The sequence below is a fragment of the Bubalus bubalis genome, chromosome 14 (genome assembly GCF_019923935.1).
Source record: "Bubalus bubalis isolate 160015118507 breed Murrah chromosome 14, NDDB_SH_1, whole genome shotgun sequence".
Classification (NCBI taxonomy): Eukaryota; Metazoa; Chordata; class Mammalia; order Artiodactyla; family Bovidae; genus Bubalus; species Bubalus bubalis.
In genome coordinates this window covers 36,209,040-36,281,128 of record NC_059170.1, presented here as the reverse complement: position 1 = coordinate 36,281,128, position 72,089 = coordinate 36,209,040, and the positions used below count along the sequence as shown (strand labels likewise).

At 40.8% G+C, this 72,089-nt stretch overlaps 1 protein-coding gene and 1 pseudogene across 1 annotated transcript; one reads left to right on the top strand and one right to left on the bottom strand.

Annotated features, from left to right (window-relative positions):
- Positions 1 to 10,443: 10,443 nt before the first annotated feature.
- Positions 10,444 to 11,138, top strand: LOC102409570 (annotated as a pseudogene).
- A 13,242-nt stretch (positions 11,139 to 24,380) lies between these two features.
- On the bottom strand, positions 24,381 to 36,969 carry PROKR2 (prokineticin receptor 2). Its single transcript, XM_006047746.4, has 3 exons — positions 36,487 to 36,969; positions 33,733 to 34,333; positions 24,381 to 27,251 (listed from the first exon to the last, which is right to left on the bottom strand). Exons 2-3 carry the CDS (start codon positions 34,188 to 34,190, stop codon positions 26,555 to 26,557), a joined length of 1,155 nt encoding a protein of 384 aa, XP_006047808.1. The 5' UTR covers positions 34,191 to 34,333; positions 36,487 to 36,969; the 3' UTR covers positions 24,381 to 26,554.
- Positions 36,970 to 72,089: the final 35,120 nt, after the last annotated feature.

Sequence of the window (72,089 nt, the reverse complement as noted above, 5' to 3'; positions counted from 1 at the left end):
AATGAGGAAGTATCTGTGGCAGTTATGGTGTTTTCCCCCTCATCTGAACCTTGGGAATAGGGTTGCCAGATACAGTTGAAATACTTGGATATACTTATTCCAAAACACTAGGTATCATTTACCTGAAATTCAAGTTTAACTGGGCATCCTGTATGTGTTTGCTGCGTGTGCTCAGTCACTTCAGTCATATCCAACTCTTTGTTATCCCTTTGGGCTGTAGCTCACCAGGCTCCTCTATCCATGGGATTTTACAGACAAAATCACTGAAGTGGGTTGCCATGCCCTCCTCCAAGGGACTTCCCAGCCAGGGATTGAACCTGCATCTCTTATGTCTCCCGCATTGGCAGGCAGGTTCTTTACTACTAGTACCACTTGGGAAGTCTGGCATCCTGTATCTTAATTTGTAAATTTGTAATTCCCAGCCTTACCTGGGAAGAGTTCTCTTTGACCCAAGAAAGACCATGAAACTCAACTCTCGGGTTTTCAGGAACCTCTTCCCCTATGAATCTTCTCTTCATCCCCATATGTAAGGCCTAGCTGGACCCTACTGATGACCCTCTGCATCAAGCCCTCATGGAGGGGGTGAGGATAATGCAATGTGAAAAATTTACTTGGGGACCAGGAGACTGGGCTCTAGACCGTAGTCTGCCACGTGAACAGTTCTGTGACTTTGTACAGGACAGTTTCCCTCTCTGGACATTTCCCTATTCAGAAATTAAAGTATCAAGGTGGATTTAGCTTCAGAGTGCAATCAGGGCAGGAATACTTGGCATTTACCCACTCTGTACCAAGTTCGGGGTCTCTCTCTTTCTCTCTCTGTGTGTGTGTGTGTCTTGAGGAATGGATGAGAGACCCCCAAGTGTCCCAGATAATGCAGGACTTAACAAGCCATGCTTTTCTGGTTTTGTAGTTTGGAAGTGACGCCTGACAGAGACAATGGGAGAATGAAGAGCAGTTAGAGGCTCTGTCCCATTTCTGTCTCAGTTTTCCTCTTTCAGAATGACCCTACTCCCATACCTTCTGGCTAAGCAAAAGTCCTTTTCTATGTTCTTAAATACAGCAGGCTCACAAGAAATAAAAAAGGCACAGTGGCAGACTGTTGAATTGAGATTGTAAAGGTTCAGCCATGGCAGCCTAGTGTTCAAGCTTTCTGGGGTTCTGGTCATCCTGTCTGGGAGGCTGCTCCCAACAGCCTTGGTTATTCATTCATTCTGTCTTGTTCTGAAGCATAAGGCAAAGATGAACAGCGGCTCTGTACAGAATCCAAAGGGAAGACAGAGAAACAACTGCAACAAGAGGAGAGAAAAGTGTTTTCCTTCAAGTGCTGCCTTTATTCCTCACTCTTAGGTCACAGACAATCAGGAGGACAGAGAGAGAACTGAGAGGATCCTTACTGGCCGCATGACCTGGGGCAAATTAATCAACCTCTCTGAGCCTTAGTTACCTCATCTTTAAAATGACTAATAGTGACTCACACCTCAGAGGGGAGTTGAGGGGCTAAATGAGCTAATGTATGTGGCTGCTGGTGGTGAGTGTGTTGGTTTTGGTCCATGATTCTCGGTGTTAAGATAAAATAGAAGCCCACACTCTCTGTTTTAACCAAGATGCCATTCCAAGGTAGGATATAACTACTGCTAAATAAGGCAGCCAGTCCATAATTTTTGCAAGAGTGGTTATGGCAACCATACTTTAATTTAAAGTCACTAAAAGTTGACAAAGGACATGAAATTGTGATTAGGTGACAACAAAAAGTGATGGGAGGACATAAATAAACCTAGGAAGAAGGAAAGGAAGAAACTCAGAATATGAAATGCAGGTAGGGAAACAAGAACTCGGTCGGGGCAGGATAATTGTGTGTGACCAAGCTGGGGCTGGGAATCTGTCTCTGGTCTGAATAGGACAAAGGACGTGAACATGGAATGGGTATTGTTACACGGTCTGCAGCCCTTCCTATCATGATTGCCTGGGCCATTCTACTACTTGTTGGGCACACCCTGGAAGAAGAGGAGGGATTATCACCCACCAGTTGGAACAAAGCATCCTGGCTTGAGCTTCTTAGTCCTGTGTCCTTCCTCTTATTTGATTCATCCCACCTGCCTGTGTCTCTGCTGGGAGCTCCTTTGGTGGAGACATGCCTTTATTGTCCTCTCTCCATAAATTCCCAGTAACTCCTAGCTTCTGAGAAGTACCAGGTATTCCCTGCCCAGGAGTGGGTCTCACTCGTATCTGAGTAGTTGGAATACTTTTGTGGGAGCCATAACACATTGGCTATTGCCAGGTAGATACCTCATGAAGGGCTTAAGAGAAACTCCCCTGTCAGGAGGCCAGGAGAGCCCATGTCTGAAACACTCACGGTTGCAGGAGAAATGAAAGGTCTGACATGAGAAACAAAGGGTCTGCTTGTACTGTTTGCCCACCTCAGGTTCATTTGCTACCCTTCTCTGCCCCACTCTGTGCTCAGAGAGTGACTCTACAGATGATAGTTTTGGGCTCACATGCCAGTTGGATTCTGGTTGGGTTTGACCAATGGAAGGCGCCTGAGACTGGAGGGCGCAGGAGAGAGAGGTCAGGGTATACTACTTCTTGCTCCGACAGTGGCTCCATCCCTCCAGGAGCAGCCCCTTTCCAGTGACTCCAGGTCTCACTGAGCTCTTGTGTCATCATTTTCTTCTCTTGCTCTCCAGTCCTAAGGATGATAAAGCTACCCTCTGCTGCTGGTTTCTGGGAGCCCCATCACCCCTTGTTGATTCCCTTATCTCCACCCACACCTCTGTAAATATTTTCTTTATTAAAGGTTTCTCATTTGAACCAGCTGAGTTGAATTCACTTCCTACTAAGATTCCAACTGGCACATAGAGAAAGACTAAAGACATCTAGGATCTTAATTTGGTTTTCTGGGTATCAGGGGTGCAGGTTAGAGGTGGGGAAGGAGGTGTAATAAAACTGGAAGATATGGGAGAAGGACCCAGGAATCAAGCCCAATAGAAGAGCTGGGTCACATGAATCTAAATTACAGGTTACTGTTATTGGTCTGTGCTGGTGCTGAAACCTGGGAGGCATTCTCTGGGAAAGGAGAAGGCAGTGGTCTCTCATATTGGGAGCAAAGTTGCATCTTCACTCTGGGGAATCCTTCTGCATCCAGCAGAGCTTAGTTCGAATGGAGTGGAAACCAGGGCTGTGCATGAGACCAGAACCAGCCAATAGTCATGAGAGAGAGCTAATTCCACCAGAGAAACTGGAGCAGGTAATATGGATAAAGGCAGGAAGGTTTAGGGTTACTCGCATGGTATTAGAGAAACCTGAGTAGGGATAAGATCAGGGACAGGCAGGAACAGACACAAATCAACTGGTGATAAATGCATGATGACAGAATCACAGCTCATGAGTTATGCAGCTTTGTCTGGCTCTTCAGTGCTTATGGGGAAGGAGAGGATTATTGTGATAAAGATAGGTAAAGACGATTGGGAGATTGGGACTGACATATACACACTACTATATGTAAAATAGATAACTAATAAAAACCTGCTGTATAGCACAGTGAACTCTACTCAGTACTCTGTAATGGACTATATGGGAAAAGAATTTAAAATAAAAGAGTGGATATATGTACATGCATAACTGATTCACTTTATTGTATACCTGAAAATAACACAACATTGTAAATCAACTATGCTCTAATAAAAATTAAAATAAAAACTGGGTAAAGACTCTTGAAAGCAGAAAAGACAATTGCAGAATGTACCTAGGAAGTAGACTGTCAGTGTGTTACTCACAGAGGAATTCTATCGGTAATATATGATATTCGACTGGATTTGTGTAAAAAGTTATCCTTGGACCAGGCTCCCAGCTTCCTAGTCTTGTGTCAGTGGAGTTTCTTTTCAGTCTTTTATGAGATAGTCACCTGACCGTAGCCAGGTCATCACGGCTCCCATCTCCACCTCTGCTCTCTTTGTTGCTGGTGACCCAAGAATGCGTGGACACCACTCTCCCTTCACCCCCTTGGATGTTGCTGCCTCTCTCTTTACATTAGCACAGGCTGAAGTGGGAGCAGAGCATATTTCCCTGTTCTGTCCCATCCCCTAATCCTTGTCAGTGCTTCCACAAAAGGTAGAGGGTAGCTAGGAGGTGTAGATTTTCTGTAAAGAAGTGAAGTGTTTAAAATCTCAATTTATTTCTCTGCAATTGAGATTAAATTATCTCTTTAGCCTTGATTTCCACATTTTGGGGGAAAAATGGATTTTGCCAATTTCTATACATACATGCATCTGAAATCTGGGGCTTTAAATTCTATTTGATTGGCCTATTTGTTTGTCCCTTCTGTGAATATCCCACTCTTTCAGTTTTACCATAACTTTATAATAAATATTGCTGGCTGATGGATTAAGTCCCTTCTTAAAAAATGTGCCTTGAAAAAATACGTGCTTTGGTTTGAATTTGGTATCATTCAAAGTTTGTCAAGTTGAATTTGTCAAGTTCACTGTTGATTTTTGTTTCTGCATCTTGTAGTCCACTACCTTTTTGTACTCTTATTAGTTTATTAGGTTTTACTAGGTTATTCTGGGTTTTATTTGCAGACAAGTATATTATCTGCAAATAATCACAATGGTATTCTTCTTTTCTAATCCTTATAATGTTTTTTCCCTTGTCTCATTAGGCTGACTTCTAGTAGTTTGAATGGAAGGGATGAGAGCAGACCGTCCTATCTCATTCTTGCTTTAAAAGGGGGCACCAATTTCTTTTTAATGTTCATTGTGGGACTCCCACTCACTCTTTTAGAAATTCTGTTATCTACCTAAGGGGTCTGCCTCCCCCAGGATTTGTCCCTCTCCCCTTGGCAGTACCTTCCCTGGTGCTAAGGAACTCCATCCATAAGAATTTCCTGGGGATTCCAGAAGGGCAGTGCAAGGTAGCTGTTGACATTGCAAGTTCCGCAGCACAGCCCAGGATGAGCTTTTGCTTCCAGAGCTTCTCCCCATCTGCATTTTTTGCAGGCACACCTCTTCATCCTTTACAATTTCCAGTGAGTGTCTGTTGAATCATGTAGAAAGGCATCTCTCTCTCTCTTTACCCCACCTCCCTCTTTCCTTCTCCCTCTGCATTCTCCTTCTCTCGTCAAAGACAAACGATATAGTTAAAACCCACAAGCAGGCAGGATAACATTTTTTTTCATGCTCCATAATTTCCAAGACCACCTCTTCTCAGTGAATTAAACTTCACAGTTTTATGTGGACAATCCCTGGCTCCATTTTTTTGGTCCCAATCTGCTGCTTCAGACTGTGTACATGGGTCCACTGAGAGTAAGACATAGCACTACCTCTTAGTAATTGTTCCCTCAGCTCTGCAAAAACCAACTTTGAAAACCACTGAAATGGCCACAAAGAGGCTCAAAGTCTTAGCCAAGGGCTACCCTCCTTTTCACTCTGAGATGCGGACAGAGTGTGGTTTTCTTCTTGTAATGCAATAGAGCAGATAAGGGGTGTCTTTCAAGTTCAACTTTTTTTTTTTTTTAAATGGGGAAAAAACCCTGCTTTCCTAGACATGTGATCTCCAGTAAGTGTGGACTGTTGTTTGGTTAAATGTATGTGTTTTCATCGCAGACGTTTCTTTCCAAGGGCTTTCAATTTGTGGCAGACATGTAGGAAGGAGGGGCTTCAGGGATGCTGCAAAAAGTGGCAATTTGATCAACTCAAACCTTGGGCTCTGATTTTATTCAACTAACACTTCAGGTTATGTCTTGTGACAAACAAAATATGAACTTGAAAGGTTACAGTCAATTCTCTTTATTCACAGTAGTTATGTTCCATAAAGTTACCACAAATGATGAATATTGAACTATTGCTCTAAGGGAATTATCAAGTTAGGTTCCTGCAAGCCTCTGGTCATAATATTTTCATCAACCAATCAATACATAACCTTGTTTTACGTGTGTTTCTGTTCAAAGACATTTTAAGATATATTGTTGATTCACAAACACTCAAGGTGCACAGTACTGCGATTCATGCCTCAACAAAGCTTATCTCATACATATATTTTCTCTTTCATCTTGTGCTTAGATCACTGAAAGTCCTTCAGCTGTCATTTAAACAGCAAAACTGATACCAAAAGCATAAGAATGCAAAAACCATGACACTACATAGAACATGAAAAAGATACTTGTTTACACTATGAGAGCTGAAACAAGGAAGGAGGGTGTGTTTCTTTGATCTGTGCTGGGAACATGAGCATTGGGTGACTCACATTTTCCCTGCTCCACACATGCCTGTGAATGACCATGAATGTGCCATGAATATTGATTTTGGGGTTACAAATATATTTAGCATGCAGCAGAATTCACAAATATACTCTGAGAATAATGAGCACTGACTGTACATAGAAAAGAGTCTGTCCATCTATTTCTTAAAAGTAAGTTTGTTTCTTAAAAACAAACATTGTTTGAACAACTCTTGGATGAAGTTAGGTGCTTTGTGATTCTAATAGCTATTCACAGGGGAGCCTTGAGAACAACTCATATTTCGATTTGTCCAATGATCTCATTCCTACCTCAAGGACTTCTAGGTTGGGCAAGGGCGGGGAGGTTTAACCATCTTTAAATGATGGAGTAAAATGACACTGAGGTTTAAACATGCCTCCACATATCAAGTGTGTCTCATAGAACCTGGCAACAGAGAAGGTGGCAATATAGGTGCTTTCTTATTTCCTATCCTCTCCCCTAATTTGATCACCTCTTCTTTTTTCTTTTAAAAGTGGTGAGGATAGTTGGTAATGACGAGGGTATGAGTGAACTCTCCAGCTTATAAATTTCTAAATTTCCAAAGAAGAGTCATCCTGGATTTATTGCATAAGAGCAGATGCTGCAAAGTTCTACAGATGCAAGTACTTGGCTTCTGACATGTTTTCTGACATTTTTATAGCCTGAAAGTTCTGACAAGTGTGTCCAGTGGGAGTGAATTCAAATAGTTCTGCTTTGATTTCAGTCTCATATAGGCCTTTGATCTCTTTCTGTGGCAAACTGTTCCACCAGGTTGACCTACAAATTAAAGACAGAGATGGAGCCATAACTTGTTGAATAGCTAAGCACAGCAGTGCTGTTACTTGGGGTGGAGTTTGCTGTCTGACTGCCTGGGCTCTGCTTGATCCTCCTGCTTTTATTGCTTTCTCTAAATTTGACCCCTAGGCTGTGCTGACTGGCAGTATTACCTGTCCCTTTCTGGACCACCTGTTATGTGCCTTCCAAATCAGCCTCAACTTACAGCTGTCCTCAGTAATACACAGGACATTAAATACCCAGCTGGAGTCAAGCAGTTTGGGGAGTACCAAAGTGCTACTGATTATTCAACCTTAAAGATGGTGATGGAGTTGGTAACTGGGTGAATTAGTTTCCTATTATTGCTATAACAAATCAACACAAATTTAGTAGCTTAAAACAATACAAGTTTATTCTCTCATAGTTCTGGAGGTCAGAAGTCCAAAAAGAGTTAGTGAGGCTAAAATCAAGGTGTCAATGGGATGCATTCCTTCTGGAGACTCTAGGAGCGAGTTTGTTTTGTTACCTTTTTCAGCTTTTAGAAGGTATCTGCATTCTTTGGCTTGTGACTCCTTCCTCCATCGTCAAAGCACATTGTTCCAGTCTCTGCTTTTGCTGTTATACCTCCTTTTTTCTGACTTTGTCCTTGTTTTTCTCTTATATGGATGCTTATGATTACTTTGGGCTTCCCCCAGACAATACAAATGTATCTCCTAGTCTCAAGATGCTTAATTTAATCACACAAAGTTCCTTTCCCCATAAGATTACATATTGACAGGCCTTAGGAATTAGGATGTGGACATATTTAGGAGGTCATTATTGAGCCTACCAGATTGGGGAATACAAGATTCACTCAGAAGTACTTCACTGGGTTTGTAAACCCAAAGTTAAGAGATCAGTTCAGTTCAGTCACTCAGTCGTGTCTGACTCTTTGCAAGCCCATGAACCGCAGCATGCCAGGCCTCCCTGTCCAACACCAACTCCCGAAGCCTACCCAAACTCATGTCCATTGAGTTGGTGATGTCATCCAACCATCTCATCCTCTGTCGTCCCCTTCTTCTTCTGCCCTCAGTCTTTCCCAGCATCAGGGTCTTTTCCAATGAGTCAGCTCTTTGCATCAGGTGGCCAAAGTATTAGAGTTTCAGCTTCAACATCAGTCCTTTCAGGACCCATCTCCTTTAGGATGGACTGGTTGGATCTCCTTGTAGTCCAAGGGACTCTCAAGAGTCTTCTCCAACACCACAGTTCAAAAGCATCAATTCTTTGGTGCTCAGCTTTCTTTGTAGTCCAACTCTCACATCCATACATGACTACTGGAAAAATCATAGCCTTGACTAGATGGACCTTTGTTGGCAAAGTAATGTCTCTGCTTTTTAATATGCTATCTAGGTTGGTCATAACTTTCCTTCCAAGGAGTAAGCGTCTTTTAATTTCATGGCTGCAGTCACCATCTGCAGTGATTTTTGGAGCCCCCCAAAATAAAGTCTCTCATTGTTTCCACTGTTTCCCCATCTATTTGCCATGAAATGATGGGACCAGATGCCATGATCTTAGTTTTCTGAATGTTGAGCTTTAAGCCAACTTTTCCACTCTCCTCCTTCACTTTCATCAACAGGCTCTTTAGTTCTTCTTCACTTTCTGCCATAAGGGTGGTGTCATCTGCATATCTGAGGTTATTGTTATTTCTCCTGGCAATCTTGATTCCAGCTTGTGCTTCCTCCAGCCCAGCGTTTCTCATGATGTATTCTGCACAGAAGTTAAATAAGCAGGGTGACACTATACAGCCTTGACGTACTCCTTTTCCTATTTGGAACCAGTCTGTTGTTCCATGTTCAGTTCTAACTGTTGCTTCCTGATCTGCATATAGGTTTCTCAAGAGGCAGGTCAGGTGGTCTGGTATTCCCATCTATTTCAGAATTTCCCACATTTTATTGTGATCCACACAGTCAAATGCTTTGGCATAGTCAATAAAGCAGAAATAGATGTTTTTGTGGAACTCTCTTGCTTTTTCAATGATCCAGCAGATGTTGGTAATTTGATCTCTGGTTCCTCTGCCTTTTCTAAAAGCAGCTTGAACATCTAGAAGTTCACGGTTCTTGTATTGCTGAAGCCTGGCTTGGAGAATTTTGAGCATTATTTTACTTGAATGTGAGATGAGTGCAATTGTGCAATAGTTTGAGCATTCTTTGGAATTGCCTTTCTTTGGTTAAGAGATAGTTTAGCTAAAATGTTGCTTGGAGCAAAGGAGTCAGGCTGAGCTGGAGTAATGTGAGAACCAGAAACATCAGCACTGTATTTCTATGATGCTATAATAAGAATAACTGTGGAGTAGAACCATGGGGTTACCCCTTCTTTAAATGAAGCTCAGAGATCAGGAAAGTGATGGCCTAATTATAAAATAAAAATTCTGCAGTGAAAACTGGGTAGCTCTGGGTGGTAATGCTTTTCTGGGTCAGCTATCAGTCCCTCAGTTTTCCCTTTCTCTTGATATTCCTACAACTCTCTGCAGATGGTAGAGGGTGATGATATAATGAGGAGGCAGAGCAAGAGGAGAGCTAATTTCCAGAGTTCACAGCTGCCTCTATATGATACAATAACCATTTGCTGAAATAAAATAAAAATGCAGAACTTCAGGCATACTGTCTGAGTAAGAATGCAAAATGATGCTTGAAGCCTTTTGTGAAAATTTCTGTTAGCTGTTGTGGCTCAAACATCAAACACCAATGAGAAGGAATTCATCTAAGTATTTCCTGTCCATGGAATTCAGGGGTCCAAATCTTTAATAATCTTGCCTTCTCTAGGTTCAGTCAAGTAATGGCTAAAATCTTTAGATTGACATAGATGTTTAACTAATCAAAATACCAAAGTATTGAAAGTTTAACTGCTGCTGCTAAGTCGCTTCAGTTGTGTCCGACTCTGTGCGACTCCATAGATGGCAGCCCACCAGGCTCCCCCGTCCCTGGGATTCTCCAGGCAAGAACACTGGAGTGGGTTGCCATTTCCTTCTCCAATGCATGAAAGTGATAAGTGAAAGGGAAGTTGCTCAGTCATGCCCAACTCTTAGCGACCCCATGGACTGCAGCCCACCAGGTTCCTCCATCCATGGGATTTTCCAGGCAAGAGTACTGGAGTGGGGTGCCATTGCCTTCTCCGAAAGTTTAACTGAGATAAAGAAAAGTTAGAGCCTTACCTTTGGAAATCCCTAATTATATCACTAGCATTATGGCATTTAATTTCTTCTTTAAAATACTTTTTTTTTTTTTTTTTTTGCCACAGGCTGCAGCATTTGTGGAAGTATTATGAATCACTTCTTATTTCTCTATAAAACTTTTATTTGAGCGCGCGTGTGCGGGAGGGGGCGGGTGGGGAAGGACAGCCGGCGAGATCCCGAGGCGAGGTTCGCGCGCCCGCCCCCGCCCTGGCCCCCAGCTCCCACCTGGTCCGCCCGGCTCAGCCATGATCAAGGCGATCCTCATCTTTAACAACCACGGGAAGCCGCGGCTCTCCAAGTTCTACCAGCCCTACAGTGAAGATACACAACAGCAAATCATCAGGGAGACATTCCATTTGGTATCTAAGAGAGATGAAAATGTTTGTAATTTCCTAGAAGGAGGATTATTAATCGGAGGATCTGACAACAAACTGATTTATAGACATTATGCAACATTATATTTTGTCTTCTGTGTGGATTCTTCAGAAAGTGAACTTGGCATTTTAGATCTAATTCAAGTATTTGTGGAAACATTAGACAAGTGTTTTGAAAACGTCTGTGAACTGGATTTAATTTTCCATGTAGACAAGGTTCACAATATTCTTGTAGAAATCGTGATGGGGGAATGGTATTGGAGACCAACATGAATGAGATTGTTACACAAATTGACGCACAGAATAAACTGGAGAAATCTGAGGCTGGTTTAGCAGGAGCTCCAGCCCGTGCTGTATCAGCTGTAAAGAATATGAATCTTCCTGAGATCCCAAGAAATATTAACATTGGTGACATCAGTATAAAAGTGCCAAACCTGCCCTCTTTTAAATAAAAAATTAAAAAGGCCACTCCCAGGTAAAATCCAGGGGAAAAGTCATCTAAGTTTACCATGCAGTTGTTTACCAAAAATTAAGGAGGAGAGTCTTAACTTTTACTCTTGGATTTAAGTCAAGGTACTGTATTGACATTATATAAAATCAGTATGGAAGTTCAATGTTGCTTTTCTTGCTCAGTGGTTTTGAAGAAATTAAGTAGTTCCAGTGTGATTTTTTTTTTTCTTCATTTTTTAAACTGCATTCCTGTGGCCACCTAAGGCATGCCTGTATGTATTGGCTATTACAGTATTTCAAAAAGTGTTCAGGGCATTTCTTTAAATTGTGTACAACCCAAAATGTTGGTGTTTTGTATGGATCACAAGAGCAACATTCCTTAATAATTTCTGTTATTTGTCACAATTGTTATTTAAAGAACGAAGTATGTATTGCATGAAAACATTATGACCTATTTCTCTTAGTTTAAATAAACTCCAAGGTAACCGGGGAAAAAAAACAAACAAACAAACTTATATTTGAATTACTTGTGCCGTGGATTGGAATAAGCAAACATATCATTATATTAATTTATCTGAACTTCTATTCTCTGCCTATGAACTATCATTTTCTTAAAGGATCCTTAACTTCTCACCTACTAATATTTTCATTCTTTCTTAATTTTTAACATTAGCACCAGGTTCCATCACCGAAAAAGCTGCTGGCTTTCTTTTAGGGGCATACACATTTTTTAAACTAAGATATATAGTCATTCATTATTTCATAAGAGCAACTGGTTATACAGTGTTGAATAAATAACAAAGAAGCTCCATTGAAATGGACTGCCATGTGATTGGCTAGTCACTATTGACTAGTCAGTATTGACTAGTCATAATATGTCTAGTCACTATTGTCCAAGATTGAAGCTTTCACCTCCAAAATGGCAAATGATTACATCATGAATTTTTTGATTGCTCATGAATTATGTCACAAATTTCAAAGTTGCCAATATCAAGGGCTCCCATATTTAATATCAACTATATTTTCTGCACTGTCAATGTTGAAGTCATACTGTCTTCTCCTTATTTATTTATTTTTTTTTGGAGGCCTATGTATTTTTTTAGTCTTTCAAAGAACCAATTTTTGGTTATATTGAATTTCTCTAACAATTTCCTATTTTTTATATCATTAATTTCTGCTTTAATTTTTTAAATTTTTATTTATCTTTTAATTAAAGGATAATTGCTTTACAGAATTTTGTTGTTTTCTGTCAAACCTCAACATGAATCAGATATAGGTATACATATATCCCCTCCCTTTTGAACCTCCCTCCCATCTTCCTCCCCATCCCACCCCTCTAGGTTGATACAGAGCCCCTGTTTGAGTTTCCTGAGACATACAGCAAATTCCCATTGTCTATCTATTTTACATATGGTAATATAAGTTTCTGTTACTCTCTCCATACATCTCACCCTCTTCTTCCCTCTCCCCATGTCCATAAATTTATTCTCTATGTTTGTTTCTCTATGCTGCCTGGCAAGTAAATTCTTCAGTACTATTTTTCTAGATTCCATATATATGCATTAGTATACGCTATTTGTCTTTCTCTGACTGACTTATTTTACTTTGTTTAATAAGGCTCTAGGTTCATCCACCTCATTAGAACTGACTCAAATGCATTCCTTTTATGGCTGAGTAATATTCCATTGTGTATATGTACCACAACTTCTTTATCCATTCGTCTGTCGATGGACATCTAGGTTGCTTCCATGTTCTAGCTATTGTAAATAGTGCTGCAATGAACAATAGAATACATCTGTCTTTTTCAATTTTGGTTTCCTCAGGGTATGTGCCTAGGAGTGGGATTCCTGGGTCCTATGGTGGTTTTATTCTTAGTGTTTAAAGGACTCTCCACACCATCTTCCATAGTGGCTGTATCAATTTACATTCCCGTGAACAGTGCAAGAAGGGGAATTTACATTCCCCTTTTCTCTACACCCTCTCCAGCATTTACTGTTTGTAGACATTTTGTTGATGGCCATTCTAACCAGAATGAGGTGATATCTCATTGTAGTTTTGATTTGCATTTCTCTAATAGTGAGCGATGTTGAGCATCTTTTCATGTGTTTGTTAGCCATCTGGATGTCTTCTTTGGAGAAATGTCTGTTCAGGTTTTTTCCCCACTTTTTGATTGGGTTGTTTCTTTTTCTGGCATTGAGTTGTATGAGCTTCTTGTATATTTTGGAATTAATTCTTTGTTAGTTGTTTCATTTGCTATTATTTTCTCTCACTCTGGGGGTTGTCTTTTCACCTTGCTTATAGTTTCCTTTGCTGTGCCAAAGCTTTTAAGTTTAATCAGGTCCCACTTTTTTACTTGATTGAAGGCAGGAGGAGAAGGGGATGACAGAGGATGAGATGGCTGGATGGCATCACTGACTCAATGGACATAAGTTTGGGTAAACTCCGGGAGTTGGTGATGGACAGGGAGGCCTGGCTTGCTGCAGTCCATGGGGTTGCAAAGAGTCGGATACAACTGAGTGACTGAACCGAATTGAACTGACTTGTTTACTTTTGTTTTTATTTCCATTACTCTAGAAGGTGGGTCATAGAGGATCTTGCTTTGATTTATGTCATCCAGTGTTCTGCCTATGTTTTCCTCTAAGAGTTTTGTAGTTTCTTGTCTTCCATTTAGGTCTTTAATCCATTTTAATTTGATCTTTGTGTGTGGTTTTAGGAAGTGTTCTAATTTCATTCTTTTACATGTAGCTGTCCAATTTTCCCAGCACCATTTATTGAAGAGGCTGTCTTTGCCCCATTGTATATTCTTGCCTCCTTTGTCAAAAATAAGGTACCCATAGGTGCATGGGTTTATTTCTGGGTTTTCTATCTTGTTCCATTGGTCTATATTTCTGTTTTTGTGCTAGTACTATATTGTCTTGATGACTGTAGCTTTGTAGTATAACCTGAAGTCATAAAGGTTGATTCCTCCAGCTGCATTCTTTCTCATGACTGCTTTGGTTATTTGGGGTCTTTTGTGTTTCCATATGAATTGTGAAATTTTTTGTTCTAGTTCTGTGAAAAATGCCTTTGGTAATTTGATAGGGATCACATTGAATCTGGAGATTTTGTTTGTAGTGTAGATTTTCACAATATTGATTCTTCCTACCCAGGAACATGGGTATCTCTATCTGTTTATCTCTATCTCTCCATCTGTTTATGTTGCTTTTTATTTCTTTCATTAGTGTCTTATAATTTTCTGTGTACAGTTCTTTTGTCTCCCTAAGGTAAATTTATTCCTAGATATTTTATTCTTTTTGTTGCAATGGTGAATGGGATTGATTCCTTAATTTCTCTTTCTCATTTTTCATTGTTAGTGCATAGAAATGCAAGTAATTTCTGTGTATTGATTTAGTATCCTGCAACTTTGCTAAATTCACTGATAAACTCTAGTAATTTTCTGATACTATCTTTAGGGTTTTCTATGTACAGTAACATGTCATCTGCAAACAGTGAAAGATTCTTTTCCGATCTGGATTCCTTTTATTTCTTTTTCTTCTCTGATTGCTGTTGCTAGGACTTTCAAAACTATGTTTAATAATAGTGGTGAAAGTGGACACCCTTGTCTTGTTCCTGATCATAGGGGGAATGCTTTCAGTTTTCACCATCGAGAATAATGTTTCCTGTAGGCTTATTATATATGGCCTTTACTATGTTGAGGTAGATTCCTTCTATGCCCATTTTTTGAAGAGTTTTAATCATAAAGTGGAGAAGGCAATGGCACTCCACTCCAGTACTCTTGCTTGGAAGATCCCATGGACGGAGGAGCCTGTTAGGCTGCAGTCCATGGGGTTGCTAAGAGTCGGACACGACTGAGCGACTTCACTTTCACTTTTCACTTTCATGCATTGAAGAAGGAAATGGCAGCCCACTCCAGTGTTCTTGCCTGGAGAATCCCAGGGATGGGGGAGCCTGGTGGGCTGCCGTCTATGGGGTTGCACAGAGTCGGAAACGACTGAAGTGACTTAGCATAGCAATCATAAAGTGGTGCTGAATTTTGTCAAAGGCTTTTTCTGCATCTATTGAGATTACTATGTGTTTTTTTCTTTCAATTTGTTAATATAGTGTATCACATTGATCGATTTGCATATATTGAAGAATCCTTGCATCCCTGGAATAAACCCTTATTGATCATGGTGTATGAGCTTTTTAATGTGTTGCTGAATTCTATTTGCTAAAATTTTGTTGAAGATTTTTGCATCTATGTTCATCAGTGATATTTGTCTGTAGTTTTCTTTTTTTGTGTTGTCTTTGTCTGGTTTTGGTATCAGGTGATGGTAGTCTCATAGAATGAATTTATAAGTGTTCATTCCTCTGCAATTTTTTGAAAGAGTTTTAGAAGGATAGGCATTAGCTCTTCTCTAAATGTTTGATAGAATTCTCCTGTGAAGCAGTCTGGCCATGGGCTTTTGTTTTTTGGGAGATGTTTGATCACAGCCTCAATTTCAGTGCTTGTAATTGGGTTGTTCATAATTTCTATTTCTTCCTGGTTCAGTATTGGAAGATTGACCTTTTCTAAGCATCTGTTTATTTCTTTCAGGTTATCCATTTTATTGCCATATAGTTATCCCTAATTGTCTCTTATAACCCTTTGTATTTCTGCCTTGTCAGTTGTAACCTCAACTTCTTCATTTCTAATTTTGTTGATTTGATTCTTCTCTCTTTTTTTTCTTGATGAGTTGGGCTAAGGGTTTGTCAATTTTGTTTATCTTCTCAAAGAACCAAATTTTAGTATTTTTAATCTTTACACTTGTTTTTTTCATTTTTTTCCATTTATTTCTGCCTGAATTTTATGATTTATTTCCCTCTACTAATTTTGGGGTTTCTTTCTTCTCCTTTTTCCAGTTGTTTTAGGTGTAAAGTTAGGTTGTCTATTCGCTGTTTTTCTTGTTTCTTGAGGTAGGATTGTATTGCTATAAACTTCCCCCTTAGAACTGCTTTTGCTGCATCCCATAGGTTTTGAGTTATATTTTCATTGTCACTTGTTTCTAGAAATTTTTTGATTTCCCATTTGATTTCTTCAGTAACCTGTTGGTTATTTAGAAATGTATTGTTTAAGCTCCATGTGTTTATGTCAAATCTGTTGTTTACAGTTTTTGTTCTTGCAGTTGATATCTAGTCTCATTGTGTTCTGGTCTGAGAAAATGCTTGATTTGATTTCAATTTTCTTAAATTTACTGAAGCTTGATTTGTGACTCAAGATGTGGTCTATCCTGGATACTGTTCCATGTGCGCTTGAGAAGTAGGTGTTTTCTTCTGTATTTGGATGGGATGTCATGGAGATATCAATGAGATCCGTCTCATCTAATGTATCATTTAAGACTTGTGTTTCCTTATTGATTTTCTGCTTTGATGATCTGTCCATTGGTGTGAGTGGGGTGTTAAAATCTCCTACTATTATTGTGTCACTGTCAATTTCTCCTTTTATGTCTGTTAGTGTTTGTCTTATGTATTACGGTGCTCCTATGTTGGGTGCATAGATATTTACAATTGTTTTGTCTTTCTCTTGGATTGGTCTCTTGATCATTAAGTGGTGTCCTTCCTTATCACTTGTAATCCTCTTTACTTTAAGGTCTATTTTGCCTGATATGAGGATTGCTACTCTAGCTTTCTTTTGCTAGAATATATTTGCATGGAATATATTTTTCCATCCTCTCACTTTCAGTCTATATGTGTCTTGAGGTCTGAAGTGGGTTTCTTGTAGACAGCATATATATGGATCTTTTTTTGTATCCATTCAGCCAGTCTGTGTCTTTTGGTTGGAGCATTTAACCTATTTACATTTAAAGTAATAATCAATATATATATTCCTATTGCCATTTCCTTTATTGTTTGGGGTTTGATTTTATGGATCTTTTTCTTCTATTTCCTGACAATATAAGGCCCTTTAACATTTGTTGTAAAGCTGGTTTGGTGGTACTGAATTCTCTTAACTTTTGCTTGTCTGAAAAGCTTTTTATTTCTCCATCAATTTTAAATGAGATCCTTTCTGGATACAGTAATCTTGGTTGTAGACTTTTCCCTTTCAGTACTTTAAATATATTCTGCCATTCCCTTCTGGCCTTCAGAGTTTCTGCTGAAATCGGCTTTTAAACATATAGGGTTTCTCTTGTATGTTACTTGTTGCTTTTCCCTTGCTGCTTTTAATATTCTTTGTTTGTGTTTAATCTTTGTTAGTTTGATTAGTATGTGTCTTGTCATGTTTCTCCTTCGGTTTACCCTGTATGGAGCTCTTTGCACCTCTTGGACTGATTGACTATTTCCTTTTCCATGTTGGGGAAATTTTCAACTATAACTTCTTCAAAAATTTTTTCATACCCTTTTTTTCTCTTCTGCATCTGGGACCCCTACAATTTGAATGTGCATTTGATATTGTCCCAGAGGTCCCTGAGACTATCCTCAGTTCTTTTCAATCTTTTTACTTTATTCTGCACTTCAGAAGTTATTTCTACCATTTTGTCTTCCAGCTCACTGATTCATTCTTCTCTTCAGATATTCTGCTACTGATTCCTTCTAGAGTATTTTTAATTTCAGTAATTGTGTTGTTTGTCTCTGTATGTTTATTCTTTAATTCTTCTAAATCTTTGTTAATTGATTCTTACATTTTCTCCATTCTGCTTTCCAGGTTTTTGATAATCTTTTCTATCATTATTCTGAATTCTTTTTCAGGTAGTTTGCCCATTTCCTCTTCATTTTTTAGACTTGTGTTTTTCTAGTTTGTTCCTTCATTTGTGCAGTATTTCTCTGCCTTTTCATTATTCTTTTTTAAACTTACTGTGTTTGAGGTCTCCTTTTCTCAGGCTTAAAGGTTGAATTCTTTCTTCCTTTTGATTTCTGCCCTCCTAAGATTGGTGCAGTGGTTTCTGTAAACTTTGTATAGGGTGAGATTTGTGCTGAGTTTTTTTGTTTGTTTGTTTTGTTTTGTTTTCTTCTGATGCGCAAGGCTGAGTGAGGTGGTACTCCTGTCTGCTGATGGTATGGTTTGTATTTTTGCTTTATTTTTTTGTTTGGATGAGGCATCCTGCACAGGGTGCTACTGCTGATGCTGGGGCTTGTATTCAAGTGGTTTCCTTTGTGGGAGTTCTCACTATTTTATACTCCCTAGGGTTATTTCTCTGGTAGTCTAGGGTCTTGGAGTCAGTGCTCCCACTCCAAAGGCTCAGGGCTTGATCTCTCAGCACAACAAAGTACATATATGACAAGTCCACAGCTGACATCACACCCAGTGGTGAACAGTTGGAAGTACTGCCTCTCCTTCAGCAGCAGCCACCGCTTCTCTCCACATACGCCTCCCTCATGATGACTCTGGCCTCCTGAGCTCCACTCCTCTCATGGCCATCTGTCAAGCATCAGGTGCAAGTCTTTCCTGTCCCTTTTCAGTGCTTACACACTTCTATGCTGGTCCAAGTGAGAGTACCATCATATCCTCCTTATTGTTTTGAACCCTATTCCATAAGATTTGGATCTGGAACCTATATAAGAACTCCCATTTTTTATCATGTGTTTCCAGTGTGACAACTGCTTTTCCTCTTTTCTCCCCATGCCAGTCCTCAATCTTCTGTTGTTTTTTCATCATTGTTATATGTGCAGTGTTGTCTGACACTACACTTGTATGACGGGGAAAACATAGCTTCTTGACTTTTCTATCATTGGTCAAAGCTTTATAAGTCCCTGTCTTACTGGGAGGTAGAGAACAAACTTAAACTTCGCTATTAATAACATACAGTCTTTTTGGACTTAAGTATCTCCATTCAGTTTAAATCACCTACTTTCAGATAAATGAAATGTTTGGGATTTCAGCCCCTTCTTCTTACTCTTTCCCAATATGGTAGAGCTCCCATGAAAGTGTGCTGGGGAAGGGTAGAGGGAACACTCAGAATCACATGCTGTTACGTGCATTCTGGATCCTTGCTGGCTGTGCTGCAGAGTGGGTTGTTGAAAAATAATACATTTCAACTGGTCTTTTGGAGTCTATAATCCTAGCTATTTGTGCTTGATTGCAAAGGCCCCATGTATAATGGCCTCTTTAACTCAACCCCAGGCTTTTGTTTATCCATCTGTGACCCCTAAGTGGGACACATGGTAATTTATGGATCCCTATGCCTTACTGCTTTCTGTGAGGTGTCAAGGTAGCACGTCAGACTCCTGTATCTTATAGCTTCTTCTTAGTGAGACTGCTGTCTCACTATCTCTGGGCCTTATGCATGACTTCTCTTAGAGGTCTAGGGCCTACCTCAGTGAACATGGGCAAGCATTTCATTGGTGCTTCCCTGCCCCAGGCATTTCTTAGGCTTCCCTATAACTTAGATGCTTCTATTGCATCTTCACTTCACCACCTAGATTTATATTCTGAAAGAGAAAGCAGGGACAAATGCATCTATCTTTAATCAGCTTGTTTTCTTCTTTCCCTCCACCATTGGGACTGGAAGGGGTATACTCTGTTTCCTTCTTTCTGTATGGAAGGGATTTTCCCTATATTAATGCCAATTTTCTTAGAATCATTAATCTTTCTGGTTCAGCCTTAATGGTGGAAGAGCTTCTTCCTTATACTATGGAAGCAATCCTATGACTTGTGCTGGCCAGGTAGAATTGGGAGTCCAAGATAGCTAGAGACTCGGAGCCAGAGAAGATGAAAATACTCTGGTGAATAAATCCCAAGTAGTATATCCATTATATGTGACACAATACTCTGGATTCCTCTAAGAGAAATTCTGTTCCCAGAATTAATCATTCTAAAAATAATAGCTAATATCTATTGACTGCTTATGATGTGCTACAGAAAAGGAAAGATATACCCATCTGAATGCAGAGTTTCAAAGAATAGCAAGGAGAGATAAGAAAGCCTTTCTCAGTGACCAGTGCAAAGAAATAGAGGAAAACAAAAGAATGGGAAAGACTAGAGATCGCGTCAAGAAAATTGGAGATACCAAGGGAACATTTCATGCAAAGATGGGCACAATAAAGGACAAAAAAGGTATGGACCTAAAAGAAGCCGAAGATATTAAGAAAAAGTGGCAAGAACACACAGAAGAACTATACAAAAAAGATCTTCATGACCCAGATAACCATAATGGTGTGATCACTCACCTAGAACCAGACATCCTGGAATCCGAAGTCAAGTGGGCTTTAGGAACCATCATGATGAACAAACCTAGTGGAGGTGATGGAATTCCAGTTGAGCTATTTCAAATCCTAAAAGATGATGCTGTGAAAGAGCTGCTCTCAATATGCAAGCAATTTTGGAAAACTCAGCAGTGGCCACAGCACTGGAAAAGGTCAGTTTTCATTCCGATCCCAAAGAAAGGCAATGCCCAAGAATGCTCAAACTACCACACAATTGCACTCATCTCACATGCTAGTAAAGTAATGCTCAAAATTCTCCAAGGTAGGCATCAACAGTATGCAAACTGATAATTCCAGATGTTCTAGCTGTATTTAGAAAAGGCAGAGGAACCAGAGATCAAATTGCCAACATCCACTGGATCACAGAAAAAGCAAAAGAGTTCCAGAAAAGCATCTACTTCTGCTTTATTGACTACCAAAGCCTTTGACTATGTGGATCACAACAAGCTGTGGAAAATTCTTCAAGAGATGGAAATACCTGACCACCTGACCTGCCTCTTGAGAAATCTGTATGCAAGTCAGGAAGCAACAGTTAGAACTGGACATGGAACAACAGACTGGTTTCAAATCGGGAAAGGATATGTCAAGGATTTATATTGTCACCCTGCTTATTTAACTTGTATGGAGAGTACAAGTTAAATGTGAAAATGCCAAGCTGGATGAAGCATAAACTGGAATCCAGATTGCAGGGAGAAATATCAATAACCTCAGATATGCAGATGATGCCACTCTTATGGCAGAAGCGAAGAGGAACTGATGAAAGTGAAAGAGGAGAATGAAAAAGCTGGCTTAAAGCTCAATATTAAAAAAACTAAGATTGTGGCATTCGGTCCCATCACTTCTTGGAAAACAGATAGGGAAAGAATGGAAACAGTTGAGAGACTTTATTTTCTTGGGCTCAAAAATCATGCCAGATGGTGACTGCAGCCATGAAATTAAAAGATTCTTGCTCTTTGGAAGAAAAGCTGTGACAAACCTAAACAGTGTATTTAAAAGCAGAGACATTACTTTGCCAACAAAGGTCCGTCTAGTCAAGGCTATGGTTTTTCCAGTAGTCATGTATGGATGTGAGAGTTGTACTATAAAGAAAGCTGAGCAGTGAAGAATTGATGTTTTTGAACTGTGGTGTTGGAGAAGACTCTTGAGAGTCCCTTGGACTGCAAGGAGATCCAACCAGTCAATCCTAAAGGAAACCAGTCCTGAATATTCATTGCAGGGATTGATGCTGAAGCTGAAGCTGAAGCTTCAGTACTTTGGCCACCTGATGCAAAGAACTGACTCATTTGAAAAGACCCTGATGCTGGGAAGGATTGAAGCGGGGAGAAGGGGTTGACAGAGGATGAGATGGTTGGATGGCATCACTGACTCAATGGACATGAGTTTGAGCAAGCTCCAGGATTTGGTGATGGACAGGGAAGCCTGGCATGCTGGAGTCCATGGGTCGCAAAGAGATGGAGACCACTGAGTGACTGAACTGAACTGAACTGAGGCGTTGTTGAAGATACATATTTAATCCACATATAATCTTATGCTGCAAGTATTATGATCATTCCCATTTTACAAGGGGTAAGAGGTAAAGTGAAAGTTATTAAATAAGAATTACTATTTAAATATGATTCTCATTGTGAATCCAAGTCCTTTTCAATACACCTCTTTTCATCCTGCTCTTTATCCTGCTGCCAGTGTTTGTTCTCCCCTAAACATCTATATTCTGTATGTCTGTCAAATCAAACTATTTGTTGTTCCACTTATATTCTATCTCATTTCCCCTCTTTTATGTCTTTGCTCTTTCTATTTTCTTTGTCTAGAATACCCTCTCCCTACCATTCTCCATCTTCCAGAACTCTGTCTAACAACCTCTCTACTCCAAACCTTTTGTGATTCCCATGGTTGGAAGGAATCTGTCTTCTAAATCCTCTCCATTTTTGTGCTTACAGTGTTTCTACTTCAACATAGAATTAATCATGTATCATTTTGAGAGTCACTTTCAGATTCAGACTTGCACCCACACCTTTGTTCCTCCACAGCAGTCAGCACAGACAGAGACTAAATAAGTGAGTGGGTGGTTGATCTTCTGCACACAGTGGACCGTTCCTGCTGCAGAAGTCAGTCAAAGAATTGTATCAGGAACTTGCCTGGATCCAGAGCTGGAAACCTACAAATAGCATTACCTGAGATCCTGGAGACGACCTCTTTCATCTCAGGCTGTGACTCACATGTGGAAATTCAGTACAAGGAATCAACAAAGGACTGGAAGGACCTTGTGTCTATATGACCTTCTGTTCCAAAACTGACCTCCTCGATTCTTGGAGGCAACCCCCCTGCCTATTTTCCTCTATCTGATGATTATTCTTTTCAAGTTCCAATGAATCTCTCACCTCCCACCAATTTGTTATAGCTGAAGCAAGTGCCAAACACATTTTCTCCCCATGCCTCTTTATCGCTTAGAAAAACTGTCCTGTATTTGGAGCTCTTTGAGCATCTGTAAAGGAGTAATTCGTTCAAGCAACTCCAGGAGGTGATGTGTGGCCTGGTAGGTGTACCTCAGGAGAGAGGCTGACCTGGTGACCAGAAGGCATTTGGTTCCTGGGAGGCATGAGGAATGACCACTGCTCACCACTTGTGTGATGATTACACACTCTGGCCTTGGACTTGCTTTGTCTTCCAATATGAGAAAGCCCTTTTCCCCACCACCTACTTTTCCTGTGGCCAAGGCCTCTTCTCCTCATAATCTGCTTTTCCACATGGCTCCAACACCACATCCAAATAGCTCCATGTACATTCCAGCTAAATGTGCTCAGATATCTCCCAAAGGGGACACTTCTCCCATTAGGAGAAATGAAAGGCAGGAGCACTAGAGTTGTCCTGGGGTAATTCTGGTTTCTCTGGAACCCTGGAGTCTAGATTATGAAGTCTATTGGATGGGATGCACTCTGCTTGGCAGAGGGAAGGCAGGTATCTTTTGGGCAGTTTAAGATTCTCTCAGGAGGTGAGGAACCAGTTTAAATGGCCCTCTAAACATTCTTAGAGGAAGTCCTCTCCTTTGGATTCAAAAGGGCAGTTACTGGACCAGACTGAGACCTTGGAGCACTATTTTGGCTCCAGCAAGTGTTAGCTGTGCATCCTTAAGCAAATCACTTCCTCATTTGGAATTCATATCTTCTCATCTAAGACACTAGTGAGTTGAATTACATGCCCAAAAAGGCTTTTTCCTGCTTTGGCCTCCTGTTGAGGGGTGTGTGTGTGTGTGTGTTTGTGTGATCTTGAGTTCAAGGGAGAGATAATGGTTAGATTGAGGAGATATGATTCAAAGCCGACACTTCCCCCTAGAGATAGAACTGACTTTAAGTTTTATAATCACGTCCCATGTGTAACTTTTTCCTTCATAAGCCTGGAATTGGTTTTTACCCCTGAAAGGCCTGAAGCTATTTTTTAATTTCTTTTTTTTTTTCTTTAGTTTTAATGTTATTTTATTTTTAAACTTTATAATATTGTATTAGTTTTGCCAAATATTGAAATGAATCCACTACAGGTATACATGTGTTCCCCATCCTGAATGAGAATCAACTTATTATTGATGTTGGATGCTGAAAGAAAAATCTCTAATAGCTTCATCACAAAGCCATCCTTCTTTTATTCTGGCCAAGGAAATGGATCTGTCTTGCCAAACGAGATTAAATGTTCAATAGCTCCCAATATAAAATTATATATAAATATTTATATATCTCAGAAATTTAAAAATATCTTAAGCTTAGCATTAATTAGTCTCGAGAAGAAAAGGGTAAACACAAGTGCTATTCATTTATTACCTTAACACCAGTTAGATCAATGAACAGTCTCCATGTAAACAGCGTTATTCATTAAACAAGATGATTTTAAAATGAAGGGTTTTTTTTTTTTAATTTTTAAAGAATGAAATGAAGGAGGAGCATGAACATGAATGTGAATGTGAACATGGAGTAGTGGTTCTCTGACTGATTTGCATGCATGAGTACTCTCTTGGACTGGCAGCTTGAGAGATGTGACCAAGATGAGATTGGTTGCTGGTGTGAGCTACTATTGTTCTAAAAATGCCTTTAAGAACTTCCTTCTCTGTTTCAAGGTTTAATTGTTTAAATGGCTATTACTTCACTGATATCTAAATATACTAACACATAGAAGATTAGCAGGGAAAATCCTTTAATAGTGTGGTTAAGATTCCGTATGTTAATTATTTTATCTGATAACAATGTAACACTTTCATTCACTGGAAACTCACAAATCACACAGATATTTACAAAAGTTGTTTCCATTAAATTTAAGTGAAGAGAGGTTCAGTTCAGTTCAGTTCAGCTGCTCAGTCATGTCTGACTCCTTGTGACCCCATGAATTGCAGCACGCCAGGCCTCCCTGTCCATCACCAACTCCCGGAGAGGTTAGTATAATATAAAAAGGAAAAAGGGGCTGAATTCTTTTGACAGATACAATTGGTAACAGTCTAGTCTTAAAGAATCATCTTATTAGGAGAAGAGTCAGGATAGGAGTAATAAATAAAAATGAAGTTATTACATTTGTGAAAATGCAGATAACCCCAAATATTTACTTGCTTGGCTTTAGAATAAATCATATAATTTTTTTAGATCAGAATTTATAAACAGTTTGGCTAGCCTAATGTTCAAGTGAGTTTACATTTTCTGAGGGTACAATAATTGGGCTGAAAGTGAGTCTGCTGGGTGGTGACATAAGAAAATGTTGGTTGAAACACCACTGTTGGATAAAACACCAATGATTAATTAGACACACATACACACATAAGCAACTAAATAACATTTTAACTACAGAAAAGTGGGAATTGTCCAAATGTGGGTCATTTGAGTCAATCCCAAATCAGTTCCCATTTGTATAGTCTCTGCTTCAAAATGAATCCAGAAGAAATGAGGACAAATATACACAATTACCACAGATATGTGATAATACAAACAGAATTAGGCAACTCTGGGGTGTGTTGTTTGGCAACGTGCAGGGAAGATTGTCAAAATACTTCTATGATCACAGGGATACTGAAAGTCAGGGGAGGGGGGTTACAGAGACTCTGAGGTCGAATCTTCCTGATTATAACCCAGGACAAGGATTGTTTTTTCTCCTGATGTAGAGTTCAGATCTCTGCAAAGAGTTCAGGGCTCACTGGTTCATAGAATAAGGATGAAAAAGTGGGAGTGTTTCTCCATAATAAGCCACAGTGGATGGGGTCCAAACAAATTGCTCAATGTCACTTATCCATTCTTGTCACTTGTATAGCTGAAAATCACTTTTTCATAAACTATGACCTCAGTGGTCTCTCCCAACAGTCCTATAAGGTAGTCCTGTTTTATTGGACAAAACTGAGAGGCAGAGAGAATAAAATCTAGGTCACATGATTTAGAACTTGAACCCAGGTCTTTGAATTCCAAGTAGAGCTCATCTTTGAAAAAGAGGATGTGTTCTAGAAAAATGGTCCAGGCCTTAGCAAAATGGCCACACAGATTACGTTCATTGCCAGTGGCAAACTCCACTCCTTTCTCCTTGATACTGGAGTTTCTGACATCATTTACTTTAAGGTGTCAGGAACTGGATGTGTTCCTCATTTCAGGATTGCCTGTCTTCACCCAAAAGAATGATGAGCTTTCAAGGATCAGAGGAAAAGAGATTTTTTGGTTCTTTTCTTTGAAATGACACCATTATAGATAACTAATGACCTGATTATGAGAAAAATTCTTTTCTGGCAGCCAGAATCCAAGAGAATGTTCTAACAAATCATAAGATCTGAGTGGAAAAGCTCATTGTGATGGCGTGAACTGTCTCCCCATGAGGCTGTAAACCCCACACTGTAACTCATGGGGTTACACTGTAACTCATGCTTTTATCTCCATTGTTCTATATTCTGTTGGCTTTTGACTTTCCTGCACTGACTGGATGGATACACAATGAGGTAAGATGAAGTATGAATCTAGAAGACCAACAGTGGCCTCTGTCTGACACCTAAATATCTGGATATAACTCGATGACTCCAATGACTCCTGCCAATTCATTTTGCTATTTTTACACACAGTAGGTAATCAGTAAATGTCAGCTCCTTTTACTGTTTAATCTCGCTGGTGGTGTTGTGCACAGTACGTTGAGCAGGTATCAGTAAATGTTAGCTGCTGTGGTTTGTGTCAAGCCGCACTGCATTTTATGACTGCAGAAGCATCCAGCTCCTTGACAGCAGCGAAGTGTGAAAACAGTTGCCCTTTCCCCATGCAGCCTGTGAACTTGGTTATTGATAAACTGTGCACCAAGTACTGGCTTTTGGGTTCTCCATTGTGAAGTACCAGTGGGTCACTTCAGCCTGACACAATCCACCTCCTCCGTGGCTGGCAGGCGGCTGGTTTTGAGGTCGAGGTCAGCACTGGACTTACTCCCATGGTGGGAGGGCCGCCAGTGGAGCAGCAGCATCTTCTTGAAATACTTCATGGTGTTGTTCTTCACTGTCACGAAGCACACGGTGTTGATCATGCTGTTGCTCATGGCGATGCACTCCACAACATAAAAGGCTGTGAGGTAATGCTTTTCCTTCACGAACACAGTGGGGAAGAAGTCGCGCACGATTGTGAAGCCATAGAAGGGCGCCCAGCACAGAACATACGCTGTGAGGATACACATTAGTACCAGTACCGTCTTCCGGCGGCAGCGCAGCCTCTTCCGGATCTGCTCAGTCTGGAAACCTGGGACCGCTTTGAACCAGAGCTCTCGGGAGATCCTGGCATAGCACAGGGTCATGGTGACCACGGGTCCCAGGAACTCGATGCCAAAGACAAAGAGGAAGTAGGATTTATAGTAGAGCTGCTGGTCCACTGGCCAGACCTGGCCGCAGAAGATCTTTTTCTGGTTTTTGACAATGAAGAGGACGGTTTCCTTTGTGAAGTAGGCTGATGGGATGGAGATGAGAATGGATACCATCCAGACCAAAGCGATCAGGAAGGAGGCTGTTTGATAATTCATTCGTGGTTTCAAGGGGTGAACGATAGCGAGATATCTGGTGGGGGAGGGAAGCATCAGTAGCAATGATGTATGCTGATATATGCTTGTAATCATTATTAGTTTTTAACTAACCCAAACACCCACAGTAGCAGACAAAATGGCACAATGACTCTCCACGTACCTATTTTCCAGCATCAACATGCATCATTTGATTTTAGCAACATCATTTGGCATTTGGAGGAGAAGAGAGGTTTAGTGGGAACAGCGCAGGATTTGGGTCAAACAGATAGAATAAATCCTGGCTTTTTACCTGATTGGCTTTGGGAGTCTAGAGTGAATCAGTCTCTCTGAGATTCCTTTCCTTCCTTTCCTCAAGTGCAACATCGGATAAAATGACACCTACCTTGCAGGGCTTCTGTGAATATTAAATGTTACAATGTTTGTGAAATGCTTGGCGTGTACTAGATATTCAATAAATACATGAGGTGTATCATGATTATAAATCCTATTGATACCAACTGACTTTCAAGCTTGCCATTCTGTCTAAGAATATAATTCTTTCAAAACTCTTCAATTCACAGATCTCCGGGTGTAGAGGCAAAAGAAGGTCTGTGGACTAGGACTTTCTCTCTGCTACCCTCAGGTGTCATTCTGCATTACAGAGTTGGAGGGTAGGGGTGGTTTAGGGTGGAATCTGAGCAATCTAGTGAGATGTAAATGACTTGCCCAAGCTCACTTGGTACAGGGAATGGAATGTGGGCTCCTGATACAAACCTTTTACACCCACCTCCATGGGCTGTCTCAAGCTCAGATGAGAAGGTAAGTAAAGTTGCCTTGACACCATCAAGCAGCATATAGCATAAAGCTTTTATCCTCTTTCTAATCAGCAACACTGCCTGGGAAAGAAGTTGGAGCCCTTAGTGGGAAATGAGCTCATTTGTGTAGGTTGAACACTTCCTTTCTAGAGAAACCTAATAATACCTATTTAGGTAATTTAGTCCCCTGGACTCATTCTTGTACATTTTATGGGTCAAGAGAAAGAGGCGGTGGAGGAAGGTGGAAGAAGAAGAGAGGCATGAGGGATTGGGAAGAAGCAATTCGGTCTGGAGATGAACATATACCTCATACCTGGAGCTTGAGTCAGGTTATGACCAATAGCAGGAAGACACCCATGGGTTTCTATCTAGCCTTCCCTGGTGGCTCAGATGGTAAAGCGTCTGCCTACAATGCGGGAGACCTGGGTTCGATCCCTGGATAGGGAAGAGCCTCTGGAGAAGGAAATGGCAACCTACTCCAGTATTCTTGCCTGGAAAATCCCATGGATGGAGGAGAGTGGTAGGCTACAGTCCATGGGTCGCAGAGAGTCAGACACGACTGAGCAACTTCACTTTGACTTTCACTTTACACTTTTTGGTAACTAGACCCTTTGGTCACCTTTCCAAGTTTCTGACTTGACCAAGAAGGCCTTCTGGAGTGCTATTTCTGTCTGTCCCTGGCGATAATCTGTCTTGGGGTTCTTTTACCTGCTTTTGCCTTCCCCTTGCCCACTGGCAGCTCTGACCCATAGACTTCAATTAGAAGATCTCATGGCAGCCTTGTGCACCCCAGGTTGCAGCTTTCTGAAGACCTGAGATAAAACTGGATCTCATCCCATCCACTGGGTGCACCCTAGCTATATAAATTAATGAGCAGTGCTTGTTAGAGTTCTTTATCCATCCATGGGTCCCAGTTTTTCCAAGTTAACCTGCACGAATTGCCTGGATAGCACAAGGCTCACAGGGCTGGAGATTGCGACAAGAGGGTTAGCTCATTCTTCACTGGGGCAGGGACATCTCACAATCATTGTCTCTGGGTGATGCTGAGTGTATCAATTTCCTGTTGCTGCTATAACAAATTACTACAAATTCAGTGGCTTAAACAAATTTATTATCATGGTTTTGAAGTCTGAAGTCTGACATGTATCTTACTGGGCTAACATCAAGGTGTCGGTAGGCCTGTGTTCCTTTCTGGAGGCTTTTAGGGAAATATCTCATTTGTTTTTCCTTTAGGGCTGCCTGCATTAGTTGGCTTATGGCCCCCTTATATGTTCAAAGCCATCAATGATCAGTCAAGCCCTTCCCGCAACACATCACCCTGACACTGACTTTTCTGCCTCCCTCTTGCACATTTAAGGACTGATGTGATTATGCTGAGCCCACCAGATAATTCAGTATAATGTCCTTATATTATGACCAGCTAATTAACAACCTTAATTCCTCTTAGGCATAACATGTTCTGGGGATTAAGATATGGATATCTTGGGGGTCATTATTCTGCCTCCCATAGTGAGTCCCAAGTCCTTACATAATGCAGAACTAGTTCAGGACTTAATAATCCTCCCAGTCTGATTCCAGCATGAAAAGTATCTCAGTAACCAATGCTAAAGAGAATTTCTACAGCCCTGCTTACTCTGCTATCAACTCTTAAATTCTAATTCCTTTTCACTCAGTAACTTCTTCCTTATCCTATAGGATGCTCCAAAATTCAGAGCTTTATTTTATGATTTATTGTCATCAAATAAATCATAAAGAACACTGCCTAGGCATTATTCAGAAGCCCTGGATTTTAGCTCTGTACCTAAATCCTCAGATAAATCACTTATGCCCCTGGGACTTAGTTTCTTCATCTGTGAAAGGGAGATAAAAATAACTTTACAGACATCCTTTTTGAAAGGTTCCATTTGAGAAGGTAAATATACATAAAGCATGCTGGAAGCGATAATACTTTGTTTAAACTCATCTTTTCCTATGACTCTTTCATTGGCAAGAAGGACTTCTGTAAATTCTTTGTTGCCATCTATCTGCTTGCCTGTTTCTTGAGGTCAACACTCTCCTTCTGGGGTCTCTGTGACTTCAAATAGCATCTCTTTTAGGCCCTCTGCACATGAACATTACTCTTCTCCTGCTGCCAGTGTCAGGGTTTGTTCTGAGTATGATGTAGTCCCCATGCCTACAAGCCAATTATTTAATATTAATGTCATCTCAACAAAAGTAAGAGTTTTGCCATCATCTATCCTTCTTATCATTTTGCCTTATTTTTCAATTGGTTTGAAACTGAGTAAGAAAGAGGGGTGCTATTTATTAGAGTCATGAATTTTAAGAGCTGAAATTCCAAGTGTGCTTTGATATCTACAAAAAGTTTAGCTGTGAGTTCCTCTGTTTTCACCAGATGTATCCCTTCTTCTGGTGGGAAAGGCTCCTGTCCTGCTAGTTTCTCTATCAGAAAACTGCACCCCCAGAATAACTGCAGAATAACTGCACCCCCAACCCACAACTAGTGGGTTTCACTTCCCTGCCAGTTGGCAAAATCATTCAAACAAGCCAATCACATCCTCCCATGGGAGCTAAGGTCACCTCAGTCTCTTGCCACTGTAAAGCCTGCTGTCCACAGCCCCTGCTGGTTCATTCTATTCCTGAGTGCAACTCCCACATGGCACACATGGCCCTGCCTGGTGTGCAGTGTTCTCCTCCCTTGGGCTGGGAGTATACGAGACCAACCAACTGCTGTCAGCCTCACTGTTCTAGCTTCAAGAGTTGTGTGTTCAGTCATCTACTACTATTGAAGCTATAGAGTACTGCCTTGATCAACCGAGTATAGGAGGTGGTCAGAATAGCACACTCAAATTACCGCAACTGCCTCATGAAGTGTTCCCAGACTGCATCACCAACATAATCATCGTGTCTTCCTCTGAGTTACTCTTATCAATAGATTATTCTAGTTTTTGTGTGGAAGTAAAGCTCCCAGATGGCACCCCACTCCAGTACTCTTGCCTGGAAAATCCCATGGACGGAGGGGCCTGGTGGGCTGCAGTCCATGGGGTCGCTGAGGGTCGGACATGACTGAGCGACTTCACTTTCACTTTTCACTTTCATGCATTGGAGAAGGAAATGGCAACCCACTCCAGTGTTCTTGCCTGGAGAATCCCAGGGACGGGGGAGCCTGGTGGGCTGCCATCTATGGGGTCCCACAGAGTCGGACACGACTGAAGCGACTTAGCAGCAGCAGTAAAGCTCCCAGAGGTCAAAGACTGTGTCTTCTATTACTTTATGTTTCCACACACATAGGCTGGGCATACAGTAGGATTCAGCAATCTGTGGATCTACCAGGTTGAAGCAGATGCTGTTGATACCCCCCTATATCCCTTTGCTCTTATCACTTCAGTGGATACCTGTCCACTCCCACCAGCTAACACCTGCATTTCTTTGTCGGAAGGTCTTCTCTGGCTTCCAGCGTACTCTTGGTAACCTGCACAGAATTTCCAGAGGCCCTCACAAATGACTTATGAGATTTGGCATATAAATAGCTGAGCTCCCTCACCCGCCTCCCACTCCTGGGAGAACTCTGAGGTGTGATCTACACCAGCTCCAAGAGTTCTATGGCAAGAATAAAAATCAGTTTCCCGCAGTGGAAATTTGTTCAGTGACACAGCTTTTATTGACTGCCTTCCCTTGCTGCATTTCCCATCTCCCTGAAGGTGCTTCCTGGGTGCTACCTGCACATGAATCCTTGTCTCAGGATCTATTTTGGGAGTAAACCAAACTAAGGCACAGGTTTGAGGCTCTTTGCTAAGCACAAAGGAAACATAAAGATAGAAGATGTGGTTATTGTGCTTAAAATACAGTGTCCTTTGGAAAAGACTATCTGTGTCCCCATACATGAGACTGAAAGACAGATTGGCATCAGACTACAAAGACTACGAGGTGCCAGACTCAGGATTTGGCATGTGTTCTATAGGCATTGAAACTTTTGGAGGTTTTGTAAGGAATGAAATATATTAGAAAGTCTCTTCAATGGTGATATTCTGATGCTTATTATGGATGAGTATGGATTTCAGGGGGCAGTCAGGATCTCCTGTAGGGGTGAAGAGACAAGTTAGAGGAGCATAGTGATGGTCCAGCCATGACTTGCCAAGAGATGAGGTTGGAGGGACTATTGCCAGGACCTGGTGTAGGGCTGCATCTGGCAAAGGGCGTGTGTGGGTGGGGGTAGAACGGGGAGAAAACCAAAGGATGATGGCAGTATTACCTGCTTGTGTGACTGGGAGATGGTGGAACTGCTGACAGAGCTGGAAGCTGACTGAGGCAGAGCTAGTTTGGGGTGGAAAAGGAACCACTTCTGTATTGTAACAGGATGTTTACTTCCTGAGAATCGCCAATATTAAAAAAAAAGAAAGAAAGAAAAGCCCCACAACTACATTATAAAGACAAAGATTTCAATGGAACAAAGGGGATGAGGACAGTGGTAACTCCCACTTGGGCAGGCAACAGAGTCACTCAGGGAATTGGGTAAAATGCAGATGCTTAGGCTCTAGCCAGGGGATTCCCATTCAGTAGGACCCCAAGAATCTGACTTATTGTATCAAACATATTTCCCCTGGGCTATTTTGTGTAGTTGGTTGATAGGTAAGTTTCATAAACACTGGGTTCAGGGCTTGAGAGCCTCACAGTTGTGATAACAAAATTGTTTTTTTCCTACAGGAATTAAGTTATAAAAAGGAAGATGCCTCTTATATCTGCATGTGTATTATATTATCATAAATGAAAAATCAATGGGTTGATTAAAAAGGACAATGGACCTAAATAGCACTGAGAACTGGGAAAAACAAGTTGAAAGGTGATAAAAAGGAAAAAGATGATTAAAAATACATCAAAATGAGTTTCAGCGTAACTCACAATGATGAACCAAGAAGATGTGACACAAACTGGCTTCTTAAAAAGAGCCACTGGTGGTTCAATGTTGGCCTACTACAGTTTACATAAATAAAAGATGTGTCAAATTTGTCTGAAGCTGTAATTAGAAATTTACAACAGATAAAGGACTTCCAGAACATATCATGCAAATATATGCAAATAAGCAGACGGATGTATGCAAAAAAGAAAGGCAAGAATGTCCTTCTCTCTTTTTTACAAGCAAACCATGCAACAATCCCATTGTAAAATCAGCTTTGCATCAAAGTCACCAGAAACCAGAGTACATATTGTATTATTCCATTTTTGTGAAGTTAAAAAACAGGTAAAATGAAACTATGATACTAGAAATCAGACTGATGGTTGCCTGGGGTGGGAGGATTGACTGGTAAGGGGCACAAGGAAGCTTTCTAGGGGATGAAAATGTTCTATATCATGATTTGGGTTGTGGTTACAAGAAAAACTTTGCACATGCTGCCTTGACTGGAAGCTGCCTTGTCTATAATGTAGCTAAGTAGTAACTTGCTTAAACCTGCTGCTTTTGCTTGTGTGTTGGAGAGGCTCATGGTTATACCTGTATCTGAAGCAGATGTGGTATATGGCGGCATGGCCAAGAGCTAGGGGTTTAGGAGACTCACTCTTGCCTACATTTGGAAGAATATGAACCACAACTGAAGAAACCAACCCTCCTTTTGCCTCCATAGATCTGCAAACATTTGAATCTGGAGTAAAGCCAGCTGTTAGAGCTGAAGTGAGGAAAGAGGAGACCTGGACCACCTCCATCATGTTTCCCATGCTTGACATCCTCACCTGTCAATAGCAATGGCCAGCAGGGCATTGGTGGAGACGTAGAGTGAGACTGTACGCAGGTAGTTGATACAGGCACAGAGCACATGGCCATGCTCCCAGGAGAGCTGATGCACCACATAGTAGTCCATCTCAAAGGGGCAGCAGATGATGGCTACCAGGAAGTCGGAGATGGCCAGGTTAGCAATGAGCAGGTTGGTGAGGTTGCGCAGCTTTTTATAGCGGGTGAGGGCAGTGATAAAGACAAAGTTGCCAATACCACAAGTCAGCATGATACCCACAAGTGCCACTCCAATAACGATCTTGGCTGCAAAGAAGGTCTGAGTCTTGGTCATATCCTCATCCTCATCCAGAGGGAGGTCATAATCACCATAACTGAAGTTGAAGGGGAGGGAGGAGGCATGTTCTTGGGGTATACTGAAGTTGGTTGGAAAACTAGCATTTCCATTCTGGGCTGCCATGGTGAAGCTTGCCAGTGAGCGGTGTGTGGGAGACTCCAGGGTCTGCAGACTCTGAGCTAGGGTCCAGACCTTCTGCTCTCATGAGGTCAGAGATCCTAGCACCCTGCCCACATCCTTGGGGAGTCAACATGCCATCCTCGATCCTGGAAGGAGACACAGCCAGTTGATAAGATACAGGTGAACACCTAATAGCATCTTCTCAGAGTCCCCCCAGGTGTAGGCAAACCAGATCCAGTGTCTACCCTCAGGCAGAACTGCCCATGGTACAGTGGGGAGGACACAGGATATCTGGAAATTGGGAAACCCCCTACTGACTGGCTGTCAGGAGGAATTTGGGCATGGGTTGGTTTGGACTCCCCAGAGACACCCAAGAAGAATATATCTTTGCTCTTTGCCCAGGGGCCAAGACCAGTTTGACTGCCCAGTCACCCTCCCCTGCCCCCCAGGAAGCCCCAAGGGGGGTCTTCCAGAAGTTTTCCCCAGCTGCTCAGGCAGCTGACTCGGGACTCTATGGGAGCCACAATGTTGTGCCAGCTGTGGTCAGGGACAATGAAGCCAGAGGATGTGGATACAGTAGGGTCTTTTCTCCAAAGCAGGGACTGCTTCCTCTCTGGGCCAGTTCACAGACTTGAAAATCACGTTTCACATGAACAGACTGAGTCATCTTGGGCCAGTGATTTATGCTCTCTGAATTCCAGTTTTCCTATAAACCAAAATCCTGATGCCTAGCCCAGGGCCTGGCACAGAGGAGGGGCTGTTGAAGGAATGAAGATCCCAACCAAGATTCTGCAGGTGGAGAAGCCTGTGGGTGGGAGGGAACTCTCCTGCTGCTTCCTGAGGCCATTTTAGAAAAAACTCCTGTCTGCTTCTCTTTCCTGCCTCCACTCTTTTGATCTGCCCCCTCACCAGGCCCCCTGTTCCCCTTCCAGCCTTGACTGGGAGGCACCACATCTCCTTAACGAGTCTGTGTCCTCTGAAAGTGGTGGCCGCTCCAAGATACTGCTTAACTGAAAACAGCCGCCCAAGGGGGTGGGGTGTGGGGGTGGGGGGAGTGTCAGTGAGGATCCAGGAGGGCCTGAGGGCTGACGTATCCCTTATGGCTTAAGTTCTCTACATTCTTGGGGCCATAGATGCCCATGGGGGAGGAAATAAAGTCTCTAAAGTACTGAGCCCTCAGAAGATAGGGTACCGTTGGGTTCGAGGTGTCCGAGGCACTGGGAAAAGAATCCAGACCCAGCACCCGCGGAATACCACCCCTCACCTTCCCCGCCCCCCGACCCCCACCCCCGCGCTCATCTACCTTCCCCCACCTCCTAGCACACTGGGAAGGACTCCCAAGAGTGGGAGCCACGGGATGCTGGAAGCAAGAAGCGGAACAAACTGGACAGTAGGTTTGGCTTGGTCCAACCCTGTGAGAAGACGGGGATAAAGAAGGAAAGAAACTGCTCCCCCCATCCCCCACCCCCACCCCCAGCACGGACAGCAGTCGCAGGATGGCCAGTACACTCCAACCTGTGGCGCGGCAGCCTGCTGTGTACCCGGGGAGGTTCAAGACCGCAGCTAGAGATAACTTCTTTTTGGATCGCCTCTGTCTCACCCAGCTCCCGACAGACATTACTAAGCCGGAGATCGAGAAGCTGGAGTCGCGCGCTCTCGGATTCTACTTTCGGCTGCTCTTTGGTTCCGGTCCCGGGACGCGCGAGGAGACGGAGGACTCCCAGGGTGGAGCCGGTCCACTCCCTATTACCTCGGGATGCTCTCCCTGCCCTTGACCAACCCGCTCCGGGAGCCTGGTCCTTCCTCTCCCTTATTAACCACTCGCACGGCCGCGCAGTGGCCGGAGGCGCTATCCTGGCAGGGGCGGGAATCAAGTCAGAAATTCAGGCTGGAGAAGCAAAGCATGTGAGGCCTCCAGGCGGGAAGAAAACTGGGAGTGGAGAGAGGAGCTGCAGAGCGGGGATTTTCCCAGAGACACTTCCCCTTTCCTGCTCACCTTCCCGAAGGGGCTCCCCTGCCCACGCCTTCCTGGAGTTTGGTGCTCGCCCCTCGGCCCAGCTACCCAGTGGCTCCCTCCTTTCGCGGCCGCACTGCCTAGTCCCAGCCTACGGGCCCCTGCCTGGTCATCTCCCGGCACCCACTCCTCTACTGCGAGCCAGCCAGGGCGCATTCGGAAGGCGGCAGCAGGCAAAGCGGCCCGAAACTCCCTGAGGAAGAAGCGGGCGTGTGAGCCCTCAGCCCGAGCGACGCCCCCCACCCCGCCACCGGAGCCCGGGACTGCGCCAAGCTCTGCACTTACCGGCTTCCGCGCTCTCCCCACCAGCGGTCTCGGGAACCCGGACTTGCGCTTCGAAGGAGGTGTCCCTATTCCTTCTCACCCAGCGCCCTTCCCAGGCGCGTCGTGGTCCCCGGGTTCCAGCTAGAGTTCGCGTTCCGCCCTCTCAGCTCTTCCCGGCTTCTGCGGCCCGGCTGGGTGCGCCAGCTCCGCTCTGGGCTCCGCCCCAGGGTCCCCGCCTGTCTCAGCGCGAAGGCGGAGGGTGGCCTCTCGCCTTGCGCACCTGGTGCTCCCAGGATTCGGGACGCACGAAGTTCTACCCGCCTTGGCGGGGCCGGTCCCTCGAGAGGGTTTCTGAGCCCTCGTACCCCAGTGTGAATGGGACCTCATAGCCGTTTAGATATGATGCAATTCTGAGGAACCCGCGAGGCCTTCTGTACCCCTGCGTGGCGCCCCACAGGGATCCTGTCTTCCTGGAGCCCAGTGACAGCATTCGCTCCTGCTGCATACACTTTTGATTACTTCTGGAGGAGCCTAGGGTGCATTCTATGGTTCGTTCAGGAAACTGTGTGCTGGGGATACTCTGTCGAGTGCAGAATGGGGCTTTGGGGTTGTGGGGGAGGAGATTCCTCTGGAGGAAGCTGGAGACTCTGGGAGTCTTGCCCTGCTCAAAGCACCGACCTGAAGAACTCACTAAAAACTGCGATACCCACAACTGCCAGAGACCTTGGTCATTCAAAACCATCCCAGTTGGGGTCCTCCTGTCTTTAAGGAGTCTCTTGAGCTCCTCACTTTGTTTACAACAGGTTCTGATTTTAGGCAACTCCTATGGTTTCTCTGGTCTTTGGTTTCCTTACACATTGAACGAGGGGATTAAACTCTCAGGATCTGCAACTGATGGCTGGTAGCTGCAAAGCAGAGGTAAGCTCTGGCTTTACAGAATTGGAACTGGAGGCTGTGGCAGGAGACTGAAGGACTGAAGGTATTGCCTGTTGTTAAATCCTAGCCAATGATTATCGACAGTTTGGAATATGGACAGGTCAGGTCTTCCCATCTTTTCACGGAGTCTGGGATTTCAGAACTTTAGAAATAGTCTCTTGGGTTAGTTAAAACAAAACAAAAGCCCTGTGTTGTCCAAAGAGAACATATTTCATAATGGATATAGTCCAATGGGATGCCAGTTTCAAATTCCTGAATTGATGATTAAGAAAACTTTTGGGTTGTGACATTATGTGATTCTGCCTCTCACCTTATGTAGAACTAACCACACCCTCCTTCTTTTCTTTAATATTTTTTACTTTATTTTTTCAGATTTATTAGATAGAGTTGATATATAACATTGTGTAAGTTTAAGGTATACAATGTGATGGTTTGATACATGTATATGTTGTGAAATGATTACCAAAATAATGTTAATTAACACATCCATCACCTCACATTTTTTTTTTTTTTTGGTGGTGAGACAGTTTAAAGTGGTCAACTTTCAACTCATCACCTTTTGAGTATATAATACAGTACTGTTAACTACAATCACCATGCTGTAATTAGATATTCAGAACTTATATTGATATTATAACTGCAAGTTTGTACCCTTCAACCAACATCTCCCCATTTCCTCTCCAGCCCCTGGCAACCACCATTCTACAGTATTCCATCATATGTATATCTCATCTGTTGATACATTCATGGACACTTAGGTTGTTTCCATGTCTAGGCTATTGTGAATAACACTGCAAAGAACATGGGGGTGCAGATATCTCTTCATGGTAGTGGTTTTATATTCTTCTGATATATACCCAAAAGGGGGATTGCTGGATCATATGGTAGTTCTATTTTTAATTTTTTGAGGAACTTTCACAACTTTTTTCATAGTGGCTGCACCAATTTACATTCCAACCAACACTGCGCAGGGTTCTCCTTTCTCCATAACCTTGCCAAAACTTGCTATCTTTTGTCTTTTTGATAATAGCCATTCAAACAGGGATGAGGTAATTCTTACTGTGATTTTGATTTTCATTTCCCTGATGATTAGTGATATCGAAGCATCTTTTCATGTACTTGTTGTCCATTTGTATGTCTTCTTTGGAAAAAAAAAGCCTAATCAGCCCTCTGACCATTTAAAAATCAGATGATTATTATTGCTATTGAGTTGTATGAATTCCTTATACATTTTGGATATTAACACCTTATTTGTTTTTTTTTAATTTATTTATTTTAATTAGAGGTTAATTACTTTACAATATTATATTGGTTTTGCCATACATCAACATGAATCCGCCACGGGTGTACACGTGTTCCCAATCCTGAACCCCTCTCCTACCTCCCTCCCCATACCATCTCTCTGGGTCATCCCAGTGCTGGAAGATGATTTGCAAATATTTTCTCCTATCCCATTAGGATGCCTCTTCATCTGTTGACTGTTTCTGTTGATGTGCAGAAGCTTTTTAGTTTGATATAATCCCACTTGTTTATTTTTGTTTTTCTTGAGTATGCTTTTAGGGTTATATTTAAAAAATGGTCACCAAGACCAATGTCATGGAACATTTTCCCTGTTTTCCTCTAGGAGTTTGACAAATTCAGGCCTTACATTCAAGTGTTTAATATATTTCAAGTTAATTTTTGTGAGTGATGTATCTAGGGATCCAATTTCATCCTTTTGTTTGTGCACATCCAATTTTCCCAACACCATTTATTGAAATGACTATCTTTTCCCCAGTGAGTATTATTGGCTACCTTGTCAAATATGAGTTAAGTGTATGTACATGGGTTTAATTATGGGTTCTGCATTCTGTTCCATTAGACTGTGTGTCTGCTTTTATGCGCTGCTGCTGCTGCTGCTAAGTCGCTTCAGTCATGTCCGACTCTGTGCGACCCCATAGACAGCAGCCTACCAGGCTCCCCCATCCCTGGGATTCTCCAGGCAAGAACACTGGAGTGGGTTGCCATTTCCTTCTCCAATGCATGAAAGTGAAAAGTCAAAGTGAAGTCATTCAGTCGTGTCCTGCTCCTAGCGACCTCATGGACTGCAGCCTACTAGGCTCCTCTGTCCATGGGATTCTCCAAGCAAGAGTACTGGAGTGGGGTGCCATTGCCTTCTCCGGCTTTTATGCTAGTACTATACTATTTGTTTATTATCGGAGAAGGCAATGGCACCCCACTCCAGTACTCTTGCCTGGAAAATCCCATGGACGGAGGAGCCTGGAAGGCTGCAGTCCATGGGGTTGCTGAGGGTCGGACACGAATGAGCGACTTCACTTTCACTTTTCACTTTCATTCATTGGAGAAGGAAATGGCAACCCACGCCAGTGTTCTTGCCTGGAGAATCCCAGGGACGGGGGAGCCTGGTGGGCTGCCGTCTCTGGGGTCGCACAGAGTCGGACACGACTGAAGTCACTTCATTGTGTCCGACTCTGTGCGACCCCTTGGACTGCAGCCCACCAGGCTCCTCTGTCCATGGGATTCTCCAGACAAGAATACTGGCATGGGTTGCCATTTCCTTCTGCATGTTTATTATAGCTTTGCAGTATAGTTCAAAACCAAGAAGTATCATGCCTCCAGCTTTTTACTTCTTTTTTCAGGATTTATTTGGCTATTCCAGGTCTTTTGTGATTCCGTATGAATTTGAGGATTTAAAAAAAATTCTTCTTTAAATTTGTAGTAGAATTCACAAGTGAAAGCATCCTGTCCTGAGCTTTTCTTTGGTGGAAGGCTTTTGATTATGATTTCAATCTCCTTAATCACTATTGATCTGCTCAGTTTGTCTATTTCTTTATGATTCAATCTTGGTAGATTGTATGTATGTTTCTAGAAATTTATCAGTTCCTTTTATTAATGGGTTATCCAGTTCATTGTTATAGTAACCTTAGGGTTCTTTGTATTTCCATAGTACCAGTTGTAATGTCTCTTCTGTCATTTACACTTTTATGAGTCCTTTCTTTTTTTCCTTGCCTAGACTAGCTAAAGTTTTCTCCGTTTTTTTTATCTTTTCAAAAAGCCAACTCTTAGTTTTATTGATTTTATTTGTCTTTCTAGTCTTTATTAATTCCTTGAGGTATAAATTCAAGTTGCTTGTCTGAGATCTTTCTTTTTCTTAATGTTTCTTAATTATTGTTATAATTATTGTTTCTTAATGTTTCTTAATTATTGTTATAATCTTCTATCTTAAGACTGCTTTTGATACATCCGATAAGTTTTGATAGTTGTGACTTCATTTTTGCTTGTCTCAAAAATTTTATGATTTTTCCTTTGATTTCTTCTTCAACTCGTTGGTTATTTAGGAGTGTGTTGTTTAATTTCCACATAATTGTAAATTTTGCAGTTTTTTCCTGTTGCTGATTTCTGGTTTCATACCATTGAAGTTGGAATAGACACTAAATGTGATTTCAATCTCCTTAAATCATTGAAGCTTTCTTTGTGACCCAATATACAATTGAAGAAAGTAGGGAAAACCACTAGACCATTCAGGTATGACCTAAATCAAATCCCTTATGATTATACAGTGGAAGTGAGAAATAGATTTAAGGGCCTAGATCTGATAGATAGAGTGCCTGATGACCTATAGAATGAGGTTCGTGACATTGTACAGGAGAAAGGGATCAAGACCATTCCCATAAAAAAGAAATGCAAAAAAGCAAAATGGCTGTCTGGAGAGGGCTTACAAATAGCTGTGAAAAGAAGAGAAGCGAAAAGCAAAGGAGAAAAGGAAAGATATAAACATCTGAATGCAGAGTTCCAAAGAATAGCAAGAAGAGATAAGAAAGCCTTCTTCAGTGATCAATGCAAAGAAATAGAGGAAAACAACAGAATGGGAAAGACAAGAGATCACTTCAAGAAAATCAGAGATACCAAAGGAACATTTCATGCAAAGATGAGCTCGATAAAGGACAGAAATGGTATGGACCTAACAGAACCAGAAGATATTAAGAAGAGATGGCAAGAATACACAGAAGAACTGTACAAAAAAGATCTTCACGACCCAGATAATCACAATGGTGTGATCACTGACCTAGAGACAGACATCCTGGAATGTGAAGTCAAGTGGGCCTTAGAAAGCATCACTATGAACAAAGCTAGTGGAGGTGATGGAATTCCAGTTGAGCTGTTCCAAATCCTGAAAGATGATGCTGTGAAAGTGCTGCACTCAATATGCCAGCAAATTTGGAAAACTCAGCAGTGGCCACAGGACTGGAAAAGGTCATTTTTCCTTCCAATCCCAAAGAAAGGCAATGCCAAAGAATGCTCAAACTACTGCACAATTGCACTCATCTCACACACTAGTAAAGTAATGCTCAAAATTCTCCAAGCCAGGCTTTAGCAATATGTGAACCGTGAACTTCCTGATGTTCAAGCTGGTTTTAGAAAAGGCAGAGGAACCAGAGATCAAATTTCCAACATCCGCTGGATCATAGAAAAAGCAAGAGAGTTCCAGAAAAACATCTATTTCTGCTTTATTGACTATGCCAAAGCCTTTGACTGTGTGGATCACAATAAACTGTGGAAAATTCTGAAAGAGATGGGAATACCAGACCACCTGATCTGCCTCTTGAGAAATGTGTATGCAGGTCAGGAAGCAACAGTTAGAACTGGACATGGAACAACAGACTGGTTCCAAATAGGAAAAGGAGTTCGTCAAGGCTGTATATTGTCACCCTGTTTATTTAACTTATATGCAGAGTACATCATGAGAAACGCTGGACTGGAAGAAACACAAGCTGGAATCAAGATTGCTGGGAGAAATATCAATAACCTCAGATATGCAGATGACACCACCCTTATGGCAGAAAGTGAAGAGGAACTAAAAAGCCTCTTGATGAAAGTGAAAGAGGAGAGTGAAAAAGTTGGCTTAAAGCTGAACATTCAGAAAACGAAGATCATGGCATCCGGTCCCAGCACTTCATGGGAAATGATGGGTAAACAGTGTCAGACTTTATTTTTCTGGGCTCCAAAATCACTGCAGATGGTGACCGCAGCCATGAAATTAAAAAACACTTACTCCTTGGAAGGAAAGTTATGACCAACCTAGATAGCATATTCAAAAGCAGAGACATTACTTTGCCAACAAAGGTCCGTCTAGTCAAGGCTATGGTTTTTCCTGTGGTCATGAATGGATGTGAGAGTTGGACTGGGAAGAAGGCTGAGCCCCGAAGAATTGATGCTTTTGAACTGTGGTGTTGGAGAAGACTCTTGAGAGTCCCTTGGACTGCAAGGGCATCAACCAGTCCATTCTGAAGGAGATCAGCCCTGGGATTTCTTTGGAAGGAATGATGCTAAAGCTGAAACTCCAGTACTTTGGCCACCTCATACAAAGAGTTGACTCATTGGAAAAGACTCTGATGCTGGGAGGGATTGTGGGCAGGAGGAGAAGGGGACGACAGAGATTGAGATGGCTGGATGGCATCACTGACTCGATGGACGTGAGTCTGAGTTCTGAACTCCAGGAGTTGGTGATGGACAGGGAGGCCTGGCGTGCTGCGATTCATGGGGTTGCAGAGAGTCGGACACGACTGAGCGACTGAACTGATCTGATCTGATACAATGTCCTGGAGAATATTTTGTGTGTGCTTGAGTAAAATGTGTATTTTTTTGCTGCTGTATGGAATGTTCTGTATGTATCTGTTAGGTCCATTTGATCTATAGTGTTATTCAGGTATGCTCCTTATTAATTTTCCGTCTGGATGATGTGTTCAATGTTAAATGTTGGGTATTGATGTCTCCTACTACTATTGTATTGCTATCTATCTCTCTCTTCAGTTCTATTAATATTTGTTTGAAATACTTAGGTGCTCCCGTGTTGGGTGCATATGTATTTACAATTGTTGTATACTCTTGATGAACTGACCCCTTTACCACTATATAGTATCTTTTTCTCTGGTGACCAATTTTGACTGAAAGTTCATTTTATCTGATACTCCATTTCTATCACTCATTTTCAAGCTATGTGCATTTTTAAAGCTAAAGTGAGGGTCTTATAGGTAGCATACTGTTGGATCTTATCTTTTTTAACCCATTCAACCACTTTGTGTCTTTTGATTAGAGAATTTAGTCCATTTACATTTAAGCAAGAAAGTGTGTTAGTCACTCAGTCATGTCCGACCCTTTGTGACCCCATGGACTGTAATCTGCCAGGCTCCAAGTAATTATTAATGGGTAATAATAGTAAGGACTATTACTATTTAACAGTAAGTAATAGTAAGTAAGTAATATATATTACTATATAATAATAATAATATATAGTATATATAATATATATTATACTATATACTATATATTATATATACTATTTATATATAGTATATATTATAATATATAATATATATTATACTATATAATAATAATATATATTATACTATATAATAGTAATATATATTATACTATATAATAGTAAGGACTATTACTAGTAGTAAGGACATTCTATTGCCATTTTGTTAATTGTTTTTCAGTGTTTTTAGTTCCTTAGTTGCTTTTTTCTGGTCTTTCTTGTCTTTATTTGTGATTTTTATTTTTTTTTTGGTAGTAATATGCTTTAATTTCTATCCCTTTGACTTTTGGATAACTATGATAGGTTTTTTTCTTTATGGCTACTGTGAGTTTTACATAAAGCCTCATAGAGTCTCACATAAAGTTTTCTAGATATAACATTTTTTAAAAAGCTGATAATAGCTTACCATAAACTGCATATAAAAATGCTATAATTTTACTTCTCCCCACATATTTTATGCTACTGATGTCATACTTCATACATTTTTATATTGCGCATTCACTAACATGCTATTGTAGCTATGGTTACTTTTAATATTATTTTAAAATTTTTCTACTTGAGATAAAAGTGATTTATACACCACCATGGAGAAGGCAGTGGCACCCCACTCCAGTACTCTTGCCTGGAGAATCCCATGGACAGAGGAGCCTGGCAGGCTACAATCCATGGGGTCTCAAAGAGTCAGACAGGACTGAGTAACTAACACTTTTGCTTTCACTTTCATTACAGTATTAGAGTATTCTGAACTTGAGTATATTTACTGTTCAGTTCAGTTGTTCAGTCATGTCTGAGTTTTATATGTTTATATGTTTTCATGTCATTAGCATCCTTTTGTTTAAATCTGAAGAAATTTCTTTAGTATTTCTTGTAAGGCAGGTCTAGTGATGATGAGCTTGTATACATTAAGCAGTTAAAAAAAAGGAGAAATCGTGTAATGTCTACTCTCAGATCACAATGATATTAAACTAGAAATCAATATCAGAAAGATAGTTGGAAAATCTCAAAATATTTGGAAATAAAACAGCACACTTCTAAATAATACATGAGTCAAAGGAAAAATCTAGACAAAATTTAAAATATTTCAACTAAATGAAAATGCAACTCATAAAAATTTGTAGGATACAATAAAAACAGAGGTTTGAAAAAAATTGAGTAACATAGAATGTATACATTAGAAAAGAGGAAAGATCTAAAATAAATCATTTAACCTCTACTTTAGGAAACTAGAATAAGAACAAATTAATCCAAAGTAAGCAGGAGAAAATAAATAAGAGAAATTAGAACAGAAATGAAAGAAATTAAAAACAGAAAATTAATAGAGAAAAATCAATGAGACCAAAAACTGGTTTTTTTAAAAGATTAATAAAATTGAATTCTAACAGACATTTAAGGAAAAAATTACACCAGTTCCCTGCAATTTCTTTCAGAAGATAAAAGCAGAAGCAGTAACTCCTCACTCAGTCTATGAGGCCAGTATTATCCTAATCCCCAAATCAGATAATGACATTATAAGGGAACTACAGACCAATATCTCTCATAAACATAGATGTGAAAATATTCACCAAAATATTATCAAGTTGAATCCAACAGAATAGAAAAAAGAATTATATACTGCAACAATGTGGGATTTATCCTAGGTATAAAAGGCTGGTCCAACATTTGAATATCAATTAATGTTACATCAATAGGCTAAAGAAACATGATCATATTAATAGATACAGAAAAAGCATTTAACAAAATTCAACACTTATTCAGTTGGGGGAAAAAAAAAAACCCTCAGTAAACTAAGAATAGAGTTGAACTTCCTCAGCCTGATAAAGAATATCCACAGAAAACCTAACCGAAAGCTTTCCCACTAAGACCAGGAACAAGGCAAGGATGTCCTCTTTCATCACTGCTTTCAATATCATACTGAAAGTCCTAACTAATGCAATAATAAAGGAAAGGAAATAAAAGGAATACGGATTAGAAACAGAGAAATAAAACAATCTGTGTTGAAGATGGCATGATTGAATCAATAAAAAACTTTCTCCAACTAACAAGTGAATATAGAAAGGTTGCAAGATACAAGGTTAATATACGGAAGTCAAATGCTTTCCTACATGCTAGCAAGGAACAAGTGGAATTTGAAATAAAAAAAATGCAATATCATTTACATTAGCTTCCCCACAAAACAGAATACTAACAAAATAGGATAAGATTTATATGAGAAAAACTACAAAACTCTAATGATAGAAATCAAAGCATAATTAAATAAATGAACTATCCTATATTCACAGATAGGAAGATTTAATATTGTCAAGATGTCAGTTTTTCCCAACTTGACCTGTAGATTTAACACAATCCCTGTCAAAATACAGCAAGGTACTTTGTGTCTATCGACAAACGGATTTTAAAATTTGTATGGGGAGGCAAAAGACTCAGAATAGCCAACATAATACTGAAGGAGAAGAACAAATTGGAGTGCTGACATGAACAATTTCAAGCTTTAGTATAAAGCTATAGTAATCAATACAGTGTGGTATTGGTGAGAGAACAGACAAATAGAACAATGGAATGGAATAGAGAGCCCACAAATAGATCCATATAAATATAGCCAGTTGATATTTGACAAAGGAGAAAAAGCAGAACTATGGAGAAAAATTCCAACAGATTGTGATGAAGCAGCTGGACATCCACATTAAAAAAAAAAAAAGAATCTAAATAAGGCTTTATAACTTCACAAAAATTAACTCAAAATGGATCACAGATCAGATCAGATCAGATCAGTCCCTCAGTTGTGTCCAACTCTATGCGACCCCATGAATCTCAGCACGACAGACCTCCCTGTCCATCACCAACTCCTGGAGTTGACTGAGACTCAACGTCCATCGAGTCAGTGATGCCATCCAGCCATCTCATCCTCGGTCGTCCCCTTCTCCTCCTGCCCCCAATCCCTCCCAGCATCAGAGTCTTTTCCAATGAGTCAACTCTTTGCATGAGGTGGCCCAAGTACTGGAGTTTCAGCTTTAGCATCATTCCTTCCAAAGAAATCCCAGGGCTGATCTCCTTCAGAATGGACTGGTTGGATCTCCTTGCAGTCCAAGGGACTCTCAACAGTCTTCTCCAACACCACAGTTCAAAAGCATCAATTCTTCGGTGCTCAGCCTTCTTCACAGTCCAACTCTCACATCCATATATGACCACAGGAAAAACCATAGCCTTGACTAAATGAACCTTTGTTGGCAAAGTAATGTCTCTGCTTTTGAATATGCTATCTAGGTTGGTCATAACTTTCCTTCCAAGGAGTAAGCGTCTTAATTTCATGGCTGCAGTCACCATCTGCAGTGATTTTGGAGCCCAGAAAAATGAAGTCTGACACTGTTTCCCCATCTATTTCCCATGAAGTGCTGGGACCGGATGCCATGATCTTCGTTTTCTGAATGTTGAGCTTTAAGCCAACTTTTTCACTCTCCACTTTCACTTTCATCAAGAGGCTTTTTAGTTCCTCTTCACTTTCTGCCATAAGGGTGGTGTCATCTGCATATCTGAGGTTATTGATATTTCTTCCAGCAATCTTGATTCCAGCTTGTGTTTCTTCCAGTCCAGTGTTTCTCATGATGTACTCTGCATATAAGTTAAATAAACAGGGTGACAATATACAGCCTTGACGAACTCCTTTTCCTATTTGGAACCAGTCTGTTGTTCCATGTCCAGTTCTAACTGTTGCTTCCTGATCTGCATATAGGTTTCTCAAGAGGCAGATCAGGTGGTCTGGTATTCCCATCTCTTGAAGAATTTTCCACAGTTTATTGTGATCCACACAGTCAAAGGCTTTGGCATAGTCAATAAAGCAGAAATAGATGTTTTTCTGGAACTCTCTTGCTTTTTCTATGATCCAGCGGATGTTGGCAATTTGATCTCTGGTTCCTCTGCCTTTTCTAAAACCAGCTTGAACATCAGGGAGTTCATAGTTCACATATTGCTAAAGCCTGGCTTGGAGAATTTTGAGCATTACTTTACTAGCGTGTGAGATGAGTGCAATTGTGTGGTAGTTTGAGCATTCTTTGGCATTGCCTTTCTTTGGGATTGGAATGAAAACTGACCTTTTCCAGTCCTGTGGCCACTGCTGAGTTTTCCAAATTGTAATGGGAGGCCTTACAAGTAGCTGTGAAAAGAAGAGAAGCGAAAAGCAAAGGAGAAAAGGAAAGATATAAACATCTGAATGCAGAGTTCCAAAGAATAGCAAGAAGAGATAAGAAAAGCCTTCTTCAGCGGTCAATGCAAAGAAATAGAGGAAAACAATAGAATGGGAAAGACTAGAGATCTCTTCAAGAAAATCAGAGATACCAAAGGAACATTTCATGCAATGATGGGCTCGATAAAGGACAGAAATGGTATGGACCTAACAGATGCAGAAGATATTAAGAAGAGATGGCAAGAATACACAGAAGAACTGTACAAAAAAGATCTTCACGACCCAGATAATCACGATGGTGTGATCACTGACCTAGAGCCAGACATCCTGGAATGTGAAGTCAAGTGCGCCTTAGAAAGCATCACTACGAACAAAGCTAGTGGAGGTGATGGAATTCCAGTTGCGCTATTCCAAATCCTGAAATGGATCACATACCCTCCTTATAGAGAACAAACTAGTGGTTATCAGTAGTGGGAAGAGGGAAGAAGGGAGGGGAAGTAAAAGGGTAGAGGATTAAGAGGTACAAACTATGACATATAAAATAAGCAGCAAGGATATATTAAATATAGCAATATTTTATAATAACTACAATGAAGTATAACATTTAAAATTGTGAATCACTATATTTTACATCTGTAACTTATATAATATTGTATATCAACTATACTTCAATAAAAATAAAGAAAATTTAAAAACCCAAAACCCAAGAAAAATGGATCACATACCCAAATGTAAAGTACAAACTTATAAAATTCCTAGAAGACAGCATAAGAGAAAATTTAGATAACCTTGAGTTTGGTGATGACTTTTTAGATACAATACCAAAGGCATGATCTTTGAAAGAAAGAATTAATAAGCCAATTTCATTAAAATTAAAAACTTCTCTGCAAAAGACACTGTCAATAGAATGAAAAGATAAACTACTAGCTTGGGGAGAAAATATTTGCAAAAGATTTATCTGATAAATATTTCCTAAAATATGCAAAGAACTCTTAAAACTCTTAAATATAAAAACAAATAGCCCAATTAAAAAGTAGACCATAGACCTTAACAGATACCTCACTGAAGAAGGGGCTTCCCTGGTGGCTCAGATGGTAAAGAATCTGCCTGCAATGCAGGAGACCTGGGTTCAGTCCCTGGGTTGGGAAGATCCCCTGGAGAAGGGAATGGCAACCCACCCCAGTACCCCTGCTGGAGAATTCCATGGACAGAAGAGCCTGGGGACTACAGTCCATGGGGTCACAAAGAGTTGGACAAGACTGAGAGACTAACACTTTCACTTTCACCAAAAAAGATTATACAGATGGCAAATAGCAAATGAAAAGATGCTCCACATCAGATGTCATCAGGGAAATGCAAATTAAAACAACTATAAGATACCATTAGTAGGAATGACCAAGACCCAGAACACTGACAACACCAAATGTTGGTGAGGGTGTAGAGCAATAGGAACTCTCATCCATTTCTAGCGGGAATGCAAGATGGTTATAGCCACTTTGGAAGCCACTTTGTGGTTGCTTCGAAAGTAAACATATACTTACCTTAAGATCCAGCAATCATGCTTCTTGGTATCTACTCAAAGGAGTTGAAAACTTATGTCCACAGAAGAACCTTCACATGGATATTTACAGCAGTTTTATTCATAACTACCCAAATTTGGAAGGAACAAAGATGTGCTTCAGTAGGTAAATGGATAAATAAACAAGTACATCCAGACAGTAGAGTATTATTCAGTGCTAAAAAGAAATGAGCTGTCTAATCAAGCTATGAAAAAACCTAGAAGAATCCTAAATGCTTATTATTGAGTAAAAGAGACCAATCCAAAAAGTCTACATAAATATAACTCCAACTATATGACATTCTGGAAAAGCCAAAACTACGGAGTCAGTAAAAAGAACAGTGCTTGCCAGAGGTTAGCAAGGAGATGGGGATGAAAAAGTGGAACACAGAGAATTTTTAGGGCAGTGAAACTACTCTGTGTGTGTGTGTGTGTGTGTGTGTGTGTGTGTGTGTGCTCAGTCACGTCCAAATCCTTGTGATCCCTGTGGACTCAACCCAACAGGCTCCTTGGTCCATGGAATTTCCCAGGCAAGAATATTGGAGCAGATTGGCATTTCCTACACCAGGGGATCTTCCTGATCCAGGGATCTAACCTGAGTCTCCTGCATCTCCTGCATTGGCAGGTGGATTCTTTATCATTGAGCCACCTGAGATACAGGTTTTTATACATTTGTCCAAACCCATAGAATGTTCAATATCATGAATGGACACTAATGTAAACTATGAGCTTTGGGTGATAATGATGTGTCAATGTAGGTTTATCAGTTGCAACAAATGTATCACTCTGGTGAGAGATGTTAATAGGAGAGGTTTTTCCAGTAGTCATGTATGGATGTGAGAGTTGGACTATAAAGAAAGCTGAGTGCCAAAGAATTGATGCTTCTGAACTGTGGTGTTGGAGAAGACTCTTGAGAGTCCCTTGGACTGCAAGGAGATCCAACCAGTCCATTCTAAAGATCGGTCCTGAATGTTCATTGGAAGGACTGATGCTGAAGCTGAAACTCCAATACTTTGGCCACCTGATGAGAAGAACTTCAGTCACTCAGTCGTATCCGACTCTTTGCAACCCCATGAACAGCAGCAAGCCAGGCCTCCCTGTCCATCACCAATTCCCGGAGTCTATCCAAACCCATGTCCATTGAGTCCGTGATGCCATCTAACCATCTCATCCTCTGTTGTCCCCTTCTCCTCCTGCCCTCAATCTTTCCCAGCATCAGGGTCTTTTCAAATGAGTCAACTCTTTGCATCAGGTGGCCAAAGTATTGGAGTTTCAGCTTCAGCATCAGTCCTTCCAATGAACACCCAAGACCGATATCCTTTAGAATGGACTGGTTGGATCTCCTTGCAGTCCAAGGGACTCTCAAGAGTCTTCTCCAACACCACAGTACAAAAGCATCAATTCTTTGGAGCTCAGCTTTCTTTATAGGCCAACTCTCACATCCATACATGACCACTGGGAAAACCATAGCCTTGACTAGACAGACATTTGTTGGCAAAGTAATATCTCTGCTTTTTAATATGCTGTCTAGGTTGGTCATAGCTTTCCTTCCAAGGAGTAAGCGTCTTTTAATTTCATGTCTGTAATCACCATCTGCAGTGATTTTGGAGTCCCCCAAAATAAAGTCAGCCACTGTTTCCACTGTTTCCCCATCTATTTGCCATGAAGTGATGGGACCAGATGCCATGATCTTCTTTTTCTGAATGTTGAGCTTTAAGCCAACTTTTTCACTCTCCTCTTTCACTTTCATCAAGAGGCTTTTTAGTTCTTCTTCACTTTCTGCCATAAGGGTGGTGTTATCTGCATATCTGAGGTTATTGATATTTCTCCGGGCAATCTTGAAACATTAGGGAAAGTTATACTGACTGGGCACAGGAATCAGATGATTTATCTCAAAGGCACCTGAGGAGCAGTTTTTCACAAGGTCGTTGCAACTACCAGAAGTGCACCTGGACCAGCCCATGTCTAGGAGTGAAATCTAGGTGAGAGAGCCGGGCATATCTCATGGAACCCAAGTCAGAACTCTTGGGTCCAGAAACCCAGCTGGAGATCATTATGAAGCTTGTATCGCCATTTTCTGTGAGGTCTCTGCCTGGTTTTCCATACCTTCTCCTCTCTGTGTGTTTGCTCTCTCTCCATGTTTCAGACCCAGTTGCATCTACATTTATAGCTTTAAAGCCCAGGAATCCTATTTGCCTGGGAGAAAAAGAATTTAATTCACCCAGCTTGGATAACTGAGAAGGCAATGGCACCCCACTCCAGTACTCTTGCCTGGAAAATCCCATGGACGGAGAAGCCTGGTAGGCTGCAGTCCATGGGGTCGCTGAGGGTCGGACACGATGGAGCGACTTCCTTTCACTTTTCACTTTCATGCATTGGAGAAGGAAATGACAATCCACTCCAGTATTCTTGCCTGGAGAATCCCAGGGATGGGGGAGCCTGGTCGGCTGCTGTCTATGGGGTTGCACAGAGTCAGACACGGCTGAAGTGACTTAGCAGCAGCAATAGCTTGGATGAGGCATTTGGGGTGCATTAGCGTTACTTGGAAAAGGCATCCTTCCTTCAGGCAGGCAGATACAGCCCTGAGCCAGGGCGTCACTTGAGCCCAGCCACTCCCTTTCTTTGTGCAGGGTACAACACATACAACTGCATGGAAGCCCTTATCCACCTCTGGTGCAGTCATTTATGGCTGGGGAGGGGTAAGCAGAATTGTATGGACACCCCCAAGCAGGTGAGGGGGGAAATAGCACTCCTCCCCTCTACCCTCCACTTCCATAACAAAAACAGCTCTAGAATTTTCTACTCAACCTCTTTCAGGCAGATCATGTTACAGTGGGGCTGAAGGTACTTTGTGCTGGCATATTCCACAAAGGAACTATAAAACTTTGTTTATATGTATAAAGAACTTGATTAAATCCAAGTTGATATATGTATCACTATGTATAGCTAAAGAAAAGAAAAAAAAAATCACCTGGGCTCACTCTCTACCATCAAATAACTGAGTAAAATACATGATAGCTTCTGAGCCTAACCACCAAGAAACAAATAATTTACTAAAGAAAGTAACAGTTCTCCTTTAGGAGGCTTCCATTCTAGAGACTGAAAGCATCTGGGATAGTATGGAAGTGGTGAGGCAGGGTCTAGAGTGCTTCTCCTGGCCCTGCTGAATGGACCAAGATACCAGGCTCAGAGAAAGCAATCAGTTCTTTCCTTTTAAAACTCTGTTTGAACCCACTCCTATAAACAAACTCAGTTTTATGAAATCTGTTTGTAATTGTCAACATTTTCCCCATACTTGACATAATAACCCATCTGTATTTCAGGAAAGCCGCTGACTTTCTGCATCTGTTTTCCCTCCCCATTCTCCACCCTCTCCCATGTTTGACAAGACTCAGGCTATGTTAGGAGTCCCTTCTTCCCTTTTCTCCCTGTAGAGCAGGCTCTCCTGATCAGTCATTCAAGCTTCATTTCTAGGCTTTTCTGATGACATGGAATTTCCCAGTTTCCTTTGAATGCAACAGCCCCTGATCCTTGCTCATTATCCTTTTAGACCCATACAGCTTGGCACATATTTCAAAATGTCATTCTCTTGTGAAATGACAAGTCATCGACCACCTTTAGTAGTTGGAGGTCAGTATATTTATAGTTGACCTTAGAATATTTTTTGAGACTTTGGAACTGTTTGTAGTTTCTCTGTTTCAGATTTTATTGTCTATTTCTGCCACACAGTAACCCTTACTTGATTCAAGGTGTTCAATACCAACTCTGAGTTGGGTGGGGAAGTCATGACAGGAGATACTGATGATTGTATTTACAACTTAATTGGTTGAATTGGCTATGTCTGGGAAAGGGAGTTTGTGTAATCTCTGAATCTCTTCTAGCCCATCATCTGGTGTGTTATCTTTTTGTTCAGAGAATATTGTTATACAACATGTCTTATGTTGTAGATGTGATGAAATTTAGACAACTAACTGTTCAGTGAAGTCTTGGAGGATTAAAAAAATCTAGGAAGAAAATCAGTTTGGCTCATTTTAGAGATCTGTGGCTAAACAAGCTGCAGAGGATTTGTAGGAGCCAGGTTGTAAAATGTAGACAAAATCCCTGAGCAGCAAAAGACCCTTATGGAAAGTTCACAATGTAGATGCAATGACTTACCATGCACATGGTTTAGGAGTCCTGGGGTTGAGTCATAAAGCAGTTAGGATATAATGGCTAAGAAACTCAGAATAGCAAGCCAAGAATAGTTTTCAAAAGAAATTTAAAAGTATTTTCTGCCAGGCATATAGTTAGAGAATAGGGAATCCTCAGAGGGCAGAGGTCTATTGAGACAATTATTACATTATTTAATTCTAAAATTAAGCAATTGAATTATTTTGATAAGTTTCCAGGGTTCAGGATGCACTCTGGAAGAGAAAAAATAATAAAGTATTATTGGATAATTGTGAAGTTTGGTTGTCAGATCTTTTTACATTACCTAAAATATGAAATTGTTATGCATAGAAATTAGAGATGAACACATCTTTTGATGCTTTTGTAAAGGGTTACTGTAACATGTATATTAGTGAGTAGATCACATGCTGTATTTTTGCTTCTCAATTACTTGAACTGCAGAATGAATGACTTACATCTGTTGATACATTTATATACAGACACATTTGGTGGGTCTGGTTCTCAGGCTTAGCTCTGCATTAGAATGGCCTAAGGAGCTATCAAAAAGTACTGATATCTGGGGACTACTCCCAGGGATTCTGACATAATTGGTTTGGAGTGTGGCCTGGGTATTGGGATTTTTAAAAGCTTCTCCAGATGATTCTAATGCACAGGAAAGTTTGAGCATTCCTCTATGGGATTTTCATACTACTTTAAACTCTGCAACAAAGTTATGATTTGAGGTCAAATTGGTTTGCCTTCATTGAGGCTTGGCATTTCTATTGAACAGTGTGTTTATGTTAATAATCCAACTAAAGAACATTGGAATGTTTCAATATATTCTGTACATAGCTATCTTGTACTAAAATAGGCATATATGTAGAAAGTCACAAGACATTGGTTTTGAGTTCAGTTGAATTTAGAATTTGCTGAAACCATGTTAAGTTTTTTTTGAAAACCCTCATAAAGTTTCGGTATAAATCTTATTTTGAAAAAGAACATGTGTACACCCGTGGCAGATTCATGTTGATGTATGGCAAAACCAATACAATATTGTAAAGTAATTAACCTCCAACTAAAATAAATTTATATTTAAAAAAAAGAAGAAAAAGATTATAACCTATGAAGAGAGATGTTATCTTTTAAAAACCAGGTTACAGTTTATATCTTGAATCGAAGTTTGTGAATGAAAGTAGTTCCTAAGTGTATCAGTTTGTTTTTGCTGCATAATATTAATTAGTAGATCTTTCCTAAACTTAGTAACTTAAGAATTATTCATCATTTCTCATGAGTCTATGGGTCAGCTGGGCTATTCTGCCAACTGGGGCAGGCTTGGCTGATCTCAGTGGTGTTTGCTCAAGTGTCTGAGGTCAGCTTGTAAGGTGTATGTGGACTAGTTGGTCTTAGATGGCTTCACTCATTTGTCTGCTGGCTTTTTGTCGTAGACTGTGGTGAGAGGAATGCCGAGGCCCTGTGGTCTCCTACTGCCCAGCAGGCTAGCTGGATCACTCAAATGGTAGTCTCAAGGTCCAAGAGCAGAAAGAGAGCAAATCCTAATGTGCACTTTTTTTGATCTCTGCTGCTGCTGCTGCTGCTAAGTCGCTTCAGTCGTGTCCAACTCTGTGCAACCTCATAGACGGCAGCCCACAAGGCTTCCCCATCCCTGGGATTCTCCAGGCAAGAACGCTGGAGTGGGTTGCCATTTCCTTCTCCAATGCATAAAAGTGAAAGTGAAGTCGCTCAGCCGTGTCTGACATTTAGTGACTCCATGGACTGCAGCCCACCAGGCTCCTTCGTCCATGGGATTTTCCAGGCAAAAATACTGGAGTGGGCTGCCATTGCCTTCTCCATTTTGATCTCTGCTTGTGTCATTTGCTACTGTCCCATTGAGAAAGCAAGTCATATGACCAGGTTCAGAGGTCATGTGAGAAGGTACTATCAAAGAGCATGGATAGAGGGGCATGGACAAATTGGGTTCATTACTGCAAACAATCTACAAGAGTGCCTGCCACCTCAAGGGCTACCAATTCTTCCAACAGCCGGGGTTAAAATGGAACAGCTCAAACTCTCATCCCGTACATGTTGGGTTTACCATTATCTTTTTCCCAGCATCTCCAGGGATCCTTAGATTGTGTCAGTGTATGTGCATGAAAGGAAAGTGGTGTGGGAGGGAGCACTTACTTTCCTTTCTAATATTCTTGCATTTTCTTGCACAGAATTATTGATGGATCATGGTTTTTACTCCACTTCCAGTAATTGATCTTTCAGACCTCAGCCTTAAAGCATTAGCCCTGAGACTACTTGTTAATTATAAAAGAGGAAAAGTAGTTTTACAAGGGAATTATCTAGAGGCTTTCACTTTAGGGAAGGGGTCAAACTTAACATTCCAAGTCATGGGTCAAAATGATATCATGTGACCTCTGATGTGATGTTGCACTGAGAAGGGCACAACCTCACATTTGCAGTGTTCCTAATAAAAATACACCAGCCAAATCTTGTTATAAGGCAAATAGCCTCACAAATACAGTTGAAGTACATTGCACAAAATAACTGGTTTGGTCACTTCAGAAAGCCAATATTATATGCAAAAATAAGCAGAATAGCTATTCTAGATGAAAAAAGATTAAAGAGCCATGAAAATCAAATGTAGTAAGTGATCCTAGAATGGATCTTCAATTGAAAGAGAAGCTATTAATATAAGGATATTATTGGAATGACCTGGAAAAATTTGAGTATGGACTGTATGTTTGATATTATTTCATTGATATTAACCTTCTAAGGTGTACTAATAATATTGTTGCTGTGTAGGAGAATACTCTTAGAAGACGCATACTTAAATATTTCAACGTTAACTGTCATGATGTGTGAAACTTTCTTTTTTTAATTATATTTTTTAATTGAAGTGTAGTTGATTTACAATGTGCCAATCTCTGCTGTATGGCAAAGTGACTCAGTTATACACATATAGACATTCTTTTTTTAAAAAAAAAAAACAACTTTTCTTTTGTATTGAGGTATAGCTGATTAACAATGTTGTGATAGTATCAGGTGAATGGTGAAGGAAGTCAGCCATACATATTCATGTATCCATTCTCCCAAACTCCCCTCCCATCAAGGCTGCCACATAATACTGAGCAGAGTTCCATCTGCTATATACCATACAATAGGTCCTTATTGGTTATCCATTTTAAGTATAGCAGTGTATACGTGTCCATCTCAAATTCCCCAACTATCCCTTCCCTCCATCCTTCCCCGCCGGCAACCGTAAGTTCATTCTCTAAGTCTGTGAATCTCTTTATGTTTTGTAAGTTCATTTGTCTCCCATTCCCTTTCTTTCAATTTGTAAGTGTCTGTAGGTCTGATGTGGGTCTCTTGTCTTGTTTTTGTATCCACCCAGTCAGTCTATGTCTTTTGGTTGATGCATTCAATCTATTTACATTTAAGGTAATTAGTGATATGTACGGAGAAGGCAATGGACCCTACTCCAGTACTCTTGCCTGGAAAATCCCATGGATAGAGGAGCCTGGTAGGCTGCCATCTATGGGGTCGCACAGAGTCAGACACGACTGAAGCGACGCAGCAGCAGCAGCAGCAACAGCAACCTCTTTCTGTATCTGCTTGCTTTAGATTGATAGTCATGTAGGCTCAAATGCATTCTAAAAGAAAGAAAAGGAAAGAATCTGCATTTTCTTAGTCTCCTTCCCCACATTTTATGATTTTGATGTCCCCTTTTAACATCATGTTTTTCCTTTTTCTGTTCCTTGTGTTTATTATTGCTTTCACAAATAGGTTTCTTTTTTTGGATCCAATCTCCCTTTCTCTTTCTTTTCCTTCTGGAATCCCTATTATGAATAGATTGGCCTACTTTATTTTGTCCCATATATCTTTTAGTAATATATTGCCTCTGTTTTTAAAATTTAGATTTCTTTCTAATGTTTTGACTGAGTAATTTCCATTTTCCTATCTTTCAGGTCACTTATTCTTTCTTTTGCACTATTCATTCTGCTATTCATTGCTTTGAGCTCAGCTTTTATCTTGGGAAATAAATTTTTTAAGTTTTCCTGGCTCATCCTTATAGTTTCTAGTTAAGTAATCTGCATTTCTGTTGATAGCCTTTCTTAACTCCTTCCATATTTTTATTATTTTCTTTTTGAAGTTGGTGTCTGTTAGATGAAGAGATCTACTTCATTGTTTGCTCCTTCAGGGAAATTCTCTTGGTCTTTTAACTGAGAGTGATCCCTCTACTTTTTCATTTTGCTTATTTCTCTTGCTCTGTGAGTTTAGGAGAAACAAGTATCTACCGTAGTGTTGGAGGGCTATTTGTATGCTGGAGTGTCCAAGCATAGCTTCTGCGGGTTTGATGTTTTTTTGATGTGAGGGTTGTTTTTGGTCTGGATGCTTGCTGTTTCTTTCCTCAGTGTGTGCTGGCTGTTTTCCCTTTGGTAGTGGGTATGCAGGTGCATGGCCTGTGTACATGCTTCCAGGAGGATGGGGGCAGAAGTTGGATCCCAGTTGTGGGTCTCTTGGCAGAGGTGGCTGGCTGCATGCAGTCCCAGGGTGGGGGGTAGTGTGCAACTTACTTTCAATTAATTTCAGTAAAGAAAATGGCGAGCAAATGTGAGTAAATGATTACAAATGGTGATTCTGGGCAAGTGGTATAAGGATGTTCTTTGTCTATCAAGTTCTAAGTTTGAACTTTTGAGATAAAAAGCTGGAGAAAATGCTCTGAATATTTGTACTAAAACTGAAATGATAAATTTTCATTCTCTATCATGATATGAATTTTCTGAGTTAGATTTTAAGCAAAAATCAAGAACAAGAGCAAACCCCTCAGTTTTTGAGCTTTTCTCATACTACATGCCAGGGAGTCTTTGGACACAAGTCCCCCAGGAGCAAGAGTCCCAGGAAGCCATCTTTCTGCTTAAAATCTTGACTTCTCTGCCAAGTGTGGACCACCAGTTCTAAGAGCTCACTTTGGCTTTTGAAATTCATTGGTACAGAAAGTGTCCTGCTCTTTCTTCTACTGCCCTTTCTGGGAAACGTCCTAGCGTCATGATGCTTTGGTGCTTTGTGCCTTCCTCCAAAGAAGTCACAGGGAACATGGGGACTGTCATTATCACTCATCAATGCTTCCACTTCTCAAACCACTCATCCTAGTTTCATCTGGAAAACAGACACTAGTCCATGAAACTGCAGTCAGTTCCATATCAGATTGACTCTAGGCTCATGAATCCTATGTTGGCCAGGCATGCATTGCTTTTAAAAATTATTCCTAAGAAAGACCTGACATTTAGAGTTAAAATTTTTTTTCTCTCCTATGGTTTCTTCCAGTGGCAGACCCAGCTAAGCTTCTGAGTCCCAGATGGTGAATTATTTCTCTCCCTATAAATTCTCATGGTAGTTTTCCAAAACTGAGCAGCCTTGCACATTTGTGTCCACTGCACAACACAGCAGCTACTGGTCTAAGCCCCAGTGGCCCTGAGCTGAGAGAGCCCAGTTTTGAATTCGGTTTCAGAGTATTCATATTCTAGTGTAACATTTGGATGTAGTTTTAAAATATGAATAATACTATGCTATTGATTTCTTCTCTGACAAGAAAAGAAAATCATTAGATTTTGCATGTTAGCAAAACTAGGTAGGGGAGCTGACTCTGAAGTGGTTTTGGATGGGAATTTGGCAGTTAAGAGAGGGAAAGAAATGGGAACGAGAGGGAAAGATGTTTCAGGCTGGTGACCATTGGCATGGAGATGTGAGGTAGCATGGCACACTCTGGAAACCATAAGCCATTTGGTGAGGCTGGAGAGTAGAGTTAGAGATGGATAGCCCTGAAAAGGTGGCTGAGGGACTGACCACAGGCAGGCTTACTTCCTGGTGTTTAGACTTTGTTTTTAGGTGAGTAGCTTTCCATTTTTGTCATTTATGAATCATTTATTGGATGTCAAAAAGGGATTAATGATTATAGGTAAACTAGGAAGAAAGAATTCAACACAATCTTGTAACACAATAAGTGTATGCTTTTTCAAAGAAAAGAAAATAATTATTTCATATCAGTGAGATGGTATTTTCTGTGTCTTTGTCAGAGCTTAAGGAGAGAAAAGTTGTGCCATCATATTCCATCAATTTCCTCTCTTAGTCCTTCTAAAATTAGAAATTCCTAATTCACAATATATACTGAGCATGGCAGCAAATATTCGATTGCTCACTTAGATGGTTCTGCATATTTAGATTGAATAGAGTAAAAAATTTATGGAGGATTCTCCTGGAAGACCACATTTTTCACTCTCTCAGTTGCAGTCAACAGGACACTGCACTCAAAAGCTGGAGAGTCAAGTGTTTCAACCTGGAAGAGAACTATGAATGAATTCATATACACTCTTTGCTTAAATTCAGTTCCAGAGTATTCTTCATATTCTATTGTAACATTTGAATATGTTTCTAAAATACAAATTAAGGTATGCTATTGATTTGTTTCTCTGACAAGAAAAGAAAATCATCAAGAATTTGCAAAGAAGCAAATGCTCAAGAACTGAGCCATTTGTAATATTGTATACTAAGCTGAAACTCCAATACTTTGGCCACCTTAATGTGAAGAGCTGACTCATTTGAAAAGACCCTGATGCTGGGAAAGATTGAGGGCAGGAGAAGGGGACGACAGAGGATGACAGTTGGGTGGCATCACCGACTCGATGGACATGGGTTTGAGTAGACTTTGGGAGATGGTGATGGACAGGGAGGCCTGGCGTGCTGCGGTTCATGGGGTCGCAAAGAGTCGGACATGGATGAGCAACTGAACTGAAATGAACTGAACACATATATGTGAAATTAGAAAAATGGTAGATAAACTTATTTGCAAAGCAGAAACAGAGACACAGACTAGAGAACAAATGTATGGATACCAAGAGAGGAGGAGGGGTGGGTTGGATTGGGAGATTGAGGTTGACATATATACACTACTATGTATAATACAGACAACTAATGAGAACCTACAGTATAGTACAGGAAACTGTACTCGATTCTCTGTGGTGACCTAAATGGGAAGGAAATCCAAAAATGAGAGGATATATATATGTACGGGTGATTCACTTTGTTGTATAGCAGAAAGTAACATATGCATTGTAAAGTAACTATACTCCCATAAAAAAGTAACCAATCCATTTGTCGGAGAAGGCAATGGCACCCCACTCCAGTACTTTTGCCTGGAAAATCCCATGGACGGAGGACCCTGGTGGGCTGCAGTCCATGGGATTGCTAAGATTCGGACACGACTGAGCGACTTCACTTTCACTTTTCACTTTCATGCACTGGAGAAGGAAATGGCAACCCACTCCAGTGTTCTTGCCTGGAGAATCCCAGGGAAGGGGAGCCTGGTGGGCTGCCGTCTATGGGGTCGCACAGAATCGGACACGACTGAAGTGACTTAGCAGCAGCAGCAGCAGCAGCAGCAATCCATTTGTAGAACATCTCAGCTTGCTTTTTCAGCATTCAAGATACTCATTACTCATGTGCATTACTCTGCAGCGAAGTTGCTAAAGACAAAGCTGAATCAATCTGATTCTTGGTCCTTTGTAGCTGATCTGCTTTCCACTCTGATTGCTTTTGGGTTTTATCTTTTATCTTTTTCTTTTTATATTTCATAAGTCCTGAGAGGAGCCTGGGGCTGCAAATGCCTTGGAAGTGTCCATGATGAACTACAGTGCATGTTAATTTCATAGCTGCTTCATACTCCGTCCTTTACTGACAGACAAGCCAAGTGACCGATCCCTAACATATCATTTTAAGTTTAACCATGTGAATATAAATATACCATGTGAATATAAAGTTTTAAAAATCCCTCCCTGCCTCCAGAAAGCTAGACGTATTCTAATGAGTTCTTGTTAGAATATTTTAATCTGTGAATCCCAGTCTTTATTCAATGCCAAACATGGCATTCTCTCTTGAGTAACACTTTTGCACTATTTTCTCTATTTTTTACTGTCTCTCTTTTGCTTTCTTTGGGTTTGTATTGTTGTTTCTATGTTCCTTAATACAGGCCTTTTGTCTGGAATGCTCTTTTCACCAAGCCCTCTCTTTTCCTCCAAGGTTTAACTCAAATAACTCTTCCCTTGTAACTTCTTTCGATCCCCAATTGGATATACCTGGTTCTCCTAGCATATAAAATTGTAAACCCCCTGAGGCCAGGAAGATGTGTTCTGTTTCTTTGTATTTTTCAAAATCCTAGCACAGTGCAGAACACAGGTAGTACATGACATGTTGGTTGGCTGATTTTGATACATGAAAAAGGTAGGAGGTCATCAAAGAGTTGGAAAACAGAACTCAGGTTCAGGGGGAAAGGATGGTGAATATGGGGCATTTTCCTTGGATAATACACTGCCTGTATGCAGACATAAATTATTGAGCAAATGGCAACCACAATTTCAGAAACAATAGCTGATCGTTTCCATTGTGTAACAGCCACTGTGCAAATCACTTTAATTTGTTGTTTTGATTCATGCTTGCCAAAAATTGTTGCTGCCATCTGGTTCTGGAAGCTAGAAGTGTCAATGTCAGGGTGGACAGCATGAGTGGTTTTCTCAAAACTAGGTAGGAAAATTGAGACTACTAATTTCCAAGTTAGCTTTGTTTTTGGGTAAGAGGGAGGGAATGTGGGAAGGACAGGCCATGCAAGATGGCAGTCACCTATACTATCCCTCCAGAACTGTCTTTTTTTTTTTTAATTTTATTTTATTTTTAAACTTTACATAATTGTATTAGTTTTGCCAAATATCAAAATGAATCCGCCACAGGTATACATGTGTTCCCCATCCTGAACCCTCCTCCCTCCAAGTAGCACGCCGTGATCATATAGTGGTTAGTACTCTGCGTTGTGGCCGCGGCAACCTCGGTTCGAATCCGAGTCATGGCATATGACTGTAGTCCAGAACTGTCTTAACATGTCAACCTAAGCTGCCACACCCTTCTAAGAGGTTCTTATATAAAGGTCAATATTATACCTTGATTACATCCTCCTGAAAGATATGTTGAAATCTTAACCCCTAGTATCCAGTGGAAACAGTGTCAGACTTTATTTTTGGGGGTTCCAAAATCACTGCAGATGGTGACCGCGGCCATGAAATTAAAAGATGCTTACTCCTTGGAAGGAAAGTTATGACCAACCTAGATAGCATATTCAAAAGCAGAGACATTACTTTGCCAACAAAGGTCCATCTAGTCAAGGCTATGGTTTTTCCAGTGGTCATGTATGGATGTGAGAGTTGGACTGTGAAGAAGGCTGAGCACTGAAGAATTGATGCTTTTGAACTGTGGTATTGGAGAAGACTGTTGAGAGTCCCTTGGACTGCAAGGAGATCCAACCAGTCCATTCTGAAGGAGATCAGCCCTGGGATTTCTTTGGAAGGAATGATGCTGAAGCTGAAACTCCAGTACTTTGGCCACCTCCTGCGAAGAGTTGACTCATTGGAAAAGACTCTGATGCTGGGAGGGATTGGGGGCAGGAGGAGAAGGGGATGACAGAGGATGAGATGGCTGGATGGCATAACTGACTCGATGGACGTGAGTCTGAGTGAACTCCAGGAGTTGGTGATGGACAGGGAGGCCTGGCGTGCTGTGATTCATGGGGTCGCAAAGAGTCGGACACGACTGAGTGACTGAACTGAACTGAGTACCTGTAATTTAGAATTAGATATAGGACCTTTGCAGATGTAATCAAGATAAGATGAGGCTATTAGAGTGGGTTCTAATCCAATATAGCTGTTGTTATTATAAGAAGAGGGAAATTTGGACACAGAAACACACACAGATGGTGGATGGTCATGTGAAGATGCAGTGATGCTGCCACAAGCCAAGGAACACCTGGGGCTACTAGGAGCTTGAAGAGGCAGGGAACGATCCTCGTCTAGAGCCTTTCAAGGGATCATGGTGTTGTTTTGGACTTCTAGCCTCCAGAAATGTGAGAGAACAAATTTCCATGTTTTAAGCCATCTAGTTTGTGGTACTTTGTTACAGCAGCCTTAGTAACATAATATAGTTAAGTGACTCTCAGCATTGACTGGTATTTGGAAATACCTGGAGAGCTCATAGATAGCACAAATGCCTGCCCCTATCCTGGCCAATAAAATTTCCATGGTTTTAGCTTTGCCCTGGGTATTTTCAAAATGCCCTCGTCCCTTCTCTTCTTCCTCCAAGTAATTCTAAAGTGCAGTCAAGGCCAAGAACCACCAATAAGGTCATCATTCTTTGTACCCCACATCCTTGTTTCTCGTGTGTGGGCACTTCTGACCCACATGTAGGTATGATCTGGTCTTTGAAGTACAAGGATTCTGTACTACAAGAACATCCTATACAGGGAAAATTATGTTCTGACGTAATCAAATCTTCTGTTGGGGAATTTAAATGTAAGGTATAAAAACAGGAGAGAGGAGCACACAGCAGGAGAAGCCTCACTAAGCAGAAGACACAAGGAAGCAGAAGGTATGGGGCAGAGTGGTATGGGGAGAGTAGGGGAGGAGGTAAATAGAAAAGCAGAGAAGGAGGTGTTGAGCCCAAGCTGGGAAGAGCTCCTGAGCTGTAGGGTTCTCAGAGTTGCCAGCAGATAACCAGCTGCACTGCTGGCCCCGAGAGTAGAGAATGCGCCCCTCTCAACCACCTTGTTATTCTGTGGCTCTGCGGACCAGCATCAGCATCACCTGGGAGCTCCTTAGAAATGCAGGATATTGAATCCTTACCTGGACTTCCTGACTCAGGAACTTCACTTTTCCAAAATACTCAGGTGATTTATTTGCTCATCTCTGTCAAGTACGGCTATTGTATCAGGCCAGGCTGTGTGGCTCTGATGTTGTTTTCTGGGCTGTTTTTTTTACTCCCTGCTTCTCTTTTTAAAAAACCAAATCCCCAGAAGGAACCTGAGTGTGACTCCACTTCTTGCAACATGAAAGATCTCCCATGGAAGGGAAAAATAATTTTCTGTGTAAGAGCTCTGTAAAGTTGGAGAGATTTTGAAAATGAATCTGGGCTTAGAAATTGCTGCAGACTGCCTTTGTTTAGCTCTATGGATATCTTTAGTTCAGTGGCTCTCAAAGTGTAATCCCTGGACCAGCAGCTTCAGTATCATTTGAGAATGTGTTATAAATGCAAATTCTCAAGTCCCACCACAGACCTACTGAAGCAGACACAGGAGGTGGGGCCCAGCCATCTGGGATTTAAGAAACCTCCAGGGGATGCTGGTCACACTTGCCATTAAGAACAGTCACTTGAGTTTCCTGGTTTTATAACACTCAGTCACTCATCTTCAAAACTACTGGGCAAAGATCACATCCAATCCATTGATAAAAATACTGGTGAGATAGCCGTTTGTGATAATCCCAAACTAAAAGTGACTCAAATGCCCCACAATGCAGAATGAGCTACAGATGAAATACTGAATGAAAGCAGCCAGACACAAAATAGTACATCATTATTAAGAGCTATCTTAATGTCTATCTTCCTATTTATTTCTTCATGTAGAATTTATTAAACATCTTCTATGTGTCAGATACTACACTAGAGAATCCATGATAAGATATCTGATCACAAAAGCAGATAATTAAACATGAATATTTTGTTATGACAGAAGATTAAGAGGTGATATGAGAGTGACATCAGGATATCTGACCCTAATCAAAGGATCAGAAAAGATCTTCCTAAGGAAATACTATAAACACTGAGAAGATGTGGAACAGATCATATTCAAGGAATGCTAAATACAGTATGGTTAGACCATAAAGTATGACAGAGGGAAGAGATGAGGACAGAAGGGTAAGCCAAGATCCAATCACAGGATTGTTAAGAAGACGTTTAAAGAATATGGGCTTAATCTTCAGGGGAATGGGAATCCATCAACACAATCATTTTTGTAGTTTAAGATTATTCTGCCTATGGTAGAGAATCCATTGAGTAAAATAAAACTGGAGCAAGAGAGACAAATTATATAATTTGGGGTGGGGATAATGCTGGCCTGAACTAAAGTGGTGACAGTAGGAATGGAGAGGATAGATCCCAGGTACACTTATTAGTTGGAAGAAATAGGATTTGGGGACTAAATGTGAAGAACGAGGTGGAGAGAAATGTCAAGATTTATTCATAACCTCCTAAATTATTACAGATTTCATTTTGACAATCAATATACTTTCATCACATGCTCTGTTGTATTGTCATGAATCCACTTCACATGTATATGTTTAGTTTTTATAGAACACCCCGAAAATTATGAGAAGGGAGACTCATCTAACATTCATTCTGTGTCCTCTCATAATATGCTTAACTTTGAATCATTATAATAAATGAGTAAGCAAATGAGAAATAAACTGAAAAAATAAAAGAGTACATATTGTATGATTCCACTTATGTAAAATACAAGCACAGGCTCAAGAAACCTCTGTTGTGATGCTTTGCACATGATGCTTCACCTCCCTGGGAAACTGTCCCCACCCCAGTCTGCCAGCCTGCTCTTCTCTGTCTAAATCCTACTCATCCTGTTGTTCTTGGCTTAACCATACCTTCTTAGTTGCCTTTCTCTCTCACCTTATTCAGAAGTCACCTTCGAAGGAGAAGTTCCTGGAAGGAGACATGAGGAGGACTTTTGGGGGAACTGGTAACCTTCTGTTTCTTGCTGTAAGGGCTCATGATGTTGGTGCATTCATTTTGTAAAAGATGTACACTTAGCATTTGTGCACTTTTATGTATCTATGTTATTATATATTTTCTTTTTTGTTGTTATTATATATTTTCATAAAATATTTTAAAAATACTGGTGGGTTGTTGTAAGGTGCTTGAGTCCTAATATGATTTTCCTATAGCCCATTTTTTATAGTCTATAATTTGGTGTTTTGGTCCAATCTATTGTTTTCAATGCATGGGCTCAGGCACGTTAGTAGCCCACATGGTTGTATGAATTAATCTCCAAAACTGTGCTTGGAACAGAGTATTAACACTTGAAAATGATTAGAAGTTTGTGAAAGTATTCTAAAATGCAGCTTGCTAATGTTTCTGAGTAAAGTTCTGAGATACAATTTATTTTTTGATCTGTAAACATCACCCAATTGTTTTTACTGAAATAGTGATTTTATTTTTTTTGGTGATCAGGGGGCTTTAAAATCATTTGTGGAATTCTTTGAAAGAGGAAATATTTGTGTGATTGTTTATTCTCCACAAGCCCATTCAGTAAACACGTGGGCAGAGCTTCTGAGGAAGTAATCTTACTGAGTAAGGTGGCTATCTAGGAGATTTTATAAACTCATAATGAAGACATTTACAAATCATTGCACCTTCTTTTCAAAGAGTACAAATACTTATTAAGTATGCACAGCCTAACCTGCATTTTAGATAAGTATTAATAATCAGAAAGAGGGAGGAACAGAAAAATGTATCAACATAATCAGTGTTTATTTAAACCCAAGATGACATGGTGCAGCCCGACTGCTGTTATAATATACAAGGTAGTTGAATAAAGGATAATAAGAAAGCTAACCCTTTCGATAGTTGGAGGACTTGGTTTTATTTTCATTACTCAGATTGAGGTTTAATGGAAAATTCTGTCACGACTCTATCCAAATGAGATTCTGGGGTTTGAAGTAGAAGGAACATTCCACTTTCTCTTGGAATCTGCTTCTTTGCCATGTATATGAAATGAATCCCAGAGGGGCTGAGTGGCCTGCCCAATGCCACACACTTGGTTATTGCATGGTTAGCTGAACTCAGACTATGAAGTTGTTTTTCTGGCCTTTTCCCAGGATAAGCTGAAAGCCCTGCAGAGACGTGGTCCTGGTGGAGAGGGAAGAGAAGTGATGGGAGTCCATCATGTACTCAAGGTAGAGTACATCATGAGAAACACTGGGCTGGAAGAAGCACAAGCTGGAATCAAGATTGCTGGAAGAAATGTCAATAACCTCAGATATGCAGATGACACCACCCTATGGCAGAAAGTGAAGAGGAACTAAAAAGTCTCTTGATGAAAGTGAAAGAGGAGAGTGAAAAAGTTGGCTTAAAGCTCAACATTCAGAAAATGAAGATCATGGCATCTGGCCCCATCACTTCATGGGAAATAGATGGGGAAACAGTGGAAACAGTGTCAGACTTTATTTTTTGGGGATCCAAAATAACTGCAGATGGTGATTGCAGCCATGAAATTAAAAGACACTTACTCCTTGGAAGGAAAGTTATGACCAACCTAGATAGCATATTCAAAAGCAGAGACATTACTTTGCCAACAAAGGTCCGTCTAGTCAAGGCTATGGTTTTTCCAGTGGTCATGTATGGATGTGAGAGTTAGACTGTGAAGAAAGCTGAGAGCCAAAGAATTGATGCTTTTGAACTGTGGTGTTGGAGAAGACTCTTGAGAGTCCCTTGGACTGCAAGGAGATCCAACCAGTCCATTCTGAAGGAGATCAGCCCTGGGATTTCTTTGGAAGGAATGATGCTAAAGCTGAAACTCCAGTACTTTGGCCACCTCATGCAAAGAGTTGACTCATTGGAAAAGACTCTGATGCTGGGAGGGATTGGGGGCAGGAGGAGAAGGGGACGACAGAGGATGAGATGGCTGGATGGCATCACTGACTCAAAGGACGTGAGTCTGAGTGAAATCTGGGAGCTGGTAATGGACAGGGAGGCCTGTCGTGCTGCGATTCATGGGGTCGCAAAGAGTCGGACATGACTGAGCGACTGAACTGAACTGAACTGAATGGTTAGTGATGTCAAGAACATATTCATGTATCTGCTGGCTATTTGTATGATTTTTCTGGGGGGGAAATGTCTATTCATGTCCTCTACCCATTTTAAAATTGTATTTGGTTTCTTGCTATTGAGTTGTTGAACCTCTTTTTTTCTAATGTTATATCAAAAAGATAAAATGCAGAACTCTCAAAAGAAAAACAATTGACTATAAAAGGCAGAAGGAAGCTTTCTGAGATGACAGAAATGTTCTAAGTCTAAATGATCTGGGCAGTAGTGACACAGGTGCAACATACACATACTAAGTCATTGAGCTGTAGGCTTAAGATGTATACACTTTACTGTATGTAAATTATACCTCAATACACCACAGTTAAGAACAGGCATGTTGGGGAAATTGTCATGTACCCTATATTTTCAAAACAGGGTATTGGTGAAGTCGTGGGGGTAGTATGGACTGTCACACTCAGGCAGGGTCCAATTTGTTACCATGAGACTGTTACCATGATGTGCATTTATTCCCCAAGCATCCCAATTATCTGAAACCATTCTGTTTCATCTTGAATGGGGGATTGGTAGATGTATCTTCCTTTGCAAAGTCCTCCTGCCCTAAAGGAAGAGGTACTTTGCAGATAAAAGCAAATAAATAAAGCGTATTGGGAAAGTGCTTAGATGCTGGGAGCAAACAAATGAAACATAAAACATACCTCTGCTGAGTAATGCGGACTCAGAACAGATACAGAATCATTTAAATCATATTGTGTGTACCTAAAATGAGTGGTCACCTTACTGCATAACAATTTCTTTGGCTTTGGGGTTCAACATTTTGAACAAAGTGTCAAGGTATTAAGAATGCATCATCCTCTGGGAAGCTTCTAATATTTTTAAAACTCTCTTCTCATGCCCACCAGCCCTTTAGTGTCTAGGCTCTCGGAGCCATTGCTCACCATAAATAAACTTGTTTTAGAGCAGCCCCGGGACAAGTTGTTAGCCCCTGACACCAGCTTGTTGGACTTTTCAATTTGGTGCCTGTAGTGTAAAGAACCTGCCTGCCGATGCAGGAGACGTAAGAGATGCAGGTTTGATCCCTGGGTCAGAAAGATCCCCTGGAGGAGGGCATGGCAACTCACTCCAGTATTCTTGCCTGGAGAATCCCATGGACAAATGAGCCTGGTGGGCTACAGTTCATAGGGTTGCAAAGAGTTAAACATGACTGAACAACTTGGTACCTAGCAAACACACAGAACACCTGTTGTTAATACTCTTCTGTTTACATGGATTTGGGGTAATTTTCTCCCCATGTCACCCATCTCCAATATTCTTTATTTGGGGAAATTATTTTTACTGTTAATCTTCACCAAATTCCAGTAAATAACAAAAGCAGCAAGGTTGTGAAAAAAAATCTGATAATAAGAAATAAGTCAGGCTCTTTCTACCCAACTGTGGGCTTTCCATATGTGTATATGGCTAATTTTAATCTTTTCAAACCTTATTATAGCAGCAAAGAATAGCCATCAGAACTTAGCCTGCTATGGTGACTGCCCTTTGCCCTAAATAATGGAGAGGAGGGAGGCTTATAAGCCATTCACAATTTAGGATGGGGGAGAAGGAAAGCAATGAACAACGTTCACAGGCTGGTCATTTAATGGCGTTTCAGCATAAGAACTTTCAAGAGTACCTACCATCCTTCCCTCCCCTGCTAGCCCATTTTTAGGTTATTTTGTAATTTACTGATTTTGGCTCACTTAGTTGAGGTAGTTAACCAGGGATGCTAGTAAGGTCAAGATTATATGGTTTTTATGCAGTATTGTTCAATATTGACCAGTTGAGAGACAAATAGATGTAATGGCAGAAAGGTGGGTTCTAGAACCAGAAGATCCAGGTGTGAAATCCATGTCCCACTACATACTAAGATCTTGAACTGGTCAATTAATTTCTATGAGCCAGTTATGAATGACAAAATATAAATGATATCTCATTTTCAGAATTGTTGAGGGAGATTAAATTAGATGATGTATATACCTGCCTGTCATTTATTAGGCCTTATATGCTTAGATATGCTTCTATAAGCTTTTAAAACAATGTTTCTAAAATCACAAACAGTATCATACTCCTTCTGACCAGTTGTCTTAACAAAGATTGAATCTCTAATGCGTAGGCAGTGCTTGGCACATAGTATGATTTCAATACACATTTAAATAAATAAATTGTGTTTCACTGCCTTTAAGGACATGTCCATTTGTGGCATCTTCTGTGTATAGCAGAAGAGCCCCTTTACCCACCTTTTCTTCTCTATGAAAGGAAAGAGGGAAGACTGCTCTAATGAGAGGAAAAAGTGGGGACTATGCCTACCACATGACCTTAGTCACCCAATACACATTGGATCATTCTGTCCTGTCTGCCCTGAGCCTCTAGAACAAGGGTCTGCCACTCTATTGGGTTGTCTGTCTCCACGTGGGATATGGCCCTTTCTTCTCCTCCCTCCACATATACTGTGAGGCTCTTGCCAGCTGGATGCCTGCTTTGCCCTAGTTTTCCACCATCTTGGGCCCACTTTTCAACTCTCTGCAAGACAGATTCTTAGGATTAATGCTTTCTTCAGACTATCTCTGTGAGGGAAATTTTGTACTGAGGAAAAACACTGAAAATAGAATCCAAAAGGACAATGGGGGCAAAAAAAGAGAAAGTCTAGATAAAAGTGGGGAGAATGAGTCAGTGGCATCTCTGAGATCATGTTCACGATCATGTCCCAAAAACAACAGAAGAGGGAGCTTGAGAGTTGTGATGTGACAAATATCAGGCCCAACTTTTCCTAAAAGTGTAGACAACTTAATTATCCTTGATTAAGCATGATTAAGAAATAGATTGAATTTGACTCCTATGCAAAGTTACTGCAAAGAAAAGAGAATATGGAGCAGAATAATTCTTTCATAAGCAATGAAGGCATACAAGAAAGACATGCTCATAAAGAAGATAAAGACTATAACCCTTGCATTTAAAACAAGCTAAAAGAAGTTAATGAATGGATAAAAACAATAAAAGCATAAATCAAAGTTAGAAAGATTGGGACTTCCCTGGTATTCCACTGTTTAAGACTTCACCTTCCAATGCAAGGGGGTTCCTGGTCGAGGAACTAAGATCCTACATGCTTCGTGGTCAAAAAAACCCCACATGAAATAGAAGCAAATATTGTAGCAAATTCAATAAAGACTTTAAAAATGGTCCACATCAAAAAAAAAAAAAACCTTGAAAAAAGTTAGAAAATTCAGAAAGTAAGTGATATAACAAAAGGAAAATTTGAGAAGGGACAAAACACAGATATCTACAATTTAGATATTTAAAAAATTATTTCATAAGCTTTCATCAAAAAAGCAAGAGAGTTCCAGAAAAACATCTACTTCTGCTTTATTGACTATGCCAAAGCCTTTGACTGTGTGGATCACAACAACTGTGGACAATTCTTAAAGAGATGGGAATACCAAGGGCGGTCCTAAGATGGCAGAGGAATAGGATGGGGAGACCACGTTCTCACCTACAAATTAATCAAAAGATCATTTGAATGCTGAACCACTTCCACAAAACAACTTCTGAACGCTGGCGGAGGACACCAGGCACCCAGAAAGGGAACCCATTCTCTTCAAAAGGAGGTAGGAAAAATATATAAGACAAAAAGAGAGACAAAAGAGTTAGGGATGGAGACCCATCCCGGGGAGAGAGTTGTGAAAGAGGAGAAGTTTCCAAACACCAGGAAACCCTCTCACTGGCAGGTCTGTGGGGAGTTTTGA

Coding starts and splice junctions, on each gene's coding strand:
- PROKR2 (XM_006047746.4), bottom strand. CDS start 34,190: ATGGCAGCCCAGAATGGAAATGCTAGTTTTCCAACCAACTTCAGTATA. Junction 27,252..33,732: donor CTGGCCATTGCTATTGACAG/GTGAGGATGTCA, acceptor CTCCCCCACCAG/ATATCTCGCTATCGTTCACC.